This window comes from Lissotriton helveticus, chromosome 7 (assembly GCF_964261635.1).
Source record: "Lissotriton helveticus chromosome 7, aLisHel1.1, whole genome shotgun sequence".
NCBI lineage: Eukaryota > Metazoa > Chordata > Amphibia > Caudata > Salamandridae > Lissotriton > Lissotriton helveticus.
Window position 1 is genome coordinate 1,884,715,581 of NC_136068.1, and position 72,089 is coordinate 1,884,787,669.

Genomic DNA, 72,089 nt, shown 5'->3' on the forward strand with positions numbered 1-72,089 from the left:
AACAATAGTTCGTACGGACTGAAACCTTTTAGAGAATTTCTTGGCAGATTGTTGAGACTACGTTGGACACTTATTAAATGTTTGACCCACCCAACCCCCGAACCTAATACCTTTGCCGTTATAGATTGCTTTATGTCTCGGTTTTTTCTTTCCACAAGCCCGTTTCCCTCAGGATGGAAGGGACAAGAATACCACAATGCAATGCCCATGCTGGTCATGGCCTCCTTATAAGCTCGAGAGCTAAAAGCAGGACCCTGGTCAGAGTGTAGCATGCCAATTGCGTATGTGCCGATAAAGACTCGCAAATCTTTTATAACCGTTCTGGCGTCAGCCGAGCGCTGGGGCCACATCCAAATGAATCTCGTGCAGGAGTCCACTGCAACCATGATGTATTTATAGTTGCCATCCCTTTGTAAGGGACCACAGTGGTCCAGGTAAACACACGCTAATGGTTTATCTGAGATCAGAAGGGGCGTCTGCGCTGGTCTTTTTACTGTCGAAACTTTCATCTTTTGGCATATTTCACAATCTAGAACATAGTTCCTAGTTTGTCTTCTCATTTGTGGCCACCAGTATCTCTGTTTTAATAAAGATACTGTGGCCGAGACACCAGTGTGTGCAGAGGCGAGCCCTTTGTGTGCCGCTATAATTAGTCCTAACCTATGTTCCATGTTTGGAATTGCCCTATCCCCCACTTCAGGGATTCGAGCAAATGGAACGTTATTCCCATCAGTTATGTATGAGTACTTTACTGGAAAGCCTTTCGGGAGTGTTTTTATCGCATTATTTACTGTAGCACTGACAGCTTGTAATATCTCGCTGTCTATTTTTGTTTTTGACCGAGTGATGGCGGCTACAGAAGCCGTTTGCACATCTGCCTTCGCGGCCTCATCAGCCAATGAATTCCCGCAACGTGAACGCCATCACGTTGATGACTCAGTGTATGTATCACGTGAGTCTTTTGTAGTACCTTTTGTAAGAGAACTACTTGTTCCCAAAGCGTTTTATGCTTGATTGTGCCGCCCTTTGCATCTTTGAAACCATTTAGAACCCAATTCTGCAAGTACTCATTATAAGACTGAACGCAATAATATGAATCGCACACTATGAGTGTGGGGAATTCGCGATCAGTATTTTCAAGCGCCATCTTAAATGCTAGTATTTCAGCTCGCTGAGCTGTACAATCTCCTAGAGATTGTGTTTTAGTGACCAGTGGTCTAAATTTTCCTTCATGCCAACGACCTTTAACAATCGCGCACGCAGCACTGTAAGCTTGTTTACCCCCAACTGCGGGCTGTGCTGATCCGTCTGTATATATTATACAGCCGTAGTGTTCAAGAGGCAGGATGTCGGTCGGCAGAGGACATTCAAATTCATATTGGAGAAATTCTTGTGTTTTTAAATTAGGATCAAATTCGTAGATCACATCTGTTGCAGCAAGAGAATTAACCCATTGGATCCATCTAGGATATAGTGCTTTAGCATTTGGAATGCTTGCCTTTGTTACCGCTTCTAGAGCTGGTACTAGTGTAACAATGAATATTCGTTCACCTTGTGCTAGGGCTCTTTCTTTACGTACCGCAGTCTGAACCGCAGTTAGAATTTTTTCCGTTGAGCTAAATTTCATTTCAGCTTTTGTGTACAAATGTGATTTGTATGCTATTGGTACCTTTTCTCCCTCATTAGAGGTCAGGTATGTGAATCTTCCTGGGATGACTCGGATTACAAGGTTGTGTGTGTTATCGCGTGTTTGCAATTTTGTTTATAGCTAACATGTCTGTTTGCAATGATCTCAAACTTTCTGTGTTTTTGAGTCCAATTCATTGTTTTAAAATCTGGTTTTATTAGTTCATAGAGAGGTTTAACCCTCTCTGCATAATTTAGAATGTAAGTTCTTCCGAAATTCAGGAAACCTAGAATCGATTGTAAGTTTTTCAGCGTTCTTGGTGCTTGGATTACAGCGCACTTCTCTAAGAAGTTGTCTGCCAGGCTTTTGCCTTCACTTGATAATTCATATCCTAAAAACAGGACAGTTAGATGGGCAATTCGTGACTTTTTAAAGTTGAATTTGTAACCCTCTGCTGCGAACCCAAGTATTATGGTGTTCACTCTTTTCAAGTGAGTAACCAAGTCATCATCTGTTAGATAGATGTCATGGACATAAGATAATGCCTCATCATCATACAGTTGTAGTAACTCTGTTACTCTTGCTGAGAATAATCCTGGGCTGTTCTTGAACCCCTGTGGGAGTGGACAGAATTTTTTCTGCGTGCCCATTTTTGAGAAAGCGGACAAATACCTGCTTTCAGGTGCTATATTTTGACAAAAGAATCCATTAGAGATGTCTAATGTTGTTTTATATTTTTTGCGCACGATGTTATTCATTAGTGCTGCACTATGTGAGTTTTGTACTGCAAAAGTTTTGCAACATGAGTTAAGGTGTCTGTAGTCCAAAACTAGACGATATGACTTGGAGACAGGAAACAAAGGATTGTTCATTTGAGAGGTGCATGTTTCAATCACCCCCTGGTATTCAAGTTGATCTAAGATCTCCCTGACCTGTTTTTTAGCTTCTTGCTTAATTGGGTACTGCCTGTGTGCAGTTGGTTGACATTTTAACTGGATTTTGTGAGGAGGAGAGTCCTCATCCCATCCAACATGGTTTTTATATAATGCAGGAGCTTGGGCTACTGCCCACTTTCTTGCAAGTGTATATTTTTTATGAATTGAAATGTGATTTGAGAAGGCAGGCATAATCATTTCTTCGCCATGAGGGCACTCCCTGACAAACTGCGGTGGCCAGTCTTTTTCAGCTAAAAGGATGTCATAGCCTTTTGAGAGGGTATCCCAAAATAGACCCCTTATTTTCCTAGTCTTATCTCCCTCTATACGTAATGTTATCTCGTATATTTTATGAGGTTTGCTAACTCTGGTATCTGCTGTTTCCACCTGAATGTATTCATTCGTGTCCACTGTCTCCAGATGATTCATCAGGATCTTGCGAGCTATGCTCACTTCTGCTGCGCTGTCTAGCATGTCTGAGCCCACTCTCCGTTTTTCAACTGTGTCCTCAGGATCCTCGGCATGTTTGATTATTTTTATACTGGCTACCTTCTTTTTTGGAAATTGTAGTTTTTTACTTTGATTGGCAGGTTCCTTGTCTTTGGACTGACGTGATCTTCCCTGTGTTCTGACCGTCCTCTTCTTTCCGATTTCTGCGAGGAAGTCTAAAAAGATCGAGAGGGACGTGTATCAATATCTTGATATCTATCAGGTTTCCCCTTTCTGAAAATGCAAATAGGAACACATAAAACGTTAAACAAATTAAACAGTTAAAGGCTTTTGTGAGATGAAATCCCACAACAGAAGCCCTAATTATTGCAGAAAGGTTCAAGGATAAAATTCCTCATTTGACCTCATATTTCGAGGAGTCTGGGGGATAGCAGGGTTCTCATTGGCCCAAATGCAAGCAAAGGACATCAGGGCTGCTCCATCTCCCCAGATGAGGGGCTGAAGCCATCGGCAGCTGCCAGCATCATCTGTTCCCAACCGGACAAGCATCAACGGATCCCCACCAGTGGCAGAACGCAAAAAGATAGCCCCTCCCCCATCCCGGAAGTAGGAAATGAAGGGACCACTGGGTTTCAAATGGTTCACAGATATTCATGGTCTTGCAGGGCCCCCTGGAGTGTTGGGGGCCACCTCAACAGTTAGCCCCCAACACTTTAAGAAGACCTGTACTTTTTAATTTACTTTCTGGAAATTTGTAAGCTTGTTTGATAGTAAAAAAAGCAAAAATACAAGTCCCCAAATGCAAAGGATACAGGAAGAATAGTTTGGGCTTCTCGCACCTATCATGGAACACCTTGAGGTGTCTTAGCGAGACGCTAATTTTGTGAGGTGCACTTTAACTACTGGTCAGTTTCTGGGCGCTAGGGCTAGAGTGAATGATGTAGATTGGAGGTTATTAGGTGGGTGTAGCGAAGAAAAGATGGTGATACGATGCCCTTTAGTGCTTCCAGATCACCATGGCTTCCATTCCCCACAGACTGCACCTGAATCTTCCATGTGCTCAGGACACATGTCCTTGTTGGGATGCCTTCTGTCTGCCAAGGGGTTCGCTGTTGTGTTTAGTATATTCACCAATGGTTATGTTATGTTATGTTATATTTATTCTTGTATAGCGCTCGGCTACTCAAAAAGAGTGTCCCGGCGCTTTAAGTAAGGAGAACTGCAGTACAATAACATAACACGGTAAAAAAAAAAAAAAAAGAAGAAAGAACACAGAAGAGCAAACAACGGGACGGCCTACTGGGTGAACAACCAAGTTTTGAGACCTTTCCTAAAAACAAGTAAACTGGTTGCTCCCCGGAGTGTGAGTGGCAATGAGTTCCACATCTGCGGCGCCAGCAATCCAAAGGAGCGACCTCCCAGGCGGGCTCTCTTCACTCGCGGGACAGCCGCCAGGAACAAAGATTCTGACCTCAGAGAACGAGCCGGGTGGTAAAAGGCAAGTCTCTTTTGGAGGTACTTCGCTCCCACCGCATGGAGAGCCTTGTAGGCCAAAGTCAGTGCCTTAAAAGCAATCCGTTTGCGGATGGGAAGCCAGTGCAGCGTCTGCAGCAAACCCGCAGCACTGGCTCGTCTGTTCAGACCGAAAATGGCCCTCGCGGCAGCGTTCTGCACTACTTGGAGCCGCTGTAACAGGTACTCTGGTAGGCCCAGGTAAAGAACGTTCGAATAATCTAACCTAGAGCCGATCAGAGCCTGCACAGTCAGCTTCCTATGCTCCTCAGACAAAAGGGGTAAAAACCTCCGCAACATCTTTAGGAGGCCGAAGCACATACCCGTCACACCAAGGATCTGGGCTTTCAGCGTTAGTCCCTTGTCCATCTTAACCCCCAGGTTCTTGGCAATTTGGGATGAAAAAGACGGAGGAAACATATTAATGGGCCACCACCCCTGCCAGTCTGGCTCCGTATCGCACACGAAGAAGAGTATCTCTGACTTATCGGGATTGCACTTGAGGCCGTTCAGTTGGAACCAATTAAAAACGGCCCCAAGGCAATCCCGGATACTCTCCCCATCAAAGTCTTCTCCACTCCTACAAGAGAAGAGGAGCTGGGTGTCGTCTGCGTATGATACGATCTGGGCCCCAAAAGACTCCGCCAACGCCGCCAAAGGGGTCATAAAGATGTTGAAAAGGGTCGGGCTCAATGTAGAGCCCTGTGGGACCCCGACTCCCAAAAGCGGCATCACGGCGGAATCCGGGGAGGCCCAGACCGTTTGCCGGCGGCCAGCTAGAAAGGAAGAAAGCAGCACTGTGCATGTTGGGACTGGTTGTTTTATTTCTACTAAGGTTACTACTTGTGATTTGTTTCATCCAGAACTTGTTGAAGGCCTCACATAACAGTGCATTGCTGGGTGGGGGGGCAGCCATGGAAGTGTGGAGGGGAGTTGGCAGGTGTAAGATGGCTGCAGTGAATGAACTGAACCCACGTCCTCCAGCATTCCTATCATGAGGAAACGATGAGCCACAGGCAGCAGCAGGCACAGGGCCCAGGGCCACTGCCATACTGGGACCTTTCCTGTTGGGTGGAGGCTGTGGTGGCTGCTTTCAGGGCCTCAAAGCCCTACAGAAAAGGTGTTTTAGAAGCTTGTGTCCCACACACAAGAATTACACTCAGGAAAGACCTGCACATGGTCAGTCTTTCTCTCCCAGACCCCTGGAGCTCCAGCTCAGGGCCTCTCCCACAGCTGCAGGTCCACAGCCCTGAGTGACCCGAGTAGACACAAGGGACAGAGAAGGGAAGAAGGTGGAGCCCACCGGTGACAAGGGACATACTGGCATACTGCACATGGGAGAAGAGCTCAGGTAAAGACTGGGGTAAAGGTGTGATAGTAAGAGAAAGAGAGGAGGGAAAAGGAGATGCTAAGATTAATGTAGAGTGAAAACAAGGCATTGTCAAGAAGCAAGGAAGAAATAATGATGGAGAAACTGAGCCACAAGAGCAAAAGGTATGAAACGAGACAGACTAAAGAAAGAGTGTCAGAAAGAAAAATGGAACAGAAGATAGACAAGAGGACTGAAGAGTAAAGTTAAGTAAAAGATGGGTAAGACTGAGTGAAAAGCACAGTAGTGAAACAAAGGTTGAGAAAGAGAACTCTGAGGGAAGAGGGAAAGAAGAAGGTTTCATATGGTTCACAGATATTCATGGTCTTGACGGGGTCCACTTTAAGGAGAGCTGTACAAATGACAAGACAGAGCGAGAAAAGGAGAAGCAAGAAAAGGAAAACAGGAGTAAAGACGAAGGCGGCAAGACAGATGTAGTATGCTCCGGGTGCTCTGTGAGTCCAGGCAGATGCAGATTATCATCTTGAGCAGGAAGAGCTAAAGTAGACCCATCAAAGGAGTCAGAACAAGACAAAAAGTGTGGGGGCCCAGATGTGTTCATGGACACTGACCTGAGGATAATTACTAACACACTCATGCACTGCAGGTGCTGGTGGAGTAGTGATGCATTACATATAGTGGCATTACACCTAGAGGGGCCTAGCAGCTAAGGCTTGTGTGCTGATGTATTATACAGACTGACATGGGCATAGTGCATCACATAATAGGGCATCATACACAGAGGGGCTTAGCCGTCTAGATTTATGGGGCCTCATTTATGAGACCACTTGCTCCTTCGGAACGTCACTTTTTGTGACGTTCCGTGGCGCAGAAGCCTGCGTGATACTTATCAGGCAGCATTAGGCCACTTTTTTTGGCTTAATGCTGCCTGATAAATATCAGTCCCTTGAACGCAGTGTTCTGCGGTAAAGGGGCATTCAATGGGTGTTGCTGGGGGTGTTCCCATGGCTTTTTGAGACTGCCCCAGATTTACGAGAAATCGTAAATCAGAGGCAGTGCCAAAAGCTTACGCCTCCCATGGGGAGGCGTAAGGGTGGCACAACGGGGAGAAATATCTTTATTTTACTACATTCTGCTGCACACATAGAAATAGGAAAAGCCTCTTGTGATCATTTTTGTACATAAAGGTTTCCCTTCCTGTACAGAAATAATCATCCCCGCAATGCAGGCCCCCTTGCACCATTGTGCAAAGGTGCCTGCGTGCTGCGCTTCCCTACGGCAAAACCTCATAAATGAGGCCCTGGGTGTTTGCATGTCGAGGTATTATATAGACTGACATGAGCATAGTGCCTTACATAATGGGGCATTCCAACTGTAGGAGCTTAGCCGTCTAGGTTTGTGGCGGTTGCATGAGGAGGTATTATATAGACTGCCATGGGGATGGGGCATTACATACAAGGGCATGAAAAACCCGGCCTTAACTCATGCAATACACACTGGACATTTTTGTTGTCGCCTTACATGCAGAAGAGTTAAGAGGACTGATTCTAGATACTGTATGAGAACCCCACAAAAAGGATTGAGTGAAAACAGTTGTCAAATACACACCCCTCGGACGATGGACATTAGGAAAAAAAGAAATAAGAATCATTACTTCAGCATTCAAATGAGGGTGCTGGCTGCTCACACACAGTGCTGGCCTAGCATTGAGAACAGGTGTAAGCAGTTCTGGCCCAGTTGTGGAGAATGGTCTGTGACAGTGCATTATATATGAGAGTATTACAGGGACTGGCATTGGGGTCGTGCATGATACACTGCCCCTCTGCAGGTACTGCAGTCATACTTGGGCACTGTGGATTCTTTACTGGTGCAATACAAGTACTGTCGAGGTGGGTAGACTTCCATGCTGGAGAACTGAAGCTATTGTCCTACTTGCATGGTGTTACATGTTTCGGGATGGTGGATCCTGGCAAGAGAATAGTGCATTACATACTAGGGCAAGTTAGTTATTGTAAACTGACCTGGGGATATTACAGAACATACTGGGGCACTTAGAGATCTAGGGCCTAATTTATGAAAAGTGACGCATCGCTGTGTGAAAACAGCGATGCGTCACTTTTCATTGCGCCCTCCTTGCGACCCCAATGATGCGTCATATTTATAATATGACGCATCATTGCGCAAGGAGTTACAGATATGTCAGTATTTCTGACGTATCTGTAAGCGCAAAAGTGACGCATTGCTGAAGTGTGTCACAAAAGTGACGCAACTCCAGCAATGAGTCCTTTCACATGGGGCAAGCCCCATGTGAAAGGGGCTGCACCAGTCTTACGCCTGCTGTGAGGCAGGCGCAAGATTTTGACGCAACAGCGTCCTACATGTGACGCAGTGAAATCTCATAGATTTCACTGCGTCACTTCTACGACCTTTCTTGCGTCAATACGCCCCCTTGCAGACATTATACCTGACGCAGGTATAATGTGGCACAGGGGTTTACAAAGTGACGCATCTACCTAGATGCATCACTTTGTAAATATGGCAAAAAAAGGTGCATTTTTTACGCCACTGGTGCATCACAAAAAGTGACGCACCGGTGGCGTAAACGTGACGCACAGCCTCATAAATGAGGCCCCTAGTCTATGAATAGAGCTTCGTGTACTTACCCTTTGTTGATTCTGACCTGCTTTAGTATCTTTACATACCAGGGAAATCTGGATACAAACCTATAGATAGTCAGGGATAGACTTTTCTATACTGTGGCATCACTGATGCTGGCCTGGGGATGGTCTAAGATTGGTACTTTAGGAATTGTGGATACTGGCCTAGCTATGGTGCTGCACTCACTGCAGATACATGTTAAGGCCTGGGCACAGTTAGCTTGCCCTGATGACCTTAAATAATTCTTAAACAGATTGTTGCAAATATCGTTTTCCTTTCATTTATTTTTAATTTGGGTAATGTGTGAGAGTCTATTACAGACAATTTGCAGACAAATGTGTTTCTAGTTCATGCATCATCCCAAAAAAATGTTTCTTTTAGATCAAAACTGGATCTCAGATATTAGAAATGGGAAGGTGTCACAGTGATTATTGCAGTAGCATTAGTGAGCATCTACTGTGTTACAATATTGAAAACATACATCGCTATCCCTGAATATTAACTATAGACGCATGTAGAATTTGAACCAGTGCGTTTGTGCACTGTTTGTGATCTGGCCAACCAGGGCACGAGAGAGCTGAAACTGGATCATACATTCAAAGCGAATACGCATAGGGCCTCCAAATTCCTTTGACCCAGGACCCCAAATTCCTGAAGATGTCCCTGACTCACTGAGGAGATACTGGCCTGACTGGGGTGCTTTGCATGTGGGGACTGTGTGAACCAGGCTGGCTACACTGCTTCATCTCCACAGACAATTTAAAAGATGGACATTTATGGTATGCTACATATAGTGACACTGTGAAAACTGAACTGGCAATAGTGCTTTACATCCTGGACAATGTGTAGACTGGCACTTAAATCTTGGGGTATTGGAATATTTTATTCTTTCCCAGTCCATAGGGCAGGGTTTGTTTACTAGTGAGACATGCATAATATGTATGATGCATAGAAGCTCTTCACAAGTGTTTGGAACATGGTGGACTGATTCACAAAGGGATGTCTGTTAAATAAATTTGTGAGTGTGGAGTCTCTACACTCGTGGCGGAGTCTGTGCAATCGTGGCAGAATCTCCACACTCACGGTGGATTCCACATAGCGCACTGCAAAGAGTGCACAGTAAGTAGATTCCACTGTAAGTGCAAAGACTTTGCCATGAGTGCAAAGACTCAACACTCATAACTCCAGTACGCATATGTCCCTTCGTTAATGGGGACCTTTATGGTCTTTCATAATCTTTTTTACTTCAGATGGTACAAAATATGGTGGTATGTAAGTGGTTATACATTGCTTCCACATGAGACAACATTATGAATTTTGGTTGCATACTAATGTGAACAGTAACTGCTTTATGTACAAGAAACCAATGTAATTTAATTACAATTGAATCCCTCTAGTATCAGTGTGTGAAAATGTAAAAACAGCTAGACTATATTGCATTAAAATTCACAAAAAGTCGTTTTAATTGTTTAACGCAGTACATGATTTCTCCTTCCTCACCTCATAATTTAGTCAATACTCTCACTAAATTCCACTGTCGAATTGTTTTAGTACCTTTGGTATTATTCAACTCTGCCTTTTATATTCAATGTACTGTGGAGAATGGGATTCCCTGAACCATTCCTACGCTGGAAAACGCTATTATACATGGAGCCGAGTGCACGAATATGAGTTAATGGTAACATATCCGACCATATACAAATATGTAAGGGGACAAGACAGAATGCCCACTCTCGCCACTTCCATTCACTCTTACACTTGAGCCATTGGCCTGTAAGATCCAGCAAAACCACGCAGATACTGCATTGCATTTCAAACTCTGACCAGTCAGATATCACTCTACTCTGATGACATGGTCCTCTATTCATGCCACCCGGCAGACAACTTAAATAAACTAATTAGAGAACATACATGCTTTGACCACTACTCAGGCCTCAGTATTAACTGGAATAAATCAGTGGTGATACCGCTTACACCCACTACAGTGGGGAGAAGCGTGGCTCAGTGGTTAGAGGCGGCAGACCCGGAAGCTGAGATCGGCCGTGGACCAGTGTTCGATTTCCCTCCTCGGCGGGACTCGGGCTCAAAATTCCACGGACTCGATAATTCTCGTTCCGGTGCCTACTCGACTCACGGGGTCACACTCTGTGACTCTGGGCAATAGCTTGCTTAATTTCCACTATGGCCCCTCGCGGCGGGATGCCTGGCTTTCACCTTGTGGACACCCTGCCGGGGTATCTCAATGCGGAATACCAGGACGGGTTCCCTAAGCAAGCGCTTAGATACCATGTCGGTGATTTGCGCTATATAAATACATGTACATTTACATTTTTACAGTGCAAGCCCCATTGGAATACAGCTGCAGTGGCAGATGGATCCAGTGAACGATCTAGGTATTTCGATCTATCGTTATCTGGAGTTGGTATTCAGAGAAAACTATGGAAGAGCCATGTATAAAACCTAGATGATCGGATAGATAAATGGATCACATTGCCGCTGTCGCTGGCGGACAGGATAGCTATACATAAGATGGTGGTACTGCTGCGCCTTCTCTACTTATTCATGAATACAAAAAATGTAATTGACAGAGCACAACCCAAAGTAGGTTATGAAAGTGACTACAGTGAGTCAACAGTTCTATAGACATTAATAGCACAACTCAAATATTTTGCGCAGCCAAAATCTTTTATTCTTAAGTCTTCATCAATGTTGACCCGTGGAGACAGAAACAAACACAGCTGACACTTGTTTCATCTTGAGACGCCTTTTCAAGGCTGTTTAACAGAATATTACATCTAATTTAATTTAATTAAAAAAAATTAACTATGTAATTTCTATTGAAGAGCATTTGATAAAGAGAAGAAAAAAGGGGGAAAATAAAGAAATGTGGATTGAATGTGACTTAAACTGCAAGAAAGTGAAATGAAATGAAATGAAATGAAACGAATCTTGTATCGCGCAACTAAGCCCGAAGGCATCAAGGCGCCTAACAGAAGAACCATAAAACAAAAGAAGAGTAACTACAGGTACGCCCTTGTAAACAGCCATGTTTTCAGTGCTTTGCGAAAAAGCAAAACAGAAGATTGAGATTTAATTTCACATGGAAGGGTATTCCATAACTTAGGGGCGATTGAAGAAAAAGCCTTACCGCCCCATTTACTTTTACGGAAACGATGTACCACCAACAGGTTGTTTGAGGAGGAGCGTAGAACTCTGCCCGATACATAGGGTAGCAGCAATTTCTTGACCCCCCCGCACCCTCACCAGAGAGTGCACTATGGGTCAGGCAGTGCGTTTTAAAGATAATCCTCGCTTCAATAGGGAGCCAGTGTAAGGCCTTCCTGGCTGCCGTTGATGAAGCTAATCTGGGCGCATCCAGAACAAATTTGGCTGCCGCATTTTGGGCAGTCTGAATACGCTGTATTAGGCTGATATTCATGCTGATGTATAGGGCATTACAATAATCAAGTCGCGAAGCGACAAGTGCTACCACCACTTGCTTCCGCGCCTGAGGGGACAGGTAATGTTTTATTTTTCGGAGTATTTTAATAATGCCCCAGCAGGTAGCAACAGTTCTGTTAACCTGCAAGGTCATGGAGAGGGCAGGTTCAATCAGTACTCCCAAGTTCCGTGCTGACTCCGTAGGAGTGGGACAGGTCCCCAACGAAGGCGGCCACCATTCAGGTGACCAGATGTTATTGTTGGGGCCAAACACCAAGATCTCAGTCTTCTCCCCGTTCAACTTTAGTGAATTGTAAATCATCCACTGGGACACTGCTTCCATGCAGTTCCTAAAGTTGAACGGGGACGAGCCACCCAAATGGGAGAGGGACACCAAAATCTGTGTGTCATCAGCATAAGAGACTACCTCCATCCCAAAAGATCTAACCAGCCCGGCAAGCGGGGTCACTTAGATATTAAACAGGGTCGGACTTAATGCCGACCCCTGTGGGACCCCACATTGCACGGGTAGGGATGGACATAGGAACTCTCCCAGCTTAACCCCCTGTACCCTCTGGTCCAGAAAGGAGGCAAGCAGACTCAGAGCCACTCCCTCCACCCCTATCTCCCACAGGCGAGATGTTAAGACCGAGGGGGATAGGGTATCGAAGGCGGCTGTGAGGTCCAAAAGGACCAAGACGATGGTATGTCCCTGGTCTACCTCCATGCGGATGTTATTCAGAACGACTGTAAGAGCTGACTCAGTACTACGTTGTCTCCTGAAGCCATGTTGGGATTGATCCAAGAGACCCGAGGAGTCAAGAAATGCCGCCAGATGTTGATTAAGATGCGTCTCCAGCATCTTGGCCGGCGCTGGGAGCAGAGAAATAGGGCGATAGTTCTTGAGCACCTCAGGGTCTAGTGTAGGCTTCTTTAGGAGGGGCCTGACCACCGCTCTCTTCCAATGAGATGGAAAAATGCCCTCTCTCATAGCCCTATTCATAATGTCCAGCAAAAAGGGGAGTAAGGGATCTCTACACTCCTTCAGGACTTTAAGGGGACACAGGTCCAATGGGGACCCCGACTTTGTCTTATTTAGGAGCAGGTCAATCTCCTGATAGGATAGAGGCAGAAACTCTGACAGACTCCTAGAGGTGGTAGAAGAGACCTCATTCGAAAGCAGAGAAGGGATGGGCGGGGGAGGGGTGACAAATCTTTGTGATTCAAGATTCAGATAGATGTCCACAAGACTCTAAAAACCAGGGTGCAGAGGGTTTCTTTCTCGCAGAATAGCAAGAGAAGAGAGAAGCCAGCACATCAACTGCTGCACTAATGGCTTTGGACAGTTCCGAAGCGGCTAGATTGATATCCTCAAAAATGTCAGTTTTGTAATTATGCATAAGTTGGGCCAACCAGGTACTCGTAATTTTCTTGAGATTCCTCCTGAATTTAGTTAGCCTAGGGACATCAGTCTTTACGGGTGTCAAGGTAACCGAGAGCTCCAACGGAACCTCAAAGTGGTCAGACCAAGCCAGTGGGATGGGGTCGTCTATTTTGAGCCTATCGTCATTAGAGAAAACCGCATCCAGTATATGACCCACCTGATGAGTAGGGTGTTTGACCAATTGCACAAGATCACATGCAGATAGTGAGTCCAAAAGATCTAAGGAATCTTTAGAGTCATGGTTATCTAAATGAAAGTTTAAGTCACCCAGAACCGTCAAATTGGCAGATCCGAAGTAGAAGAGACTGACTAAAGTCTGTCCTGGGGGTCGGTACACCAGGATGCCCACGAAAGGAGCGGCATCTGGAGATTTTATAAGAAAATGCAGGGCTTGAAAGAGGTCGGAGGGCCTGTAGTGTTGAATAGTGTGACAGGTGTGGGAAGTCTTATAAAGAATTCCAAGGCCGACTCCTCTATGCCCCACTCTATCCAGTCTAGCTAAGGAGTACCCATCCGGCACAGCCTCTACCAAATAAGGTCCCGAAGACTCAGTTGCCCAGGTTTCGGTATGGAACACCCAAGTGGGCTTTCTTGCTGTGACGAAATCGCAAAAAGCGATATTATTTTTCACTAGGGATCTAACGTTGATCAGGAAGCCCAATTCCTTCAGGGGAGGCAACAAAGGGGAGGTAGAAGAAAAGGGGGGGGGGGCTAAGAGAGGAGGCTGCCGAAAACTTACCACAGGTGCTAAAGCAGGTACAATAAAAGGCGTCTCGGAGAGTCTCCGGAGAGCAAGAGAAATGGCATGGAAGCCATACTGGTCTCAAACGGATAAAATCCTGATGAGAATCCAGGGGACAAGCCAAGAGAGGCATACCAAGAACACCCAAGGACCAGAGTCTCCCGCCCTTTAGCCCGTCCTTAGCGCGTAGTCCGGTGTTGCTAAAAGTAGAGACACCACAGTGCAAAAGATTAAAAAGAACCTCAGTGATGAAAAAATGAAAAGAATATGTGGTGACAAGTAGGTTCCGAACCCCAAAATATTAGCCATTTAATTATACTAACCAAACTGTTGTGAATCAATCAAAAACCAATTTTGGCATGTGGCAGGTATATGAACAATATTATCCCCATATTCACCACACTTAGGGTAGTTCATCTTATCTCTTGAATATTGAATTCTTGATTGCCCCCCTAGCTATTTTCTTGGGGGTAAGATAGAGCATACATTTGTCTTAAATTGTTGTAGTCTCAAATTGATAGACCACACAGCATCCGTTAGCATTGTAAGTGCCTCACTCAACATTGTAGGAGTAATTGAGCTAGTTGTATACAAGGGTCAGGTCTGTCCCATATATAACATTCCTCTGAGAAGGTTCATGTAGAAATCTCAATAGATCTAGGCCCCCTACCGATTTTAGACTCAGTGATCTCAAGAAAAAATCTCTGAATTGTAGATCTTTATATTAATACTGTTAAGGATACAGAAATATATTTTGAAATGGTTTAAAAGTACAAAAGCCATCACAGTCATTGAGATCTTCCAGTTAATCCACACCATATCTATCCACTGTTTCGCTACTCCATCCTGAAAAAATGCCTGGGAGGAGTGGATCATCACATAAAGAAAATGTATTAAAATATATCACATATTGGCTTATAAATTAGCCGATAATAAGGCAAAAAGTCTAATTACTGCAATTAAAGGAGCAGATAATATCCTTTATACGACAACTCAAACAATACTTTCGCAATTTGTATCTTTTTTTGAAGATCTTTACGCTCCATCAAAGAAACTTTTCTTTTTTGATTTTCTCAGCAACTACTGAACGGATGTACACCATTAAAAGAAAGCTCTCGTTCTGAACCAAGAGCTACCTTTTTGCCAAATTTGATGCAATTCCATTCAGCAGTTCGAGCTGTAACCCCGTCTAAAGTTTCCAATGGGAAAATGATTTTACAACCTCTATTTTTGAAATTTCTAAGGAACTACTGAACAGATTTACACAATTTAACAAAAAGGTCTCTTTCTGAACCAAGGGCTACCTTTTTGCGAAATATGATGTAATTCCGTTCAACAGTTCGGGCTGTAGCCGTGTCTAAAGTTTCCTATGGAAATTCTAATTGAGAAAACATATTTTGGGGCCCCCCTTTTTTATCATCCCCTGCATGCTGCATCACCCAGAAACTTTCAAGATGGGAGCTTAACCCCCGCACTTAGCCCCACTCCTCTCCATTGCATGAAACGCTTCGCATCCTCCTGATGCTGTAATAAAGCCAACGTACACACTTCTTTGTGGTGGTCATTTGATGGATGCAGTTTTATTCAGGTTTACATGCATTTTTATTCATTCGTATATCACGCATAACATGCTGTATTTATTTGTTGCTATTCAGTTGGATTTTCTTGGTCTTCCGCCAGCTTGTGGTGGGGCGTAGCCGTCGTCCCGGAGTTTAGGCCTAACTCGCTACCTGTCGGACTCGTGTTGTGCCCCGCCAACGGGTGTGGGCTGGGTTGTGAGCGCTGTCTCCATTGGCTACCCCTCTTGGTAGGCCGCCTCACCCAGCCATGACAAATGCAAAAACAACTGTTGATGGACAGAATGCAGAACAATGTCATACATTCACCCCAGTACAGAGATCTGGGCCTAAATCCATCATTTTTTTGCACTCCACACCACCCCAGTTCAGACATGGCCATATGCAAATCAGCCTTGACCCTGTGCCTCATGGGAACAGTTCAGCCCGAACTGCCAAGCCATGTCTTTCCTGGACCGGAATCAAGCATCCTAGGACCGGTTTCTGGCTATCACCGTCTTCAGCCAGGATAGCTTGACTCCAGTGGAGTTGAGAGCATGGGACTCACGTCTGAGCATACCCATCCCACCCATCCGTGAGGCATCGTAAGGTAAGTGGTCCTACCCGTCATCTTTCTCTCAACCTTTCACCCAGCCATGAGGCATCCCAAGGTCATTGGTCTTGTCCCGGCACACCGCCCTCCGGTGTGCCTCTGTATCAACCATTCTCCCCATCATTCTCCGCCAACTCCCTGTGTGAACTTCTGCTCTGCGACATTGCTGTTCTTAAGGTGTGGGTGGGTGGGTCAAAAACAAGGTTCCTTCCGGCGCTGTGCTGCTCCCCCACTCCTGAAGATAGGAGCATACTTAGGGGGAGCCGGTTTATATCCCCCACCAGCTCCGTTTGTCCTGGCCATGGCCTGGCGCCCCATTGGGCTGTTTGGAAGGCGCGGGGGCCCCCATTGGCTGGGGGGGTTCGGCACCTTCCCGTCTGAGGGGGTGTTGGCCTTCCTGTTTGGTTGGCGCTTTTTGCACCGAAACCCCCCAATATGGTTCGGTGTTCAGGGGCACACGTACGTTAGGGCACCGGCCTTCTAGGCCCCCACTGGGGGCGGCCTCTGCTATAACCCCGGCACTTAGCCCCACTCCTCTCCATTTCATGAAACCCATCGCATCCCCTGATGGTGTAATAAAGCCAACGTACACACTTCTTTGTGGTGGTCATTTGATGGCCGCAGTTTTATTCAGGTTTACATGCATTTTTATTCATTTGTATATCACGCATAACATGCTGTATTTATTTGTTGCTATTCGGTTGGATTTTCTTAGTCTTCCACCAGCTTGTGGTGGGGCGTAGCCGTCGTCCCGGAGTTTAGGCCCAACTCACTACCTGTCAGACTCGCCAACGGGCGGGGGCTGTGCTGCGAGCGCCTTCTCCGTTGGCTACCCCTCTTGGTAGGCCGCCTCACCCAGCCGTGAGGCATCGTAAGGTGATTGGTCCTACCCGTCATCTTTCGGTCGACCTTTCACCCAGCCGTGAGCCATCCCAAGGTAATTGGTCTTGTCCCGGCACACCGCCCTCCGGTGTACCACTGTATCAACCATTCTCCCCGTCATCCTCCGCCACGGCACGAGGGAGGCTACCATCTTCCTGCGGCTCCCCCCTCGCCCCTGTGGCTCGCGCTACCCGCAACCTGTCATGACCAATGCGCCCCACAGGTTGCTCCAGAACATGCTCATTCCCGCCTCCGACAGGTGCCCCACATCCCGCGCCTAGAGCTCGGGACGACCCGTGTGGATGAGCCCATGCCTGATCGCCTCCAGGCCATTCGTTCTGCAGAATTTGCTGACGGTGAGGTTCAGCTTCTTTCACGAGTTTTCCACTGCTTTCGGGGACTCCGCTCCCCACCATTCCTTCCTGCTAATGAGCTCGGACCACACTATGGTGGTGCTCCCGAAGACCTTGTCTCTCTTCATGAGGTCCCTCTGTATGTTGCTTAGGAGTGTCCTACTCCCCAGCCTGACCAGACCGTTCCCCCCCAGATGTATGATCAATACGTCAGGGTTACCGGCTGTCTCCGCCTGTAGGCCCGCCAATGTTGCCGGCAGCTGGTCCCATCTCATTCCCGGTTGGCCGTACCACCGCACGCAGGTGTTCCTTGGCTGTCCTTCCCTCTTGTGGCCACCAGGTTTCCATTCTGCTCACAAATGAGTGGCCTACCACCCATACCAATCGCGGTTTCCCTCCTGCTGTGGAAAAGGACAGCAAAGAATATTGTCACTCCGCTGCCCGTCCACTGGGGGAGGGAGGAAGGGGCGTCCCCTCGCTCCCCAGCCGGCCCTGCCCCTCATATCAATTGTGGCCTTATGTAGGTGCGGTATGCCTTCGAACGCCATCTCCCTTTCGCCTGTATGCTGGCCTCGCTCATCCCTTGCTGTGCAGTGGATGTGGCCGCTCCTATCCTGAATGAGTGCGCTCCAAAATCCCCCGGCGGAGCATTGCTGCACTGAGCACGCTGTGCAGTACGGTCCGGAGCTGGAATTTACTCAGGTGTGTGCCATCCCTGTGTTTGAAGAGGGGGCCCTCGCCGGCCGGGCGCAGTGCCATGAAGTCTAGTAGGCAAAACACCGCGCAGCAGGCCTTGTCCCGATGCGTCGTAATGTCACCAGGGCGCCTTTTGCGGCCTGGTCTGTTTTTGACCTTCTCAGCCAGATCTCTATCTCCCTGCCTTGGGTGCCACGTCCCCCGCCTGCAGGCAGTGTTCTGCCACCCCATGTGTTTTTCAAAAAATATCAAAAAAATGGCATCTGGACAGCAGCAGCAGGAATCTGTCGTGTGGAAATTCTTCACTTTTCCACCTGGAGTGAAGAAAGTAAATGCGAGAATGGTGACGTGCAAAATTTGTGACCGAGTCCTGTCAAGAGGCAGTGAAAAAAATACTCTTGCGGAACTGCTTCTATGCACAAGCATCTCCGGACCTGACATCCTCTCAATCTTGTTCGGGAGGAAATGTGGCAAGCTGCTTTGAACCCCTCACCTACTGTGGCAAGGTAGTCTGAAGCATCCTCAGGAATACCTGCAATGGACACTAGGTCAGAAATCACCTTTCTCAAGCAACACTGCTTGAAGTGTAAGACGGTGGATGCAGTTTGTGCTGCGCAACGCAATCGTTGTTCTTCATTTTTTTTTTCTTTTTGAATGACAAGTAATTCCAAAGGTTCCCTGTTTTATTTGTTTTTTTTGTAAATTTTTTGAAAAAACACCCACAAAAATAAAAAAAGTTTAAAAAAAATACAAAATAAAATACAAAAAAAAGTTCTTATCAGAACTACCTTATCTGGTTAAAGAAAGAACTATAAGTGCAAGGTAATAAGTGAAAGTTTGGTTGAATATATGTATACAGCATGTTTGATTGAAAGAATGCATTAGTAGTGTATGGTGAATTTATAGGTGAAGATTTATGAGGAAGTACTGCAGCGTGACACTGCAAGCTCTTTAGCTGCACTGCGCTGTGGCACTTCCGAAGCATGTGACATATGTACATGAATATGTTGCAAATCTGTGCTTCCCTCTGTACTGCTGCACAAACTGCAGCCATGTGGTGACTCAGGCTCCCATGTACCATGGTGCAAGAATGTCTGTGTCGTGCAGAGATTGTTTTTGTGCAGGAAAAAAGTTACAAAAAGTGATGTACTGGTGGGGCAGGGTGCTTGTAAATCTGCCCCAGAAGTGCTTAGGTATTGGCCGACTGATACAATAAGAAAATAGTGCTGCATGGGTGATTGAAGAATTGCATGAGACTGACAGGAGGTATCCTACGCTGCATGGGTACAACTTCAGTATTTGAAGGAGTGAATCAATAGTATGTATCTGCTTAGAGATTTGTACGGATTATGCACAGAATATTTTATGTGTACTTGTGTTGGTGCCTAGGTCATTTTATAATAATAGCACTAGTAACTGGAATGATGACAGTGCTGCAAACAGAGTGAACACTTAATTTATAAGTGCTTACGTATTGATGGAGCGATAGGATAAGTAGATAATCGTAGACAAGTGATTAAAGAAGTGCATGGGACAGACTGGTTGATTTCTACACTGCATGAGTACTAACTGGGTATTTAGAAGAGTGTATCAATAGTATGTAGCAAGTTAGAGGTCTGCTTGGACAGTGCACAAAATATTTTAGCTGTAAATGTGTTAATAACTAGGCCATTCCATAAGTTCATGACTAGTAACTAGAATAATTACAGTAGTACAAACAGAGTGTATAGTGAATTTATAAGTGGTTAGGTATTGGTGGAGTAATAGGATAAGTAAATAGTGTTGGATGGGTGATTGGAGAAATGCACGGGACAGGCAGAAGGATTCCTACACTGCATAGGTACTAACTGGGTATTTAGAAGAGCGTATGAATAAGTTTGTAGCTGGTTAGAGGTGTGCATGCACAGTGTACAAAATATTGTACCTGCACTTGTGTTAGTGACTACGCCATTCCTTAAGTATACGACTAATAACTGGAGTAATTTCAGTGTTGCAAAGAAAGTGTGTGCTGAATTCATAAGTGATTAGGTATAGGTGGAGTGATAGGATATGTAGATAGTGCTGAATGGGTGAATGGGGAAGTCCATGGGACTGACAGGATTCCTAGACTGCATAGGTACTAACTGGGTATTTAGAGGAGCGTATCAATAGTATGTAGCTGGTTGGAAGTCTGCATGCATAGTGCACAAAATATTGTAGCTGTACTAGTTTTACTGGCTAGGACATTCCTTAGGTACATGATGAGTAACTAGAATAATTTCAGTTCTGCAAAGAGAATATATGTTGAATTTATAAGTGCTTCGGTATTGCTGAGTGATAGGATACATAGATAGTGCTGGATGGGTGATTGGAGAAGTGCATGGGACAGACAGGAGGATTCCTAGGTTGCATGGGTTGTACTTTACTAAGTAGCTGGTTAGGTTTATATATATAGTGCACAGCTGAATGTAGTTGTGCATTGATAGTGTTTGGATTACTTACTCTTACATTGACAGTAGTACATATCAAAAAATTCAGTTATTATAAGTGCTTAGGTATTGGTGGAGTGATAGCATAAGTAGCTAGTGCTGGATGGCTGATTGGAGAAATGCATGGGACAGACAGGAGGATTCCTACACTGCATAGTTACTAACTGGGTATTTAGAAGAGCGTATCAATAGTTTGTAGCTGGTTAGAGGTGTGTATGCATACTGTACAAAACATTGTACCTTCACTTGTGTTAGTGACTACGCCATTCTTTAAGTATATGACTAATAAGTGCTGCAAAGAGAGTGCATGCTCAATTTATAAGTGCTTAGGTATTGGTGAAGTGATGGGAAACGTAGACAGTGGTGAATGAATTAATGGAGAACTGCAGGGGACAGATAGAAGGATTCCCAGACTGTAAAGGCACAGACTGAGTATTGAAAAGACTGTATCAATGCTATATAGCTGATGAGAGGTCTGCATGCATAGTGCAGATAATATTGTAGCTGTACTAGTATTGGTTTGCCTATAGTTTTGAGGATGGTAGTCTGTATTTTAGGGTGTGACCAGAGGTTCCTCTTCTACTTTTTTGACACCAATTGTATCAATATTTTTCTTAAAATCTAGAGGCAAATAAACAACTCTTCCCTTTAATCCTCTCTGTAAATCTGAAGGAGGCAATTTCCCTGTCTTAGGCTCCATGCGAACAATAGCCTGAAAAGGATGCACACATTGAATCAGAATAGACTCATAGGTATTTAAATCCATCAATTCAGAAGGAATGTCTACCAACTCCAGAATATTATGAACAGCTCTAGCAGGCACTCTGTTTTCATTTAATTTATTATAACAATATTTACAAATACGTTGATCAGAACCCAAATCAAAACAATTTTCAACCAACAAATAAGTTGCAAAATCCTTCCACTCATTATTATTTATCTTTTCGCTTTTTACATATAAATCAACTAACCTAGTTTGATGCTTATAATGAGTTTGTCGACAACACACACAAGTAAAATTAGGCCTTTCACTTGAATTGACCTTAAACTTTGTAATTTCATTTTCAAATGTTTCTGTACTTAAAATCTCTACATTCCCTTCTACATTACCTTCTATTACTGTATCAATTTCTGCACTGACCTCTTTTTCACCAAAGTAACAAAACTCAATTTCATCACAAATATTTTTGACATCTAATTCAGTTCCATGCAAAAGAGCACTGTTTAACTGTTTTAGTTTAAGTGCTGGACTTTTTGCATAATATCCTCACTTTATTATGATGCACTGCTAACATGCTAAAATGGTGAAAACACTCTGACATACTTTTCTTGAAAGACAAGCCAGTGAATGCCCTTGCAAACCTGTTTTTTTCTCTCACTCTACAAGGATCTAACTCTTGTAAAATGTTCATTTTTTGTTTTACACTTTTCTTAGTATATGTCCTTAAGAAAGTGCCAAACAAATCAATTGAATCCTGTCGCACACTACAAATACTACTACAATTCCAAGTATACACTGGAGCCTTAGGACATCTCCCTAAAACGTCATCAGCTAACACCTCTTCTGTATTTCTAGGCACAATCTCTTCTTTTTCAACCTGACAACCGACCTTCACCTCATATGCTCGACCACTGGTGTCAACTGCATGCACCAAATAATTCTCCTGAAAGTAACTTTCTTCATTAAAAAATGGCTCACAACTTGAACTATGCTTCCATTCTCCAGAAAAAACATCACAGAAATTAGTCTGATTAATTACTCTCCTCCACTTATATTTTGATTTGAACAAAATGATTACCTTATCGAGTGTACAAATTCTATTCATTAGTAAACTAAACAATTTATTTTTCACTCTAAATGCCTCATCCACAATCTTAACTATGTTTTTTTTGTAAAAAGCGGTCTTTTTTTGATACCTCTTTACATTTTTTAATAAATTAGATATAGTTCTGTTGTAAAACATTCGTCTACCAATTTCAATAAATTGATTTCTCCTTCTTTTGTTATAGACAATATCATTTCCTTGTACAGGTCTAACATTTTTAGAGGGACATACTGTCTTCTTTCTAATTACAGGTGTCTCATTCTTGTTTGCAAACAAACGTTTTTTTTTTGACATTTCAATAAGTTTCTGAGAAAATTTTTTGTTTGCTTACCAGGAGCATTATTTTTCTTCTCTGAAGATTTTATTTTGGTTGAGTCTTGATTTTTTTTTCCTTAGACCTTAATTTTCTTTTATAAAGTTTTTCAAGTCTGTGTTTGGAAGGCATATTTTTATTTCTTTGTATAGATGATTATAATCTGTGGTAAAGAAAAAATAACATATTATAGACCACTACACACATATTACATAGAAATTACAATAAGTAAGCAATATAAACACTAGTATACAACAAAAGGCTGATTTACATTACATGTGCTTTGCTTTGTGTCAAAAACGATTTACTAATTAATGTTATATCTTGCTTATATATAGGTGGCCTGTTTTGGCCTGTAGAGACAGTGAAATAATATGAGCAGAGACACACATACTGCTTGCAGAGACAGAGATGGTAAATTATATGTAACATTCTGGTCATGTGCCTAAGATCACACTATGAGTCAAGCTTGATTTTAAATGGATCTGGGTGAATAATATGCTTAGTTGATATCTTTAAAAATATGGAAGTACAAGTTTTTTAAAGACATGGTAGATTACATATAACATCCTGGTCATGTGCCTAAAATCACACTGATGGGTTAATCAAGCTTGACTCACAGTGTGATCTTAGGCACATGACCAGGATGTTACATGTAGTGAGAAATGAATGTGATGTCTTGCTTATATTTACGTGGCCTGTTTTTGGTCTGTAGAGACAGTGAAATAATATGAGTAGAGACACACATACTGCTTGCAGAGACAGACATGGTAGATTACATGTAACATCCTGGTCATGTGTCTAAGATCACACTGTGAGGCGGTCGCCAGTAGGTAGTTATAGTTAGGACCTAGCTACCATAGGAAATCCGCAACATTCTATTAGGAATAACTTTGGCGCCGGTGGAGGAATTTCGTGTAATTTTCCAAAATTTAGGCCAGCTCCGCTGCGCTCCTTCCCTGAAAGTTTCGGGGGGATTTGTGAAGTGGGGGCTGAGAAAAAAGGGGGGTCCCAAAATGTGTTTTCCCCATGTTAATTTCCATGGGACGAATTGACAAGGCTACAGCCCGAACCGCTGAACGGAATTTTACCAAACTTTGCATAATTGTAGGGACCGGTATGCAGAAGTGCCTTTTCTATATTTGGTGCAAATTGATCCAGAGGTTTTTACGTAAATTAACTTTTAAAAAATATATATGTATGAGCGCGCTCCCAGCGCTTACCGGTTTGCTTACCGGGGAGCGCACCAGGCGCGCTACGGGAGTGGCAATCGGAAAGCTGATTGTCTCTTGGATGTCTGTCAACATTCTAAACAGTCCGGAGAGTCCGCCATCTTGTGCCTCAGTAGAATCGAGACACAAGAGGTGAAAATAAAAAGGGGGAAATGATTAAAAGGGGACAGGGTAGACACCCCCTGACCCCTAGGTTTTCTGAGGGGGGTCTAGAAGGCAAAAAATAGCTTTTTATTATTTTAAATTTCAGGGGTAAGCGCTGGGTGCGTTCCCGTGTACGCTTACCGGTACGCGTACCCTGAGCGCACCACCGGGAAAAACAGTGTAAAAAAATAGAGTAAAAAAAATATTTACAGTGCTTAGAGGTAGGGTAGCTCTGAAAAGAGCTGTTGTGTTATGTGGGTGTTTTTTGTACCTATAAGTAGGTACCAATGCAGAGTCTCAAATTCAAGAGGAAGACTCTATTCCCCTCATCTGTAAAATGTACACCATCTCTCCTATAGATGACTTGCATGTTGTAACGCAAGTTGTTGTGGTATATGGAACCCATACCATAGTCTCTGAGGAAAGCAGAAACAGATTTTTTCACATGTTTCCTTGCTTTCTCAATCTGCGGACAAAATTGGTTGGACAAGTTCCATTTTTGCCTTTCGCATATATTAGAAAATACCAAGGAAGTTTTTGGGAAAAGTGACATCAATTGCCCAAAGATGTCCTTTAAAAGCATTTCCAGACCTACCCCAGTCAAAGTGCCCAGCTCATTGCCACCACAGTGCACAATTATGAGGTCAGGGTGTGGTAGGTGCTTAAAGGATTTTACCAATGGTATCAATTGGTGTCATCTCAATCCTCTCTGTCCAATCCACACAATGTCCACATTTGGTAAATCAAGGTTGGAAATACCTCTGTTACTTGCATATTTTTCACTCCAGTAGACAAAGCTATGACCCACAAACCATACTTTTGGCATCTTGAAGGTATATGTGCTTGTATTCAGATGAGTTGTGGAAATGAAATGGCAGTTTGAAAGTAGGAGTTATGAAAAAAAAGTGGTTGAGATTCAGTGCACTTGAAAAACAAGAAATGATTGGTGGTTTCTTAAAATTCTCCACTGAATATTAGGGTGCATGCTTTTTTTTTGGAAAGAAGTAATTTCAATGGTTGAGAAAAAGTCATTGAAAGAAATATTGCACACGATTAGCTACTACTTTGAGAGGTCAAACACCCTTGCTGGATTCTTTTGCAACATAGTATGATAAACTTTTCAACTGTGTGCTGGGTTAGGTGGGAGATACCATGGTAACAGGGTGAATGAGCACTGGGAGGATGGATGAATATTATGTGAGTTTCAAAGTGTTGAAATGTAGAACCAATTAAAATGTTACTTTGGTTTTGAAATAGTGTGTGAAGAATTTTAATTGGTTAAGTCCCGGGATATGTGTGAAGAATTACAGGGAATCAGGGCCATTTGTGGTTGCAGTGTTTCAGGAGCATTTCAGAGATTCTACTTAAGAAAGTCTGGTGTGTGTGACTGTTCTAAATCTTCCAAATCATTTTTAAAGGTGAGTAATGATTCTTCTAATAAAGATAGACTGCTGTATGCACTATGGGGAAGATTAAGAAGCATATTGTTCTTCTTTATTCTTGCTTTGTGTGTCATGTTTTTTTGTAATGCTGTTTAAAAAGTGAATGGTGCATATTGGAAATGTATTTTGGAAATGAGTTAGGTTTCTGCTTTGTTTTGTTGTGGTCATTTAAATGGGCTGTGCTTTGTGTCAACAACGATTTACTATGGAAAATGTTTTCTGGTAAAATGTCTGGCTTTGAAATTTTGGTCAAGGATCACAGTGAGTATCTGTGTGAAATAAGGAATTACATTTTCACATTTTTCAATAATGTCACCTGTGCCTGCTAACAGTTTGCCTCTCTTAGCTTAAAGGGTACTCTGTGCTTGTATCTCCCCTTACTCTGTGCCTTTGTGTTATCTCATATATGATTCATTTAATAAATATAGACTGCTGTAAGCACTATGGGGAAGATTAAGAAGCATATTGTGCTTTTTTATTCTTGCATTGTGTGTCATGTTGTTTTGTAATGCTGTTTAAAAATTGAATGGTGCATATTGGAAATGTATTTTGGAAATGAGTTTGGTTTCTGCTTTGTTTTGTTGTGGTCATTTAAATGGCCTGTGCTTTGTGTCACTATGGAAAATGTTTTTTGGTAAAATGTCTGGCTTTTAAATTTTGGTCAAGAATCACAGTGAGTATCTGTGTGAAATAAGGAATTACATTTTTACATCTTTCAATATTTGTCACCTGTGCCTGCTAACAGTGTGCCTCTCTTAGCTTAAAGGGTACTTTGTGCCTGTGTCTGACCTCACTCTGTGCCTGTGTGTCATCTCACTCTGTGTCTGCCCCATCTCTCTCTCTTTGTGTGTGTCATTTGTCTGTTTGCGTCTGTCTCATCTCATTCTGGTAAATGTTTTATGGTAAAAAGCATGGCTTTAACATTTTTCACAAGGATCACACTGAGTCTGTGTATGAAATAAGGAATTATATTTTCACATTTGTCAATAATGTCACCTGTGTCTGCTCACAGTTTGCATCTCTTAGCTTAAAGGGTACTCTGTGCCTGTGTCTCACCTCACTCTGTGCCTGTGTGTCATCTCACTTTGTGCCTGCCCCATCTCTCTCTCTTTCTGTGTGTCATTTGTCTGAGACATGGGGCAGGCACAGAGTGAGATGACACACAGGCATAGAAATAGAAATGGAATTGAATTTCTAAAAATTTAATTTGATGATATTGAAGAAGTACAACAAATCAGTCATTGTTCTGTTCGATTTTTGCTTGTGAAAGATTTATATGTCAGCCAAAAACAGTTTCCTGTTTCTTTGGCATATGCAGTGACTATTCATAAATCTCAAAGTTTAAGTGTAGATAGTGCTTTGGTGAATATTGGAAGTTATGTGTTCAAAGAGGGTATGGTATACGTTGCTTTATCTCGAGTCAGAACTTTATCTGGATTGTACTTGATTGATTTTGATGAAACAAAGATTAATGCAGATCTAAATTGTGTAAAAGAATATAATAGGTTAAGAAGAGAGTATGCTCCAAATTTACCTCAATATCCTCTATTTGAAAAGCGTGTAGTATGCCAAAAAAGTAGAAATGAGAAAAATGGTAGTGAAGTTGTAGCAAAAAGAAAAAAAGTTGATGAACCAGTAATTGTAAGCAGAAAGGAACAGGATTCCGTTAAAGATGTTGTTGGATTTCAGTTTGAAAACAGTTCTGGTGTCAACTGCTATGCTAATGTAGTGGTTAATGTTGTTTTTTTTCTCCAAACTGTACAAGAACAGATTGTTGAAAATCGGGATCAAAGATTTTGTTCTTTGTTGAATTCTATGTTTGAGAAATGTTGCAGTGATAGAACAAAAATACAAACTATTTCTGAAATTCGAAATGTTTTAGACATATGTTCTGGTCTAAATCAATTTTCACAAATTTTCAGTAAGATTGTCAGGAATTTCTAATGTATATGCTTGTTGTATTGCAAGATGAAGGTGTAGATGTAGAAAATCTTTTTGGCCTTTCTTATAAATGGCAACATGACTGCGACAATTGCTCCTTTTCAAATAGTACTACAATAGACACTGACAGATTTATATATTTGACTTTACAAGACTGCAAATCAGTGTCTTTTAATAATCTAGTTAGAGAAGCAAATCAAAACATGGTCTGTACTCAATGTAAATCTCCAATGCTATCAACAATAATTATACAAAGATATGTACAGTATGTAATTTTAATGTTGCAACGATGTAGACCTGATGGAACTAAATTGACAACTTTAATTAAAATTTTTGAGGCTTCTCAATTATCAATTTCAGGAAGAACCATTGCAACTGCAGCAATTATTTTCCATGATGGTCCTTCGACAACATCAGGCCATTACAAAGCTTATTTAAAATGTAAAAAAGGCTGGACTAATTGTAATGATACTCAATTGGCTTTCACACAACGTTTGCCTTATCAGTTACCAAATTCTTACCTAGTATTCTTACAACCGAAATTTTAGGAAAGGTAATTGGGCTATGAAGGTTGGAGCAGTTAATAAAACTATTTTCAAAATTACTTTGTGAGTGAGATTGATTAAGATATTAAAAAACTTGGTGTTGTCAAAGAGGTAGTGTAAGTATATCACATAGTAAGTGATATGGCTATTATAGGAAGTTTTAATCATGAGTAAGCCAGAGGTGAAAAGATAACTATTGTTTCATGATGTAAAAGATGTTGGAGGTTTTCTTTCAGAAACTCGGGTTAATGGAAGTTAAAGAGTACTATTGAGTAATTTCCAAAGAAAAGGACTTTCCATAAACTATTTGGCCCCATGGGAAAGTATGTGGATCAAAAGTGAGTTAAGATATGTTTTTTCAAAATTTTACATTATTTATTGAAACGTTGTATGTGTTTTTTAAACACAATCTTTTTGATTGTGTTTTTTTTGCCCGCTGTTATATGATGAGTAGTATTGAAGTCACTGTTTTAAGTGAAATTCAATATATTCTGAGAACAGCAAAAATAAACCATATAACATGTTGTACAAATAATTTAGTATTTTGTATTATTAAATATATATTATTCTCCCCTTGTCTCACACTCACTCACCTTTTACCACCCTCTATCACTCCTCTTAAGTCACTCTCACTTCTCTTCTCTCACCCTCCCTGAACTCCCTTTCCTTATTCCACTTCCCTCACTCCTTTACTGCCCTTTCCCTCTCTACCATCCACCAATTTCCAGCTGTCAATCATTCTACTTCACTCCTCTTCCCCTTCTTTCCTTTCTTTGCTCTCTCAATAATTCCCCTTCTCTCACTCACCTTACTCCACTTCACTAACTCCTTCTCTCACTCCCTCTGTCCTCTTACTTCCTCACTCTGCTTCCTTTACTCTCTCTCTCTTACCCCCATTCGCTCGGTCCTCTCACTCTCTCACTCCTCTTGCATCACGCTCACTCCCTATAACTCACCCACACTCTCTCACTTACCTTTCTTTGCTCCCTTACTCAGTCCTTTTCTCTCACTCTTTCCTTCACTACCTCTATGTCCTCACTCCTTCAGTCCCCTTGTCTTACAATCACTCACCTTTATCCACCCTCTATCACTCCTCTTTCTTCAACCTCACTGCCCTTCTCTCAGTCTACTTCACCCCCGTTCGCTTTCTCCACTTCCCTCAGTTATTTTCATTCCCCATGTTTATTGCCCTTTCCCTAACTCCCCTTCCACACTCAACTTCTTTCAGTCTCCCTTCTTCACTTCTCTTCACCTCTCTTTCCTTCCTTCGCTCCCTCACTCATTCTTCTTCCTTTACTCACCTTACTTAAATTCTCTCACTCCTTAAGTCACTCACTCTGTCTTCTCACTTCCTCAGTCCCCTTCCCTCAGTCCCTCTCTCTTAGCCTTACTTTCTCCGTCCCTTCAGTCTCTCACTTCTCTTCTGTCTTGCTCACTCCCTATAACTCACCCACACTCTCTCACTTACCTTTCTTTGCTCTCTCACTCAGTCCCTTTCTGTCACTCTTTACTACCTCTATGTCCTCACTCCTTCACTCCCCTTGTCTCATGCTCAATTGCCTTTATCCTCTCTCTATCTTCCCTCTTTCCTCAACCTCACTGCCCTTCACTCATCCTCCCTCACCCTTGTTCCCTTACTCCAGTTCCCTCAGTTATCCTCATTCATCATCCTTAACTCCCCTTCCTCTTTCTCTCCTCACACACTCACCTTTTCTCAGTCCCTTTGCTTCACTTCTCTTCCCCTTCTTTCCTTCCTTTGCTCCCTCAGTCATACCCCTTTCCTCACTCACCTTACTCCCCTTTACTCACTCTTTCTCTCACTCCCACTGTTCTCTCATGTTCTCACTTGTCTCCCCTCACTCCCTCTATGTTACCCTCACTCCCATTGTCCCCTCCCTGCCTTACGTCTCTACATTCAACCTCACTCACCTTCCATCCCTCATTGTCATGAATCCACCGTCACTCACTCCTACTTCCCTGTCACTCACTCCCCTTTCTTTACTCCCCTATCTTCCTTTAGTTTTCCTAATGCACATTCCTTTAGTATCTTACTCACCTTCACTGCATTTCTCTCTCCTTCACTTCTTCTCTGTCACTGAATGTATCCATCTCATTATCCTCTTAGTAATTTACTCTGCCTCTATTTCTTTTTCACACTCTCTGACCTTCACCATTCCTTTGTTTTCCTTTCCGAGTCCTTCACTCCTACTTTATCTCTTACTACCCTTTTATGACTTTTAATCTCCTGCTTTGTCTCTTGTATTGTAAAATATATATTATAAATATTATAACTTAAATTTTTTCTCTTTCACAGATATTAAATTTACTGAAAATATGTAATTAAGTTTACATTACTTATAAGGTAAGTTTGACATACAAACTTAACTTTCTCAACACTCTTTTCCTTAACCTCACTACTCTTCTCTCACCCACCCACACCCCCGTTCCCTTACTGTGCTGCCCTCACTTATTCTCAATCCCCATGTTTACTCCCCTTTTCCTCACTCCCCTCCCACACTCACCTTCTTTCAGACCTTCTCCTTTACTTTCCTTCGTCTCTCTTCCCTTCCTTCGCTCCTTCACACTTTTGCCTTCCCTTACTCTCCTTACTCCACTTCACTAACTCCTTCTCTTACTCCCTCTGTCCTCTTACTTCTACACTCCCCTTCCCTCATTCTCTCTCTGTTAGCCTCATTTTCAATGTCCTCTTTAGTCTCTCACTCCTCTTCTGTCACGCTCACTCCCTATAACTCAGCCACACTCCCACACTCACTTTCTTTCAGATCTCCTGTTTTACTTCCCTTCCTCTCTCTTCCGTTCCTTCGCTCCTTCACTCTTTTCCCTTCCGTTACTCTCCTTACTCCACTTCACTAACTCCTTCTCTCACTCCCTCTGTCCTCTTACTGCCTCACTCCCCTTCCCTCACTCTCTCTCTCTTACCCCCATTCTCTCGGTCCTCTCACTCTCTCACTCCTCTTGCATCACACTCACTCCCTATAACTCACCCAGACTCCCTCACTTACCTTTCTTTGCTCCCTTACTCAGTCCTTTTCTCTCACTCTTTCCTTCACTACCTCTATGTCCTCACTCCTTCAGTCCCCTTGTCTTACCCTCACTCACTTTTATCCACCCTCTTTCATCCCTCTTTACTCATGATCTCTGTCGTTCTTTCACTCCCGTTCTCTTAGTCTGGTTCCCTCACTACCCCTCATTCCCTATCTTTCTCTCCCTTTCCCTTTACTTTCATCCCCCACTCACCTTCTCTCAGTACCTATGCTTCAGTCCTCTTCCCCTCTATTCCCTTCCTTCGCTCACTCACTTATTCCCCTTACCTCACTCACCTTACTCCACTTCACACACTCTTCTCTCACTACCTCTGTCATGTCACATCCTCATTCTGCTTCCCTCACTCCCTCTCTCTTAGCTTCACTACCTCCGTCCCCTCACTCTCTCACTCCTCTTCCGTCACGCTTACTCCTTATAACTCACCTACACTCCCTCACTTACCTTTCTTTGCTCTCTCACTCAGTCCCTTTCTGTCACTCTTTCCTTCACTACCTCTATGTCCTCACTCCCTCACTCCCCTTGTCTCACGCTCACTTGCCTTTATCCACCCTCTATCACCATCTTTCCTTAAACTCACCGCTCTTCTCTTACACTTCCTCACCCCTGTTCCCTTACTCCGCTTTCCTCACTTATCCTCATTCCCCATGTTTACTCCCCTTACCTTCACTCACCTCCTACACTCACCTTCTTTCAGTACCCCTACTTCACTTCCCTTCCCCTCTCGTCCCTTCCTTTACTCCCTCACTCATTTTCCTTTCCTCTCTCACTGTACTCCACTTCACTCACTTCTTTAGAATATATAAAGAATATAGCTCTTTTTGGAGAATTGGAGGTAGTTCTAAAAAGAACAGTTTTTTTTCTTCTTTTTTTGTTTCTTTTCTTTTTTTACTTTTTCCGAATGTTTGTAAAAAAAATTGGTATTTTTTTCGGAACAAAAACAAAACTAGGGAATGCCAAACTGCTCAACAGGAGCAAAAAAAAAGGGGAAAAATTAGGGCTGGGGACGGCAGCGGTGTTCCTCTCTCTTCCGAACAATCAGCTCAATGCTCTGCTCCCCATAACAGAGTAGTTCATCGCAGTCCATGCATAGAATTTTGATGCGTGGAAAGACTGGCTGGTTTTTTGGAATCATTCTTTCACCTTATCTCCCCGAAGCTGTTGCACCACCAGTCGAGGTGCTGGCCCCATCTCTTGGTGCATTCCGTGCCAGATCCCTGACACTCTCCGGGGCATAGTTCTGGGGTGCCTTCTTTGCACATGTCTAATCATGGTGGAGTTCCCAAAACTGTATTTTTTTCTGGGGTCACCACGTGAAAGAGTTGTGTGGCATATCTTGCATTCCACCTTTGGAGCATTTACTTTCTTTTCACCTTCTGGAATGCTGAAAAACTTCCAGATGAAGTGCTCCTTAATTTTTGGCTGAGGAGGCTCCTCATTGAGAAACTCATCAGAGTCACTGCTGCTTGGTGCTCTTGCAGCCATTCTTTCCAAAGAATTGTAGATGAGAAAAAGGGAACAGGTCTTGCTCTCTCTAAAGTGAATGAGGTAGTGAAGGAAATGGGTGGGGTTTTCATTAGTTGTAAAAAAAACAGTTAAAAACCAATGAAAAATGTTATTTTAAGGTCACATGACTTGATGCGCTTACGCTACGGGCTCCGGAGCGCTTCCGGGGCGCTTACGTGGCACGTACGTAGGCGCTTCCGGGAGCGCTTACGTGGCGCACCTAAAGGAAATGCGTTTAATAGCACTCTCGCTACGCTTACGGGTGCGTTTACGGGTGCGCGTACCCTGAGCGCTCCGATGTAAAATGATAAAAAAAAACACAGGAAAAATACATTGAAAAATAAAAAATATATATGTTAATTATAATAATTAATAGTTATAAAAAACAGCTATTAAAAAACTTAATAATTCACTTTAAAAATCGTAGGTTAAAAAATCGTTATAGTAAGGAATTAGCTTTTAAAAAACCTTTGAAATTCACAGAAAAAACCATAGGTTTCACACTCGTTATAGTTAGGAATTAGCATTTTAAAAACCTCTGAAATTCACTGACAAAACCATAGGTTTCACACCAGTTATAGTTAGCTGAACATTTTACTCATACAAAACCATTGAAATTCCCACGTTATAGTTAGTTGGACACACTATAACTCGCGCGCCCGCAATCCACTGCTGACATCATTCATGACATGGTCAGTGACATCACTGATGACATCTCAAATGACATCACTGATGACATCACTGATGACATCTCAAATGACATCACTGATGACATCATCCATGTGATAATACGATGCACCTCCTCACACTCCAGTCTAACCTTTGATACGCCCAGTGTTAAATACAAACTACCCTTGCTGAAACCATTGACACACCAATACCAGTAACTACATATGCATCACTGATTCCTAGGTCTACACACACCCACTCGTTCACCCATACAATCACTCATACATACAGACACTCATCAATACAACACTATCATGCGCACTTATACACCTATACAGACACTCACACACTACCACTCATCCATGAAGTTACTCACACACCTAGTCAGTCATGCAAAGAATCAATCACACTCTCATTTCCTCATCTATACAGTTATACAGAAAACACCTCAAATATAAAAACATATACTAACACATACTTACTCTCTTATACCATCACTGATACAAGTACACATTGATCCATACAGCCACTCACACAATCACTGGCTCTCATGTGTCAGTTATATATTTATATATGCCAACTCTCACAAGCACTGTGTTTTACATATGTACTTACTTGGACATGTAGCACTGAGATATCCATTCACTCACCAACAGCCATCCACACAGTCAACCGCCCATACAGCTGTTTTCACATGCACTTTTGAACCCATACACCTAGTCAATCAACTGGTCAGACATGTATGCACAGAGTCACACACCTCACAGCCACCCACACACACACTCAGACTCACATACAAATACTTGCGCAGCTAATCAATGACCCATATAGCCACTTATATAGCTATTGATCATCACATGCAGCAGCTTACACAACAACAGACATAGTGATGCACACATTCATACAGTTTAGTCACTAACCCATGCATTCAGGAAGACACATTTAATCACTCACTCATACAGTCAGTCACGCACCTACTAAATCCTTCATCCAGATACTTATACATCCACTCATTCTTCAATATGTAAAACATATTTAAACTTTACAGAAACACACAGACACTGGATGATGTCATCACTGATGTCACTTGAGATGTCATCAGTGATGTCATTTGAGATGTCATCAGTGATGTCATCAGTGATGTCACTGACCATGTCATCAATGATGTAATATGTGACATCATCAGCAGTGGATTGAGGGCGCGTGAGTTATAGTGAGTCCAACTAACTATAACGTGGGAATATCAAATGGTTTTGTATGAGTAAAATGTTCAGCTAACTATAATTGGTGTGAAACCTATGGTTTTTTCAGTGAATTTCAAAGGTTTTTTAAATGCTAATTCCTAACTATAACGAGTGCGAAACCTATGGTTTTTTAGTAAATATATATATATGTATTTATATATATATATATATATCCACAAAGAAAGCGCTTCTTCCGGAGTGCTGGGACCGAAGAAAGTTGGCGCAAATTCCGGCGAAGCAGTCCGGTAAGTCAATCCATCACGAAACACATCAGTTTGTAATGCGCTCTCAGGCAGTAAGGACAAAGGACCCAAATTCCAGGTTTTGCAGTTTATTATACAACGCGTTTCAGCTAAACAGCCTTGTTCACGTGTAACCAAGCACAAACAGAACCGGCATTGATAAAGTTTTCGGTCTCCACCAAAATACATGGACATAGAAAGGGGACATAAAGGACATATGGATGGCAGACATGTTTGAATGGTACATCTTATCATATACAATATTGTAGAAGAATATAATGAGAGTTTCATGCAGTTAATGATAACAACTTATATCGGTTTAGAGTGAAAAGACCAAAAAGGTTCATACTATAGTGTAAAATACAGTGTGAAATACATCGGGTATCGAAATGATGTTACAATAAGATCGTTCTAGGTGGTTCAACATTGAATCATTTGCAAGTGCACTAATATCAAAACCACGTACTATCCTAAGAGGAATAAAAACTCTCCAGGGTCATAGTGGGGAATAAGTAGGACCATTATACCTCCTCGCGGCCAATCACGGATGCGTCTCATACTAGCAATTGTGACAAGTGTCAGAATCAAGTAGTCCCTTCATCCTCCATATGCAGGTCATCTAACCTGTCAAGCCGGAACAACCAAACTGTGACAAAATGGAAGTGTGATTCTCGGAGTGCAAAGGGTAGGTACACCCGTGACGGATAGTACGTGGTTTTTTCATTTGTACATATTATTGATTTAAAATAAATATGATTGCAGCATATTTATAACTGTTCAAATACAGATATTCATTTTCAATTTGGTCATTATTTGATTTCTCTAGTTAGCTGAAGTATGTTGCCTTTTGCAATGGCTAAACAAATTTATTTAAAATGAAAAAACTGAATCAAAAACAATCTCAAAACCAAAGATAATATATACTCGCGTGAAATGTTAGTTCACAGACTATAGTCGGACCGAGACTTATATATTTGCGATGGTTGATTTTTTTATAAGCACAAATGCAGATTACTTTCCTACATTATCCTTTGATCACAGGCTAGAAACAGTAGAAATATCAGTACCATCATTGGTATCCAATGCATCGACCAAAATTGCACTTGCTGCTCACATTCCATAATAGTTTAATTAAACATGTTTGGTGCCTAAACTGTGTACAAAACCCATACAGAATGGAAAAAGTGCTCGTGACATTTTTGGTGCAAAGTGTTTCTAAGAATGTGTATAAAGTACACATTCTGTTTTAGATTGAGAATTATAACATTTGAAGGGAAATCATGGCTGGTATTGCAAAGAGTTTATCATCTAGGTACGGAGGGTATAATCATTAAAAAACCTGATCGGTAAAGAAACATACACATCGGAGGATCATAAACTTGATATATCCATGTTGTGAAACAACTGGTCGACTAACTAAGCCACTCTATAGGTAATGGTGTATATCCTCACACATATTCAATCCTTTAGGGGCCTTGGCTTAGTGTCTAGTTTGATTATGTACTTAGTTTCGAGTTGTCTAAGATTTTCTTTGTGATTACCTCCTCGTTTACTGAGTGGAACGCTATCTAAGACATAGTACTTAAGCACATTGAGATTACTTGCGTGTTCTTCATTTACGTGCCGGGCCACAGGGTAGGTGGAATCCGAATTCACAGTCACTCGAAGGTGCTGTAATATTCATTGATGGACAGGCAACTTTGTGCTACCTACATAGCGTAATCCGCATATACATTAAAGGACATACACCGCATAGTCAGTGCGGTAGGTATAATATCCTTTCAAACTTATCGGGGCATCTGAGAAACCTGTGGTGTATGTTTTGACATTCATATCGAATTTACATGCTCCGCATGAGCTGCATTTGTTAAAGCCTTTGCTCACTGTTAGCCACCCCGTTTGGAGATCTAATTCTGGACTTGTTCTTACCAAGTCATTTCGCATTGAGCGAGCTTTTCTATATGTGAAATTGGGCTTCGTAGGAAGTACTTGTGACAGTGTTGTATCTGTTAGTACAATTGGCCATTGAGTATTAATTATGCTTTTTATGGCATTAGCCTGCCTACTGTATGTAGAGATAAATCTACAGGGGAGAGAAGTGCTAGGTCCGACCATTTGGCTTTGATTGATAGCCTGCTGTGGGTCAGTCACTGTAAGTTCCTCTGTGGAATATGTCTTTAACAAGTCTACCCTATCTCTAGAGTTGGCTTTGACTAGTGCAGAGTCAAGTAGTTTTGCTTTGTAGCCTCTTTGCAGGAGTCTGTTTCTAGCAACTTGCTGAGCTGTCTTCATTGCTTCTGGTGTACTACATGCCCTACGAATCCTTAAAAATTCACCATAAGGTAGACTGGTGATCGTGTGCTGCAGATGAAAGCTAGTAGCATGCAACAGGGTGTTTCCAGCTGTGGGCTTTCGAAATAATCTTGTTTCAACTTTATTGTCCTCAATGTATACTGTGATGTCTAAAAAATGTACTGTGTGCCGATCAATATGTGCTGTGAACTGCAAGTTTAGAAGATAATTGTTGATGGCATTAACAAATTCTAAGGCTTCTGACTCAGTCCCCCTCCAGACGATGAATATATCGTCTATGTACCTCCTTATATGAACAAGGTGCCTGTCCACAGTTGTTTTGTGTTGTTCCATGAGCACATGCTTCTCCCACCAGCCTACGTGTAAACATGCATAGCTGGGGGAGAAGCATGCACACATGGCCAGGCCCTGTTGTTGCCTGAACACCTTGCCTTCGAACATAAACAGGTTATTAAACAGACACCACCGCATCATGCATAACAACATCTTACTGTGATTGTATAAGGACATACATCTGTCTAGAAGGAAAGATTCTGTTGCGACAAGGCCGTCTTCGTGTCTTATACTCGCATAGAGGGAAGTAATATTGAGCGTCATAAGCAGATAATCATTAGACCACTCAATGGAATTAAGTTTACTCTTTAGTGTCTCTTAGATATGTCGGCAAAGCAATCACATGTTCTTGTAGAGAGTGGTCGACATATCTTGAAGTATTTTCAAAGACACTATCTCTTGCCGAGATTATCGGACGTCCTGGTACCGGGGCAATTTGTTTATGCACCTTTGGAATTAGATAGAATGTCGGTAAGGTTGGGAATTCTTTATGTAAGAATCAAAATGTGTCCTTCGTAATCAGACCTTCCCTCTTCCATTGCATGAGTTGTGCCTTATACTCCTTGTTTTCTTTGTTGACTGCTGCTCATTGGTCAAATCATAACACTCAATGTTGTTTAAATGCCTGTACGCTTCTTCCTTATACTCAGTTTTATCCCATAGTACTAGATTTCCCCCTTTATCAGAGTTCTTAATCACTACAGAATTGTTGTTTTTCAATTTGTTCATTAATTGAAAATATTGTTGTGATGTGGTGTTTTTAAGTCTCTTTTTAGTCCTGATGGTCTTCCTATGAAGAATTTTTAGTTCTTCTGTGACGCGATCATGAAAGATGTCAAGGGCATCACGTGGCATAATAGGGACAAAAGTGGAGGGGGCCGTGAGCGGACTGCTTCCAGCTGCCGAGACTGTTATACCTTCGGCCTCCACTATTTGTTGTGTGTCAGGTGTTTGTTGCTGACTACTCGAGTTGTCCTGGCCCAAAAAAAACCAGAGATTTCATGAGAGGGATTTGTTTGATTGTTAGTCCGGATTGTCCAGAAGTATTAGGTGGATTATCCGTTTGTTTGTTCTGGTTCTTGATTTTGAAAAATTTGGCTAGTTTGAGTTTACGTATAAATTTATATAGGTCCACCACTAAGTTGGATGTTCGTCAAGTTTATGATCATGTTTTCAGTACTGTTGTCTAGTTTTGCCAGGTTTTGGCGCCTCTTGTAGTTCCTGCATTTGCAGGTTGCAGATTTACATTCCTCGAACGTAGGGATAGTTTTCTCTGTTGCCTTATATAATCCATTTCTTCCGCATAGGTGAGGGGACCCAATGCAGAATTCTCACCAATTTCTGAGCCACTTCCCTCTGTTTCTGTATCGCTCACTGCTACGCTGGTGTCTGATGAGGAGGCAACAGTATTAGTAGGCACAGCAGGATGTGGGGAGCCATTCTTACTGGGGCAACCTTGTGTTTGAAGAAATTTAGCGGCCAGCCCGGTCGCGAGAATGGCCCGCCGCGTAACTGATCTGCGGCACCCAGAAACGATGGGTGCCGGTTTGGATGGGCCAGGCTCTGAGTGTTGGAGGGCTTAAGCACAACGCAGCTTGACTTTTGGGGTTTTCTCAACCCACTGGGGTGTTTGATGGACACAAAGGGGGCAGGCAACAGCGCCCACTTGGTTTGAATAAACTGAGCACCACAAGTACCAGAATGCATAGCGCATGGGTGAGACATGCGACACGCCCACTGGGGCGGGACCTAATAATAAAAAGCAGAAAAGTGTTCAATGTAGCTGCTGCCTGGTTTGTCATTTCGGCTTGTGAACAAGAACTTCGGTTTGAAACTCGTCAAGCCTTTTGAATTTGAGGAACATCGGAGTGCAAGTGCGCAGTCATCCACACTGCAGAGAGATATCTGCATTGGGGCCATTCTTACTGGGGCAAGCTTGTGTTTGAAGAAATTTAGTGGCCGGCCCGGTCGCGAGAATGGCCCGCCGTGTATCGGATCTGCGGCACCCAGAAACGCTGGGTGCCGGTTTGGAATTGCCGGGTTCTGAGTGTTGGAGGGCTTAAGGACAATGCAGCTTGACTTTTGGGGTTTTCGCAACCCACTGGGGTGTTTGATGGACACAAAGGGGGCAGGCAACAGCGCCCACTTGGTTTGAATAAACTTTGAGCACCACAAGTACCAGAATGCATAGCGCATGGGTGAGACATGCGACACGCCCACTGGGGCGGGACCTAATAATAAAAAGCAGAAAGGTGTTCAATGTAGCTGCTGCCTGGCTTGTCATTTCAGCTCATGAACAAGAACTTCGGTTCGAAAAGCGTTGAGCCTTTTCAATTTGAGGAACATCGGAGTGCAAGTGCGCTGTCATCCGCACTGCAGAGAGATACCTGCATTGGGGCCATTCTTACTGGGGCAACCTTGTGTTTGAAGAAATTTAGCTGCCGGCCCGGTCGCGAGAATGGCCCGCCGCGTAGCGGATCTGAGGCACCCAGAAACGCTGGGTGCCGGTTTGGAATTGCCGGGCTCTGTGTGTTGGAGGGCTAAAGGACAACGCAGCTTGACTTATGGGGTTTTCTCAACCCACTGGGGTGTTTGATGGACACAAAGGGGGCAGGCAACAGCGCCCACTTGGTTTGAATAAACTTTGAGCACCACAAGTACCAGAATGCATAGCGCATGGGTGAGACATGCAACACGCCCACCGGGGCGGGACCTAATAATAAAAAGTAGAAAGGTGTTCAATGTAGCTGCTGCCTGGCTTGTCATTCCGGCTCTTGAACAAGAACTTCGGTTCGAAATGCGTCAAGCCTTTTGAATTTGAGGAACATCGGAGTGCAAATGCGCTGTCATCCGCACTGCAGAGAGATACCTGCATTGGGGCCATTCTTACTACATATATATGTGAAGAAATGATCCTGATTCACCACCACAAACGGCACGGAGAAAGCAGGTTTGGACCACCTGATGTATTTCAATACATATATCAGGTATATATTGAAATACATCAGCGGCTCCCACCCTACCACAGCAAACTGCTTTTCGTCAGAGAGAGCAGCATGTTAGCTGCTCTCTCTGACGAAAAGCAATGCCACCTCCCAAAGGACGTGGGGAGCTGGCTGGGACCATGGGGGCATTGAGGCTTCCCCCACGGTCCCCAAAGTTTTTGTTTAGCGCCGGGGGATGGGGTCCCCGGGGATTATTAAAAATTAGTAAAAGAGGCTATTTTTTTTTACGATAGATTTACCACACGTGGACGGTGTAAATGACGTAAGTCGTCCCATAAGCGTACCTAAGCAAGTAAAAATCAATTAAAAAAATACATTTTACAGATATCTTTCAATTTTATATGTTTATGTGTTGGTTGGTTCTAATGAAACCTTTTCTGTTTATTAGTACTTGTAAGTAAACACTTAAGCATAGTCTAAAGTTATTGAGAAGCAGTGTTTTACAGTGTGCTGAACTTTTGACCTTTGTTGATAGTTGAGTTTTGCATATTCTGTTGGGGTAGGGTGGAAAGTTATGCCAGTTGAAAAGGTTTGAAATGTTGAGCCAAAAGAAATGTGTGTTTGGTTTTGAATTATTGTGTGAAGGAATTTGATTTGTTAGTAATGTGTATATATGTGTAAAAAGAAAGGGAAAATGTGCCATTTCTAAGATTCTGTATAAGGTTAAATGCTGTGTGAGTGGCATTCTTCCTAATCTACCAAACTATTTGAAAGGTGAGTTGATGACTTCAAAGGGATTGAAAGTGGTGCATTTTATTTTTAGTAAGAGTAATGTGTTTATCCGTGTAAAGTTTGTAGAGTCATATTCTGAGTTTGTCTGCTTTTGGATAACTATTATGGTGTAACCATTTGGGAAGTTAATGTGTTTAGTTAGTCAGCTTTGTGGAATAAAGTGCAGTACTAAAAAAAGTAGAATGTTTGCAGTCACTTATGTAATGCCTCAGTCAGTATTCATAGACTGCTGTATAAATCATTATATTTGCTCTTTTTTCTATAATCTCACCTGTCTCTCCTCACAGTCTACCTGTCTCTGCTTAACTGTCATTTTTCTTCTGATATTGTGTCTCATGTTTGGAAGTAATGCTGGCAAAAAAGTAATGTTGGAAATTGGGAATGTATTTTGAAAATGACTCAAGTTTCTGCACTGTAATGTAGTGCTTATATACATGGGCTGTGTTCTGTCTCTTACACGTTTTAGTGTGGTAAATGTGTTTTGGTAAACTGTATGGTTTTAAAATTTTTGGCCAGGATCACACTGAGTATCTCTGTAAATGAAAGAATTATATTTGCACCTTTTTTTATAATGTCACCTGTCTCTCCTCACAGTCTACCTCTCTCTGCTTATAGTGTTCTCTTTCTTGTGATATTGTGTCTCATGTTTGGAAGTAATGCTGGCAAAAAAAGTAATGCTGGAAATTGGAAATGTATTTTGAAAATGACTCAGGTTTCTGCACTGTAATGTAGTGCTCATATACATGTGCTGTGTTCTGTCTCTTAAATGTTTTAGTGTGGTAACTGTGTTTTGGTAAAATGTATGGTTTTAAAAATGTTGTCCAGGATCACAATGAGTGTCTCTGTAAATGAAATAATTATATTTGCACCTTTTTCTATAATTTCACCTGTCACTCTTCACAGTCTATCTCTTAGTCCTCATACTGTCCTCTCTCTTTTGATATTTCCACTCTTTCCTTATTTTCACTTGTCTTTCTTGATAGTGATGCTTCTTTTCAAACTGTCTCCTTTTCTTTTTTAGTTTCCCTTTGTTTTCATTGTCTTTCATGTCTCCTAATGTTCCTCCTTCATTTTATACTCCCTCATCTGCTCTCTTAATCCTCTCTGTCTTATCATACCTCCTCTTAACCACACCCCAGTCAATATAGATAGAGTGCTGCATAGATTCCTGGGCATATTTACAAGTACCTTGGGCCTCTTTATTCTTGTATTGTGTCTTATGGTTGGAAGTAATGCTGGCAAAAAAGTGATGGTGGGAATTGGAAATGTAAGGTAGTGCTCATATACATGGGCTGTGTTCTGTCTCTTAAACATACTCTCTGCCTGAACCATCTCACCCTCTTTCTGCACCATCTCTTCTCTGCCTGCACCATCTCTCTCTCTGCCTGCAGCCCTGCACCATCTATCTTCTGCCTGCACCAGCTTACTCTCTGCCTACACCATCTCCTTTTCTGTATGCATCATTTCTCTCCCTCTGCCTGCTTCCTCTCCTTTGCATCTGCAGAAGCCTATTATGCTATGGCTGGTGGTGTGTATTAGACAGCGCTACCATGTTAAATCTTTTCCCTCTCTGTCTGTAGCCTCTCACCCTCTGCCTGTACTATTTTCTCTTTGTCTGTATTACCTCCCCCTCTGTGTGCTCCATCTCCCCTCTGCATGTAACATTTCTCCCTCTGTTTGCGGCATTTCCTCTCTGCTGCACCATGTCACACCCTGTGTGCATCATCTCTGTCTCTGCCTGCACCATCTGTCTCTCTGCTTGAACCATGTCACCCTCTGCCTTCATCAACTCTCCTTCTGCCTGCAGCCCTTCCCCATCTATCCTCTGCCTGCACCATGACGCTCTCTGTGTGCACATCTCCCTCTCTGTCTGCACTATCCGCCCCCTTCTGCCTACATGCGCTCTTCCGCCTGCTGCTATTTTAACTGTTTTCTCATCACGTTCTCCCCCCTCCTACCCGATAGTTTGTCCCTCACAGTTCTCTCCTTTTATTAAAATCTCTGAAATAAACATATGAAATGTGCTTTGAATTTGTGTGTGCACTGTTGAAACAAGTTTAAATAGACACAGAGCAGAGACGAGGCTAAAGAGCTGTGTTATATATATAGCGTAAGCAGATGGTGTCACTCTATGTGAGGGTATTCGCTCGGTGCGGTGTGCACCCTCTGCACCTCTCTAGTGATGCCACTGAAAAGCCTCTTGAGCCTGTTTCTTGTACTATTGTGTCTCACTGTTGAGTGTAATGCTCGCAAAAAATAATGCAGTACATTTGAAATGTATTTGAACATTGAGTCAGGATTGTGCACTGAAATATAGTGGTCATATACATAGAATGTTTTCAGTCAGTTAAACGTTTTAGTGTGGGAAATTTGTTTTGGTAAAATGTATGGTTTTAAATAATGTGTCTAGAATCACACTGAGCATCTGTGTAAATGAATGATTTATAGTTGCACCTTTTTCCATAATCTTCACAGTTTCTGCTGACAGTCTACCTCTCTCTGCTTATACTGTCTCCTCTCTTGTGATATTTTTCCTCTTTCTTTATCTTTACTTGTCTTTCGTCATAGTGCTGCTTTTTTTCACAGTCTGTTCTGTACTCTTAGTGTATTTCTGTGCTCATTGTCTCCTCTGTCTTTTAATAGTACCCCTTATTTTCATAATCAATTGTCTGATCTTTTGATCGTCTCTCTCTCACTATACGTATCTCTGTCTGCTTGATCTCTCCTCTGTGAGCACTATTTCTCTCTTTGTCCATATCATCTCCCTTCTGTCTGCATTATCTCTCCCTCTGCCTACACCATCTCTCCCTCTGTCTGTACCATCTCCCGTTCGATCTGCACTATTTCACCCTCTATCTGTACCATGTCCCTCTGTGCCTGCACTATCTCACCCTCTGCCTGCATCATCTCTCTTTCTGCCTGCATCATCTTCCCCTCTGTCTGCACCATCTCCCCTCCTCCTGTAACATCACTATCTCTGTCTGCATCATCTTCGTTTTGTATATGTGAATGCTGGGAGATACCATAGGTTTCTCTCATGTGCACTGTCAATTACACTTTTACTCTGGGGGCGTACAAGAGGCCCACACAGTAAAGACCGCATGTATTTCTGTGACAGTACTGCTGCTACGGAAAGGCATCTGCAGAGGCCCATTATGGTATGGCTGGCGGTGTCTATTAGATATCAATACCATGTTAAACCCTTTCCGCCCGGTCGTAAGGTGACCGGGGCAGAAAAGCGGTGGACGATGTTTCCCACTGCTGTGGAGCTGTCAGTTATGGTGGGAAGTTATTCTAATTGGGGGTCATTCTGGTTGGGATTGCAGGTGGATTGCCCTCATCAGGCTGGCGGTGGGTATTGGCAGCCTGGTGGGGGCAATCTGCCTGCCATTGTAATGGGCCTGTTAATGTCTCTCAGTCGTTATTGTCTTGCCTGTCTCCTAATAGTCACACTTCTTTTTATACTCCTTTGTCTAACCTCTTTTTATAATGTTTCCCTGACTTCTTATACTGTTACTTTTCTCCTCATAATCCTCATTATCTCTTCATATTTTCCAGTGTTTTCATACTCTATTTATCTCCTTTTACTGCACTTATATTGTTATGTTTGTTGTCATAATCTCTCCTGTCTTCTTATAAGTAATATAATAGTGTGTTTGATGTAATTTATTTTTCTAAAGTGATATATATTTTTTACAATAGATTCTTTTGCTGACCACTGATGAAAAATCAACATGCCTTCAAAAATAGAGAAGAGAAAAGGACTAAAGAAAGCAGTTTATTTAAAGGGGACACATCTACAACATTTACCTGAAGATCAATATACTAACAAAAAGGAAAAAAGAAACTGGTAAGAAAACTAAGATTTTTCTTCGAAGATTGACAACTGCTAACAGTAGTGTGCACAGAGTAAACAATAATGTGAGTGTTTCTGGAACTAAGAGAAAAAAGAAGACTCATAGAACAACTCCAGAAAAAAATGTATATAGTAAAAGAAGGATCAATCAATTTATCGCCATAAGAAGAAAGATGTTTTATAATACAATTTTGTTCAATTTGACTAAGTTAATAAAGAATTCTAAGAAGAAAACCACATTTTATAAGAAGAGAAAATGTATTAAAAATGTAGTTGACAAAGCATTTGAATTGAAAAAAAAACGTTTCATTTTAGTAATCAATGGAATTTGATCACTAGATAAGGCAATGCATTCAATGAAGAGCAAAAGTAAGTGGAGAATAGTAATTAACAGAACTAATTATTCTGAGGTTTTTCTGGGTGAATGGAAACATAGTTCAAGTTCTGAGCCTTTTTTTAATGAAGAAAGTTATCTGCAGAGTAATGATGTGTTGCATGCAGTTGACACTACTGGTTGTGCTTATGAAGTTAAAAATGTTTGTCCTATTGAGAAAGAGCAAATTGTTCCTAGAAATGAGGAAGAGTTCTTAGCTGATAAAGTTTCAGGGAGACATCCTAAAGCTCCAGTGTACACTTGGAATTGTAGTAGTATTTGTAGTGTACGACAGGAGTCTATTGATTTGTTACACAATTTCTTACGTAACTATAGTAAGAAAAGTGTTAAACAAAAGATTAAGATGTTGCAAGGATTAGACCCTTGTAGAGTGAGATAAATTACTGGATTGCAAGGACATTCTTTAGCTTGTCTTTCTAAAAAAGTGTGTCAAAGTGTTTTTCATTATTTCAGGATGTTAGCAGTTCATCATACTCAAATGAGGAAATTAGTAAGAAGGATGTATAATGAAAAAAGTCCAGCACTAATATTAAAAAAAGTTGAACAGTGCTCTTTTGCATGGATCTGTATCAGATGTAATAAAGGTTTGTGATGTAATTGAGATTAGTTATTTTGGTCCTCAAGAACACTGTGCAGAAATTGATCCGTTAATTGAAGGAAATGTAGAAAAGAATGTACAGCATTGTAGTACAGAAAAATGTAATCAAGAAATATCTAAGTTTGAGGTGATTTCTGGTGAAAGGCCAAATTATTCTTGTATCTGTTGTCGACGTACTCATTATAAAAATCAGACCAGGACTGTTGATCTGTATTTAAAAAGTAAAAAGGAAAATAATAATGAGTGGAAGGATTTTGCAACTTATTTGTTGGTAGAGAATTGTTTTGATTTGGGTTCTGATCAGCGTATTTGTAAATATTGTTATAATAAATTAGATGAGAATAAAATGCCTGCTAGAGCTATGTATAATAATCTGGAGTTGGTAATATTCCTTCAGAATTGATGAATTTAAATACTTATGAGTCTATTCTTATTCAATGTGTTCATCCATTTCAAGCTATTATTTGTATGGAGCCTAAGGCAGGGAAATTGCCTTCGTCAGATTTACAGAGATGGTTAAAGGGAAGAGTTGCATATTTGCCTCTAGATTTAAAGAAAAATGTTGAAACAATTGGTGTAGAAAATGTAGAGGATGAACCTTTAGTTATTCTTGTTGATGGCGTTTCTACTAAGAGTAAGAAAATCTGGCAGGAATTAGTGGATGTTAGGAAAGTGAAAATGGCAACTTTGTATCTGATAAGAAACAATCAATATTATGAAAATGTGTTTCTGAGAGAAGAAGAAATAATTGTAGAAGAAGATACTGACTTGCCATTTGGACAAATTGAAAACGTAGATGTATCCAGAACGGAAGAAATCTACGAACATTATAGTGTTCATCCACTTCATTCTAAAGAAATGATGGGGGATACTATAGAGTTGTGCCAAATGAAAGAAGCAATGGGAAGTCCCATTAGTGTATGGGAAAAAAGCTTGGAAGCTTGCTGCTTTCCTCAGTTGTTTCCAATAGGAAAAGGTGGACGATATGATGACCGACCTGTGCAGATTCCTGCATCTGAATACCGATCATCAAGATTGTATGCTGAAGATCCAAGATTTCGACAATGTATTCCATATTTGTTTCATCTATAATTTGAGAGTGACTTGTCTGGACTTTCTTATGCAGTAAATCATATATTGAAAACAGGTGTACATCTGCAAAATGTTTCAGCAAAGGAATTTATGGATAAAGTACACCTGAAAGATAATATTTTGGAATCTCATCTGATTAATCTCATGACATGTCAGCGTGGTACTAATGAGTACTGGTACCGTCGTCATGGAGAACTTAAATGTATGCTAAGGAACTTAGGAACTCCTATATGGTTCCTTACTCTAAGCTGTGCTGAATATGCATGGGATGATTTACTTCAATTTCTTCGAGAGGCGAATGCAAATATAGTAAATACAAGACACCTGGAGAATTGTGTTCCTTGGATCCAGTTAATGTATGCAGGTATATCAATCATAGATTTGAAGCTATGATGTATTTTATCACCAATAAAAAAAATCCTCCTCTTGGAGAGGTTTTGGATTTCTTTTGGAGAAAGGAGTATCAAGCAAGAGGTGCTCCTCACATTCATATGTTATTATGGATTAAAGATGCTCCCAAATTTGGAACAGACTCAGATGACACTGTAATGTCTTTCATTGAAGAATATGCAACATGTGATATACCGAAAAGTACAAAAGATAAGGACTTAAGAGAAAAAGTCTTTCGATTTCAAAGCCATCGTTGTGGCAAATACTGTCGACAAAAGTACAAATCAAAGGATAAATTCTATACATTGGAGGCGATTTCGAATCTGAAAAAAACGCTCCGAATAGCCGTTCGGAGCGTTTTTCCCGTACGAATCGTACCCTGCAACATCCCCCATTCATACGAGGAAGTATGATTCGTACCAGGAGCTGTACTCTGTACGAGTCGTACAGAGACTGTACGACTCTAATCTCTGTACGATTCTCCCTCGGAACCCGCTGTACACGACATCGCGGCTGGTTTTTACGACCCAGCAAGTACGATACGTGTCGGGTATGCACCGTACGACCATTTTTCTACGGGAGCTGAAAACAGCCGTAAAAGCAGAGTTCACACCAAAACAGGTATGGAACGCCCCCCCCGGGTACGGTGCGTACCCCCCATGATCGCAGGGGTACGCACCGTACCCCTGAGATCATGGGGTGTACGACTCGTACCCATGTACGATGGGTGTACGAGCCGTACCCCATGTACGATGGGTATACGAGCCGTAGCCCATGTACAATGGGTGTACGAGCCATACCCCATGTACGATGGGTATGCCAACACTGCGTGAATGTTCTGTATTCAATGAAGAAATGTTAAAGTTGGAAAATGAAGAAATTATAAAATTGGAAGCTATTGACAAAATTGAACATGAAAGAATCACTATTATTTTGACTGAAAAGTTGAAGAAGAAATTGGATTCTTTAGAGAAGTCGATTAGTAAAACTGCTGGTTTAAAAAAGAATTTGTATGCATGTGTAAACTGTAGGGTAATTTTACGCCGTAATTTGAATGTGGAAAAAGGTTTAGTAAATGGAGCAATGGGTAACATTATTGGTTTTGTTAATTATGTAAATAGAGATGGGATTGAATTTTTGAAAATCAAATTTGATGAAATTGCTGCAGTACAACTTAGTCGTTGTCCAGCTCGATTTTTGCTTGTAAAAGATTAGTATGTCTTCAGAAAACAGTTTCCTGTTTCTTTGGCGTATGCGGTGACCATTCATAAATCTCATGGTTTAAGTGTAGATAGTGCTTTAGTGAATATTGGAAGTACTGTGTTTAAAGAGGGTATGGCATATGTTGCTTTGTCCCGAGTGAGAACTTTATCTGGATTGTATTTGATTGATTTTGATGAGACAAAGGTTACTGCAGATGTAAATTGTGTGAAAGCGTATAATAGATTAATAAGAGAATATGCACCCAATTTAGGTCAATATCCAGTGTTTGAAAAGCGTGTGGTAGGTAGAAAAAGAAGATTAGAGAATATCTATAGTGAAACTGTAGAGAAAGGAAAAAAACAAGATGAAGTTGCGCCTGCAAGCAAAAAGAAAAAGGATAGTGTTGAAGAAACTGTTGGATATCGGTTTGAAAATAGTTGTGGTGTCAACTGCTCTGCTAATGTAGTTGTTAATGTTGTTTTTCTTCTTCAAAGTTTGCAACAGCAAATTGCTGAAAATCGGAAGACAAGATTCTCTTCATTGTTGTTTTCTATTTTTGAGAAATGTAGTAATGATAGAACTAAAATACAAAGTGTTTCTGATATTCGAAATCTTTTGGACATATGTTCTGGTTCTACTCAATTTACGCAAAATATACAGCAAGATTGTCAAGAATTTTTAATGTTTATGCTTGGTGTATTGGAAAAAATGGTATAGATATTGAATCCCTTTTTGGCCTTTCTTACAAATGGGAACATGAGTGTCAAAATTGTTTGTTTACATGTACCACTAACATAGACACTGAAAGATTTATATATTCGACTTTACCAGAGTGTGAATCAGTGTCTTTTAATAATCTAGTTAGAGGAGCAACTCAAAACATGGAGTGTAGGACATGTAAATCAGAAATGTCATCAGCATTATTGATACATAGCTATGGACAGTATGTTATTTTAATGTTGCAACGTTGTAGAGCTGATGGAAGAAAATTGGAAACTTTAATTACAAATGTTGTAGCTACCCAAGTATCAATATCAGGAAGAACATTTGTAGCAGTTGCAATTATTTTTCATAACGGACCTTCTACAACATCTGGACACTACACTGTTTATTTAAGATGTCTGAAAGGTTGCACACTTTGTAATGATACTCAATTAGTTTTTAAGCGACGTTTGCCTAAAGAGTTAACAAATTCTTACCTAATATTTTTAATACCTACATTTTAATAGCCAAAATGTATCCTTTCATGATTACTGCTGTTAAGGTAGATTAGTTTGGTGTTGTAGAGTATTTTGTAAGGGAGGGTGAGGAGTTAGAAGGATAATGCTCATATTGATCTTGAAGCAGTGTAGGTGTATGAGGTCGTGCATGATGTGGCTGTAGCAGAGGATTTTGAAGATCAGTCAGGTAGAGGTATTTTGGATTTGTTGTAGTCGTTGTAGGTGTTTGCTTGATATTCCTGTGTAGAGTGTGTTCCCACTGTGTAGTATGTTGTTAATGACGGCCTGTGTCACTGTTCTTCTTCTTTTAGTTAGGCTGCAGTTGTAAATGTTGCAGAGCATGTGGTGGGTGTTATAGCAATATGAGGAGATGCTGTAGAGTTGGTTACACATGCAGAGGGAGGAGTTAAGGATGAATCACAGGTTGTGTACATGCTCAGTAGGTGTTGGTACTGTTTATTGTATAGTTGGCCAGCAGAAGTCATCTGAAGTTGAGTAGGTGGGTTTGAGGATGAGTATATTCATGTTGTGCAAGTTCAGATTTAGAGAGCTACTCCTTATCCACTTGGTGATGTTGTGGAGGTTGGTTTTTTTTGGTATGTGGTTTCTTGGTGAGGAAGAGTATGAGCTGGATATCGTCAACGTAAGAGATAATATTGTGGTTGAGATGGTGGGCCATTTATGTGAGGGTGGCTATGAAGATGTTGAATAGCGTTGGGCTGACGGATCAGTACTGGGGGGCGGTTCAAATGATATCAATAGTTTTGGATCAGAACACTGGAATGCAAATGTTCAGAGTTACCATTGAACAAGTTTCAAAGTAACAATTTCACACATACTATTTGTCCATGAGGAAAAGTTTGTGAAACCTTTAATAACTTTTAATCAAGTTTTGTTTTGTTATGGAATACAATTAATGATGGTGTTTTTTTATATCAGGATTGTTTGACATACCTCATAGTTACATAAGAAATTGGTCTTAGAAAAAAACATTTAAGATATGTGTTGTTCTATTTTTTAGATTTTTAATGAGATTGTTGTATGGGTTTTTTCAAGATAATCTTCTTGATTGTCTTTTTTTTTGCCCGCTGTTATGTGATGAGTACTATTGAACTCACTGTTTCTAGTGAAATTCAATATATTCTGAGAACAGCAAAAAAGGCAAATAAAATGCTTTAGAAATGATTTTGTGTTGTAAAAGATAAATTGTAACTGTATTTATTTTGTCTTCTACAGATGCTAAATTTGCAATAATAATTTTTTTTAATTCATTATTTTGAAGGTAAGTATAACTAAGTATCAAAAAATGATTGATGGGATGTACCTCTACAAAAGTGAAGTAATACACCGTCTATGGTGTACAAAAGTTTATAAAGATGGGTTGTATCTTTGAAACACATTTGAAGAATTTAAAAAACATATATAGTGAGTGTACCTGTGTTCTTTGTATTCTACTACAGCACATCAACTGCTTTGAACTGGTAGGCTGAATAGATATTTTTTAACTTTTTTTAGTACTGCATTTTATTATAATAGCCTTAGTTTATTTCTATAATGATAAACAGTGACTGGTTTGAAAATGTAAGAAAATCCTATACCCAAAAATTCATATAAACAAATTTAATTGATATAATCACATAAAGTACTTGAGAAAGGTTTTTGCATAATATTTTTTAAAGGGCAAAGTTGTTGATAAAGCTAGTTTTGTATTATGTATTAGAGAAAATGATAAAATGAAGTGTTTATGTTTTTCTGCAACAACATAATAAAATTCAATATGGAAGAAGAGCAGAAAATATATGGAAGAGAGTTATGAATTTACTGACAGTCTGAACATACCTTTTACAAGTATTGACAATGAAGAGGAAGACATTTATGCTGCAGATATCAGCTGTGACTTTTTAGATCAAAGTTTGGACAATGAGTTTGGTGAAGCATTAGATGACATCGAGTTTAATGTGATGAGTTTTGAAATTTATGAAGAACCAAATGAAATTTCTGATGAAATCATGCTAGATGTTCTATTAAATTATGAAATGTTACAAGAATAAATTTATAATTAAAAATTTTAAATGGTTTGGGAGAGTCTTCTTGTACAATTGTAATCACTGAGCTAGTAGCCAAGTTATTACGGTATACACTGAGTTTTAGAGCATGGGGTGCTTCAAACCTTTATAGATTAAGTATGCACTGTTCTATGCACTTCCAAACTTGTGTTTTATAGTTTTTATTTCCAGGTCTATATCCTGTTACTTCCAGCAAAGTCTCTGTGATTGCTGATCCAGTATTAAACAGAGCTATTCAACAGAATGTCTTTCTGTATGCAGTGGGTAAACAATGAGGCTACTTAAAATACAGTAGGCAGTCTGCTTGCAGAACTGTAATCATCTAGTCAGTATCCAAATATTCATGGAGGACAGTACGTCTTAGGCCGTGGACTGCTTTAAACCTGCATAGATTATCCTTGCAGTCTTCTATGTAACTACAAACTACTCTTTTATATATTGAATTCTTCAGTGTGTATTATTACACTTTCAGCAATCATTCTCACTCTACTGTTTCAACTCTGGCTGTGAATAAAGGCTTCAGAAAGCCTGAGGGGATTCCAACCCACTTGCACTCTCTGAAGGCTTTGTTCTTTTTTGTTACAACATTCTGACTTCTAATAGTAGAATGTTCTAATTGCCTTATAGCCCTTTGTAGCTGGGCCTTACTGGCTATTAGAACATTGGAATGTTGGGAGCTCCATTGAAAGCAATGGAGTGCTCCGGGCTTATAATGGCTTTTATAAGCCTGGAGCTCCAACATTCCATTATTTCTTTGTACAAAGCTCTAGCTGTGAACAAAGGCTTCAGGAAGCCAGAGGGGATTCCAATCCCCTCACGCTCCCATAAGGCTTTGTTCTTTTTTGTTAGAACATTCTGCCCTCTAGTGGCAGAATGTTCTAATAGCCTTATAGCCCTACGTAGCTGGGCTATACCAGCTATTAAAGTCCCTCTCCCTTGTTAAAGGCCCTTGCCTTTGACTCAAGCCTTTAACGCTGGAGAGGGCCTTTAATACCTGGTATAGCCCTCTACATTAGGCTATAAGGCTATTATACAACATTGGAATGTTGGGAGCTCCACTGATAACAATGTACTGGTGCGAGCTTATAATGGATGGTATAACGCTGGAGCTCCAACATTGCAATGTTACTTTGTTCACTGCTCTGACGATGAATAAAGGCTTTAGAGAGCCTAAGGGGATTCCAATTCCCTCACACTCGCTGAAGGGTTTGTTCTTTTGTGTTAGAACATTCTGCATTCCAATGGCAGAATGTTCTAATAGCTTTATAGCATTTTGTAGCTGGCCTATACTGGCTATTAAAGTCCCTCTACCTTGTTAAAGGCTCTCACCTTCAACTTGGGCCTTTAATGTTGGAGAGGGTCTTTAGTAACCAGTATAGTTCTCTACAGCGAGCTATAAGCCTATAATCTAAAAGAGAAGCTGCTATACATTAAACCAGATAGTTTCCTTGCAGGATTTCTAATCATTCAGGCAGTACCAAAGTACTTATGAGGTAAAGTAGGCTTAGGACATGCACTGTTTCAAAACCCTTTAGACAGTCTCCTCGCAGAATTGTAATCATTCACGGCCTCATTTATGAGACTTTTTGCGGCATTGGAACGTCACTTTTTGTGATGTTCTGTGGCACAGCTGTCAGCGTAATATTTTTAAGATAGCTGTAAGGCACTTTTTTTGATGTATTGTTGCCTGATAAATATCAGACCCTTAAATACAGTGTTACGTGTTAAAGGGGTGTGCAATGGTTGTTGGTGGGGGTGTTTCTAGCAACAACCATGGCCTTTTGACGCTGTCCTACATTTACAGTACAGATATTTTTTGGCCCTATGCTCATAATGCTGTATCAATCCTTACACCTGTTTTAAACAGGTGCAGGGTTTTGACGCAGTATAAGCCCAAAAGTGACTGAATGAAATTTTATACATTTTAATTAGTCACTTTTAGGAGGCGTTCCTGCAGTAGAACATCCCTCATCTATGCAGGAAAGCTTCCTTTTGGCGCATGGCTTTACAATGTGACGCACCTTCCAATTACGTCAGATTGTAAATAGCATACATCATGGTACATCTTTTGCACCACTCCTGCATCACAAATGTGATGCAACGGTTGTGTAAAAGAGGCACAAGGGATTCTAAAACCACCCTTAATACATACAAATTCATCCAGGCAGTTTCACCAATAGTGCAAATTGAAGCATAGACTTGCAACATATTTATATGCATATGTTACATTCAAGTGCTTGGAAGGTACTACAGTATACTATAGGTAAACACCCTATAAACATTTGCTGTAGCACATCCTTATAGTTTTGCACTTTCATATTCTTTCATTCATTTATGAACTACACATTCTTTCTGATAAACTTTTACAGACAAACATAGAAATATAGTTCTTTTTTTTGACCAGTAGAGGTAGTTCTAAAAAGAACTGTTTTTTTTCTTTTTTCTTTTGTACTTTTTTTGTAGTTTTATTGAACATTTTTGTTTTTTTAATTTTTTTTATGTAGCAACAAAAACTAGAGAAATAGAAATTTTCCCCCAAAAAATGTGGACCTGCATCACAAAATATTAAAAAAAAACATTTTTTGGGGCATTTGTGCTGCTCCTCCCTTCTAACAATAAGGTTCACTGACTGCTCCCCATAACATAAAAGTTCATGGCAAGACTTGCAGAGGAACTTGATGTTTGCAAATTGAGAAACAATAACATGACTAGGAGTGCTTCCTGATGGTGCTCGGCACTTCAGGTGGTGGTAAATCCTGCAGACTGCAAGTCTTCTCCCTTGCATAGTTGAGAGGATGCAAATTTCGCACATGTCGATCCATACTTGCAGTCCCAAAAGAATATTTGGGTCCCCGCGAGAAAGAGTTGTACAGCAATTTGGCAGTTCACTATTGGTGCGCTCACTTTTTATTGGTCTTCAGAAAAAGTGAAGAATTTCCAAATGAAGGCCTCCTTCCTTTTTTTTCTGAGGAGGTTCTACTAGAAAGGTGTTGTCATCTGAAGAATGCTCCGAAGATGCTGGAGACTGAGCAGCCATAATAGTTAAATAAAGTTTGAAATTAGTTCAGCTAGAAAGAAAGGGTCCTACTCCTCCAAAAGTCAAAGTAGAATGAACAAAATTGGAGGGGTCCTTCAACAATTGCAGTAGAAAGTATTATGAAGCAATGAAATCTCTTCTTTTCATGTCACATGACTGTACGTGTGCTTACGGAGCTCTTACGGTGCGCTTACGCTCCTCTTACGGGGCGACGTTCGAAGAACGTACCATCGCGATATTCGTAATTACTTTAAAATGTAACATACGGTTCTTAAAACTAAAAATAAAAAAACATTTTCTTGAATATCCCACATAATGTCTACCTTTAAAATTTACAATAAATATATAGATTTAACGTTTTTAATATTATGAAACTTTCGGGGGTACGCGCACGGCGCGTTGTACAAGCGATGCGCCGCGTAACGTGAAAATGTATGCATAACGTGTGCGCGGGTACGCGCAGAAGACAATTCACCGTAAGCACATGGTGCGATTATCAAAAAAATAATATCAAATTACATTTTTATGTTTTAAAAAAAATTTATAGAAAAAAATGTTATATTTAGTTTTATTATTATTTTACAGTATAATATGAAATATAATTAAAATAAAATAATATGTAATTATTTATTATAAAAATGAGTGAAATTAGTAAAAAACATTATTTAAATAATTAATACATTTAGGAATTATCATTTACAAAACCTTTGAAATTCACTTAAAAAATAGGTTTCACCCACGTTATAGTTAAAAATTAGCACTAAAACACCTTTGAAATTCACAGAAAAAAACATAGTTTTCACCCACATTACAGTTAAAAATTAGCTTTTAAAAAACCTTTGAAATTCACTGAATCAGTGATGTCATTTGAGATGTCATCAGTGATGTCATGAGTGACATCATCAGCAGTGCATTGCAGGCGCGCGAGGCATAGTTACCTATAACGGGGGAATTTCAATGTTTTCGTATGAGTGAAATGTCCAGTTAACTATAACGTGTGTGAAACCTATGGTTTTTTGCAGTGAATATATATATATTCATGTATATATTCACTGAAAAAACCATAGGTTATAGACCATATATAGTTAGGAATTAGCATTTACAAAACCTTGAAAATTCACTGAAAAAACCATAGGTTATAGACCATATATAGTTAGGAATTAGCATTTAAAAAACCTTTTTTTACTGACACAAAACCATTGAAATTCCATATATAGTTAGTTGTACTAACTATATATCGCGCACCCGCAATCCACTGCGGATCATGTCACATATTACATCATTCATGACATGGTCAGTGACATCACTGATGACATCACTGATGACATCTCAAATGACATCACTGATGACATCACTGATGACATCACTGATGACATCTCAAATGATCAAATTTCACTAAAAACAGTGACTTGAAGGTATTCATCATATAACAGCGGGGAAAAAAAAACACAATCAAAATGATTGTGTTTAAAAAACCCATATAACATAACCAATCAGAAATCAGAACTCCTCAAAAGTAACTTACTTTCCATGACGTCGAAGGATGTCCTATGAACAGCTTACACTCGGTTGTGCTGTTTTTATTTTCAGCCCGCCACTTTCTGAAAGAAAACCTCCATCGTTTTGAGAAATATGTTACATACAATAAATGACTTCTCGCTCTCTACCACACGTTTCCACAAGGCCAAATCATGTAAGAGCCATTTATAACTCTTGGAATTCTTGTAAGCAAATCCCGTCATTTTCTATTTCCGCAACTTTCAGAAAGAAAACGTTCAAGATCACTTTCACAATCCTAGACTAGTAATATCTTACCCTTCTTGCTCAGTCATGTTCTACATTTCCTATGACACTGATACTGCTTACTATGAAGCAGACTTACACTACCTCTATGACTACTACAATTATTTAATTCTCTACATCACTTTTAATCACAAAGCAATATAAAACAGTAGATACAATTATATCAACCCCTAGAATCATTATACGCCAGTTACCTACCCTAAATTCTCTTTTCTGAAAACAGAAATTAAGAATATTTTTAAGTAAAAAGGCAACATTGTATCGTAGTCAAATGGCAATAATTTCCGAAACAGCAAATTGTCAAATGTCCATCATGCCATATAATAGCTGCAGTTACAAATGTTCTTCCTAAAATCAACGACAACGACTGTGTAGCCACAACATTTGTAATTAAAGTTGAAGACTTACTTTCATCAGGTTTATATAGTTGGATTTTTAAAATGACATTATAATCAAAAGTTTGGACCAATAATCTAGACAGCATTGCAGACTTACATTCCCTCTACTCCATGTTTTGATTGGCTGCTTGAATTAGCTTATAAAAAGAAACAGTTTTTCTGAACTCATTCAAAGTGCAGTTATTTTTCCATGACGTCAAGTGTTATGGTAAGAAGACCGTTTCCTTTGGGAAATACTCTGTTGTCCTTCAACTAATCTGTGCCCACCACTTTCTGTAAGAAAATCTTCTTTTTTTCCAGGAACTATTGTCTCTGTACTACACTTATCCTCAAGGCCAAATCGTGTAGGAGCCATTAGAACCTCTTGAAATTCCTCAGAGCACATCCTGAGATTCTTTCCCTAAAATTTTGGTTTTAAAAACACCAGGTAAGAATTTTTAAGGTCATACGGCAATTTTTTTTTGAAAGTTAAAACAGAATCATTGCAGAATGACCAGCCATTTCTAGACTTTAAATAAGCTGTGTAATGTCCTGATGTTATTGAAGGACCGTCATGATATATAATTGCTGCAGTTACAAAAGTCCTTCCTGATATTGACAACTGCGAAGCTACAAATTTTTTTATTAAAGTTGTCAATTTTGTTCCATCAGGCCTACATCGTTGGAACATTAAAATTACATACTGGCCATATGTTCGTATAAATAATGTTGACATCATTTCAGATTTACATTGGCTACACTCCATGTTGTGATCAGCTGCTTTTACTAGCTTATTAAAGGACACTGATTTACTGTCTGGCAAAGTTAAATATATAAATCTTTCTGAGTCTACACTAGTAGTACTTGATACCCTACAATTCTCGCAGTCATGCTGCCATTGATAAGAAAGCCCAAATAGGTGATCTACATCTACACCTTCAGCATGCAATACATCAAGCATATACATTAAAAACTCCTGACAATCTTGCTGAATATTTTGAGAGAATTGTGTTTGACCTGAACATCTGTCTAACAGATTTCGAATTTCAGACACACTTTCTATTTTTGTTCTATCAGTGCTACATTTCTCTAACACAGAATTTAACAAACTGCAAAATCTGTGATCCGAATTGACCACAATCTCTTCTTTTACATTTTCTAGAGAAAACAAAACATTAACCACTACATTAGCATAGCAGTTGACACCAGAACTGTTTTCAAATTGAAAACCAACAACATCTTCAACAGAATCCTTTTTCTTTCTGCTTATAATTTCAGGTTCATCAACTTTTCGTCTTTTTGCTACAAACTCCCTAGTATTGGTCACATTTCTTCGTTTCCGGAATACCACACGTTTCTGAAACAAAGGATATTGAGGCAAATGTGGCGCATACTCTCTTCTTAACCTATTGTATTCCTTAACACAATCTAGATCCGCACAAATGTTGGTGACATCACACTCAATCAAGTACAATCCCGATAAAGTTCTAACTCGTGACAATGCCACATATGCCATACCCTCCTTGAACACAGAACTGCCAATATTCACCAATGCACTGTCTACACTTAAACCTTGTGATTTATGGATTGTCACCGCATATGCCAAGCAAACAGGAAACTGCTTACGGCGAACATATAAGTCTTTTACAAGCAAAAATCTAGCAGAACAACGACCAATTAGCTGTACTTCCTCAATGCCATCAAATTTAATTTTTAAAAATTCAATTCCATCTCTATTTCTGTATTTCACAAAATCAACAACATTACCCATTGATCCATTTACCAGACCTCTTTCAACATGTAAATTCCTTCTTAAAATTATACGGCAATTTAAGCACACATTCAGAGTCTTTTCAAAACCTGCAGTTTTAGATATAGTCTTCTCTAATGAATCCAATTTTGTTTTCAAATTCTCAGACAAAATAATTGTAGATCCCATATGCTCTACTCTGTCAATAGCTTCCAGTTTCACAATCTCTTGGTTTTCTAAATGCAACATTTTGTTGTTGAAGATGGCACATTCTGCAAGAGTTGGCATCAAACATATTCCAGATTTCTTCTCAGTAATTTTCTGAAAAATATTCTCAGGCACAACGTCTTGTTCTGGATATAAATTTGACAGTAATCGTGCATGTAAAGCTTCTTTCCCATGCTCGGTCACTTTTCCAATTCTAACATCTTGCAGAATATTCTTGTAAACTTCATCCTTCGCCTGACGCATATTTTCATGCAGTTCAGCATAATTGAAGTTTAACCATATATTGACGTTGCCAATGCTCCCTAGGCACTTCCTGGTATCTTCATGCGTGAGCATTTTGAACACAGGTTGTCCTTTCACTGGTGTCAGCTGCAGAAGATCTCCAAAAACAATGATGTGTTTGCCACCAAATAACACATCATACTCTGTTTTAAGAACTTCTTGCATTCTCAAATGCACAAAGGCAAGCATGACATTGGAAACCATGCTTACTTCGTCAATGATAAGAAGTTTCAAATTCCTCAAGACTCTTGAAACTTCACAACAAGCATCTCCAGATAACTTGTGGTATTGTAATTTGTTATCATGCTCCACTGGCAGCATCAGTAGACGATGCAAAGTAATACCTTTAATGTTATGTGCTGCCAGTCCAGTTGGAGCGGTGACAACACAAGACAGCGATGACTCAGTCCTTTCCTTCAAATAACATGAGATTGCTTTAATGAGGAAACTCTTTCCAGTTCCCGCTTCTCCACTCACGTACAGTCGGACAGGTTTCAACAACGTACATGAGCACTCTTTCTTCTCATGACTTAATCCGTGATCAATTTGCTTGGTAACTTCGTCATATATTTTCCTCTGCTCAACGTTGAGTTGTCTTTCCAAGTCTACTAAGTTAACCGCATCCTCCTGAGCATGTGCCATGGCTCTTTCCACTTCATTCATGGCAGTGGCAGCTTCATTTTCGATAACAGGGCCTCCTAGTGGATCCTGACTCAATGAAACAGAACTCTGACTGTCCTGAGAACTGTCTCTGGCAATCTCGGCTGCAATCGTTGCTTCCTGCTCGATTTCCGCATTCAACATTTCTACATATTTGGGAAAAGCAGGACATTCTATGGTCTCCTTGGCGGCAGTGAAAGAGTCTTCGTAACAGAGGAAATCTCCAAGCAGTTCCTCTTCTGCACGCCAAGGCTTGAAAAGTTGCAAAAGTGCTAAATAGAAAAACTCCTTTTTTTCAGGAGATTCACCACTCAATTTTCAATGGTTTACCAAGTGGCATTTTCTTTGTTTGACCAGACATCCCTCACTTCCAATTACAGCATAAACTCCTTTATCAATATCTTCTTTGATGTTCCTCTTGAATATATAATTTTGTAGAACCTCATACAGACAAACATTCTCGAGGTGACTGCTTCGATTTGGATAATATGTATCCAACATGTTGGTCTTTAAAATGTCGGTACTGTTTGGGTCCTTTTCCGCCATATACTCAATTTCCCGCACAGGTTTCAGAACTCGATTATGCGTTGCAGCAAGACCAAGACTCGCCCAAACGATACTCCTAGATTTGGCATAGAGACTTGCTGGAGACAAGCGGTCAGAACATTCGTAAGCTCCGATTTCTCGATGCGACAACATCTTCAGACTGAAACTGTACAACTTCTTACTGAGGCTCTTTTCATGGGAAATGTCCTCCCACATATCCTTCAATTCTGTCTTTTCTTTTTTGGTGATGTAAGATGTCACATACCGAGCCACAGCCATACAGTTATCAGCCACAAACTGTATATCCATGTTAGCATTCCACATGGACAAAATCACTGGGTTGTAGTCTTTGATGTACTTGGACTCTTCGTTCCTCTTCAAATTGTATGTGTTTTTAGGTGATTTCTTCATCACATTATGTCGCAGCGAAGACATCAAACTGTTTACTCTTCCTTTAGAAATCACCGGTCGTGGAAAGCCGAAACGACATTTGGTGTAGAACTTGTCCTTGTTTCTGAATTTACGACGACAGTACTTTCCACAACGATGGCTTTGGAAACGTAGAACTTTTTCTCTTAGGCTTTTCTTCTCCTTTGCGTTTGGAACAGCACACGTAGAATACTGTTGTATGAAACTCATCACTGAGTCTTCTGGATCTGTTCCAAATTTAGGTGCATCCTTGATCCACAGCAGCATATGTATATGAGGAGCACCTCTTGCTTGGTACTCCTTTCTCCAGAAGAAATCCAACACCTCTCCAAGAGGTGGATTCTTCTTATTCATGATGAAAGACATCATAGCTTCAAATCTATGATTGAAGTACCTGCATACATTGACTGGATCCAAAGAGCACAGTTCTCCGGGTGTCTTGAATTCGATGTTTTCGATGTTTCCATTTGCCTCTCGTAGAAATTCAAGTAAGTCTTCCCAGCCATACTTGGCACAGCTCAGAGTGAGGAACCATGTGGGAGTTCCTAAGTTCCTCAGCATACATTTTAAATCACCATGACGACGGTACCAGTACTCATTAGTACCACGCTGACACGCCATGAGATTAATCAGGTGAGAATCCAAAATACTGTCTTGGACATTGACTTTATCCATAAACTCACTTGCCGAGATGTTTTGCATCTGTGTACCACTTTTCAAGATGTGGTTCACTGCATATGACAGTCCAGACAGATCGCTTTCAAACAGGAGATGAAACAAATAGGGAATGCATTGTCGAAACCTAGCATCTTCTGCATAAAATCGTAAAGTCCGGTATTCAGAAGCAGGAATTTGATGAGGTCGCTCATCATATCTTCCTCCTTGACCTGTTGGAAATAGCTGTGGGAAACACCGAGCTTCCAAACTTTCCTCCCAGACACTAATGGGACTCCCTTTGGCTTGTTTAATTTGAAACAACTCAATAGCATTCCCCATGACTTCCTTGGAATGCAAAGGATGAACACTATAATGTTCATATATTTCTTCACTTTTAGAGGGTTCTACTTTCTCAATTTGACCAGCACACAAATCGCTATCCTCTTCCTCACTTACTTCCTCTTCTGCAACATATACATTCTTATAGTACTTATTTTTTTTTTCAAATACAATGTTGCCTTTTTGACTTTCCTAACATCCACTAAATCTTGCCATATTTTCTTATTCTTTGTCGGAACCCCATTAACTAAGATAACCAGAGGTTCCTCTTCCACTTTTTCTACTCCAATTGTGTTAATGTTTTTCTTCAAATCTAGAGGCAAATAAACAACTCTTCCCTTTAATCCTCTCTGTAAATCTGATGGAGGCAATTTCCCTGTCTTTGGCTCCATTCTTACAATAGCCTGAAAGGGATGGATACTTTGAATCAAAATAGATTCATAAGTATTTAAATCCTTCAATTCAGAAGGAATCTCAACCAATTCCAGATTATTATGAACCGCTCTAGCAGGCATCTGGTTTTGATTTAATTTATTACAACAATAAGTACACACACGTTGATCCGATCCCAAATCAAAACAATTTTCTACCACCAAGTATGTAGCGAAATCCTTTCATTCACTATTATTTTCCCTTTCACTTTTTGCATATAAATCCACTAACTTAGTCTGATTCTTATAATAAGTGCGTCGACAACACACACAAGTGAAATTAGGCCTCTCACTTGATTTCACCTGAAACGTGGCAATTTCCTTCTGAAAATTATCTGTACTGGAAACCTGTACACTATCTTCCACATTACCCTCTTCTTCTGGGTCAATTTCAACATTCTCCTCTTTACTTCCAAAGTAACAAAACTCAATTTCTTCACACATATTCTTCACATCTATTTCAGAACCATGCAATAGAGCAGCGCATATTTGTTTAAGCATAACTGCTGGACTCTTAGCATAATACAACATTCTAACTAATTTCCTCCTTTTATTATGATGCACTGCTAGCATCCTGAAATGATGAAAAACACTCTGGCATACTCTCCTGGAAAGACAAGCCAGTGAATGACCACGCAAACCTGTCACTTCTCTCACTCTGCAAGGGTCTAATTCTTGCAACAACTTCATTTTCTGCTTCAAACTTTTCTTATTAAATGTCCGTACAAAATCACAAAGCAAATTGATGGAATCCTGTCGCACACTGCAAATACTACTACACTTCCAGGTGTACACAGGTCCCTTAGGACGTCTTCCTAAAACCTCATTACCTAACACATCCTCTGCCTCCGTTGTCACAAGTTTGTCTTTTTCAACTGGACAACCATCTTTCACCTCATAAGCTCGACCGCTGGTGTCAACTGCATGCACCAAATCATTATCCTGGAAATAACTCTCCTCATTGAAAAATGCCTCATAACTTGAACTATGCATCCATTCTCCGGAAAAAACTTCACAAAAATTACTACGATTAACTGTTCTCTTCCATCTACTATTTCTTTTGAAATCATAAATTGCCTTGTTTAGCTTCCTAATTCTATTGATTATCAAAATAAATAACTTTCGTTTAATTTCAAGCGCCTGATCAATAACTTTCTCAACTTTTTTTTTTCTCTTATAAAAAAACACTTTCTGTTGACCTTTCTTAATATTTTTTAGCAAATTGCCAATTATCCTGTTGCGGAACATTCGTTTACGAATGTCCCTAAACTGTTGTTTCCTTCTACTATCATGCACAGAGTTATCTCTTGCTCTAGCAGTAACATTTTTGATTGGCCTTTCCTTTCCGTTTAAATTGCTTCTCTTTTTCTGGACAAAAACATTTTCTGTAGTACTACTTTTTTTTCTAGAAATGTTTCTTATGAATGTTTTCGTGGTCTTACCCGGTGCTTTCTTGGTGACTTGACGATTTTTTATTGTAGAGGACTGCTGCAGTAACTGATGGACCTGCTGTCTTTGACGTTTTGTAGCCTTTCTGATTCTATCTTTACTTGGCATTCTGAAATTTTGAAATGATCTGCAGTTGAATCTGTGGTAAAATAGAATAAAAAATGTTATTAACCACTATTAGCAAACAGTAAATCAATAACAGTCATTATTATTATTATTATTATGCGTTCTTATATAGCGCTCGATTACCCGTAGGCATCTCGGCGCTTGCCTTGGGAACCCGTCCTGGCTTCCCCCAAGGTGAAAGCCAGGCATCCCGCCGCGGGGGGGCCGTAGTGGAGATTAAGCAGGCTAATGCCCAGAGCTGCAGAGTGTGAACCCATGATTCGAGTAAGCACCGAAACGAGAATTATCGAGTCCGTGGATATTTGGGCTCAAGACCCTGCCGCGTCGGGAATTGAACCCTGGTCCCGGGTCTGACCTCTGCTTCAGGGTCTGCCACCTCTAACCAGTGAGCCACACTTCTCCACTCATCAGTCATCAAAAACTTAACACACTACTTGTTATTTTTACATAGAACAATTTTTACTGCATTTGGCAAATTTAGAAATCACAAATATTAGCAAAGAAATTGAATGCTTTCACATTTTACCTGTGTTGTTTTATATGTGAATCTGAACTAATTTTATGAGCATATTTTAATATTTTATTCAAGACACTACACATAACCTGTTTTTGAAGGTGTTTAATTTTAAATGAAACGGTTTACATTTTTACTTTTCATTTCTTCTAACTTTTAAAAATAAATGTTTATAGTTCCATAGGCTCAAGCAGGTCAGCTTCCCAACCTATGTCATACAATTCTGACAAATCAGCAACCTCATCATAGTCTTCTTCATCCTCAGGATTTAAATCATCTAAGGGATCCACTTCCACTGACGTTTCAATCACAAGTTCAACAATAAGATCAAGATTAACTGATTCCTCATTATCACTCATGCTTGATGTTGTTGTTATCTTTAAAAAAAGAGAACAACAATGAGATGTTGCAGAGTAAGGCACACGTCAGAGACTATAATAGTAAAATTGTTTAACAAGAGTAACATTTTGCAGCTATTATTTAGCCATGTCCACCGACTCTTTTTACCCTGCTCATACTTAAATGTAAAGGGGCAGATTTATGTTAACTGGCGCATCCCCGGGGATGCACCAGTTAATGTGCACCGCTGCTCTGCCACCCATGGTGTGCCGCATTTACAATGTGGAGCACCATTGAGTAAAAACAGCACAGATGCGTCATGCATCTGTGCCGCAAAAGCAGCACATTGCACGAATCACGTCGTAAACACGACATGTCTACTGCAATGCACAGGAGGAAGCCACACATTGCATGGTGCTTCACTCCTTATGCCTGTTTCAAACAGGCGTAAGGATTTGATTCAGCAATGCTATAAAGCTGACTCAGTAAAATCTTCTAAATTTCACTGTGTTAGTTTTACAGGGCTTTCATGCAAATGAATGCCCACCTGCAACAAAACGCCTATATGAAACCTGACGCAGGTTTCATGTGGTGTAGAAAATGAAAATGTATATGTACATAAGCGGCGTTCATTTGTGTTCACCCTCACCACTGTTGGAGTTAAAGCGAAAGTCACGGCACAGTGGCCCCGCCATCTTGCCCCCTTTTAGGCCCCATCACGAACATAGATAGCCCCACATAGCAAAACGTGATCTTATCGCCTGCCCAACTTCAGATCTGACCCCCCCTTTTGCTCTCATGTCCTGTCGGAATGTCCGGCTGTAGATTACAATCACATGTTACATTTGGGAGGGGAAACGACATCAGAGCGACAAATATTAGAAATATACCACACGACAGCAAAATAACAGGTTAAAACGTTTTTATTCTTGAACAAAAATATATTAAAACAACTATTTACATGACAAACGGCCGCAGCAACAAACCCACAATGCATTTCGCCGTCTACTTGACGCCGTCCCTGTCCCTCCTTCCCCAAAGTAGCAATGTTGGGCTACTTTTGGGCTGCTTTCTAGTAGGGTTTTTGAGCGTCAGAAAGTCTACAAAAGCCGTCGGCAACGGCCTGGGGTGGAGAACCATTACGTGAATAGTCCGGAGGCGACACCACTCGCCAAGGCCTGTCACCAGGATGAACCAAGGGATCCGTTCCTGGGGCCGTGGCAAAGAGCGGGCGGACGCCATCGGCCAGAGAAGGCATGGGCCCTACCCAAGATGTAGTTGTCTTCCCATTCTCTTCTTTTTTCAGCGCCTTGCAGGCCACGAGGGGGGAATTTTTTGCATATGCCTCCGACCCCCCCCCCCTCTCTTCATCGCCTGGTCCGGCCATAACAAATGTCAGCAAGACGCCGTGGGGTGCACTGGGAGGGAGAGGCGGCGTGGACGAGCCTCTCCCGCCTCCCCAGGTGGAGGCCCCTCAGCTGCACCCCCAACGATCCACGCACCCGGCAAAGGGTTCGTCCACTGTGGCGATATAGGGACGCTCCACGAGCCCAGCAAAGGGTTCGCATACTGTGGCGGTATAGGGACGCTCCACGAGCCCAGCAAAGGACTCGCCCACTGTTGCGGTACAGCACCGCTCCACTCACCCAGCAGGGTCTCGTCCACTGTGGCGGTGCAACGATGCTTCGCCCGACAGGCTTGAGTCCATCTGCTCCTGCAACCCAGTGACTGCCGGTGGTTGCAGATCTCCTAAAAATGGCGGTCGACTTTGCAGGAATGGGCCTGGCGTGAAAAGTTGGCCTGGTCGCCTGTTAACCAGAAAATGGGCCCCTGTCTTTCCTTTCAAAATGCTGCCAACAATATTATATCAGACTCTGCATTGGTACTTACTTATAAATGCAGAAACAACTCAATTAACACAAGGGCTCTTTTCAGAGCCACCTTATATCAAAGCACTCAAACTTCTGATTTATCTCCATTTTCACACTTTTGTAAATAGTTGTGCGCGCCCAAGTGCGCGCACCCCGCAACTTTTTTCGGAAAAAATATATATATATTTTCGCGTTTAAGGTCCTTCCTGCACACCCTGAGAAAACCTACGCAGCAAAACAATCTCTACCTTCACCCCTTTCCATGTTCCAACGCTTTGAAACGAGAATATATTTACTCGCGCGCACCCCGCAACTTTTTTCGAAAAAAAAATATATATATATTTTCGCGTTTAAGGTCCTTACTGCACACCCTGAGAAAACCTACGCAGCAAAACAATCTCTACCTTCTCCCCTTTCCATGTTCCAACGCTTTGAAATGACAATATATTTACTCGCAGTGACAAAATGGCGGTCAACACTTCCTGATTTCCTTCAAATCGAACGTTAACAGACGTCACGCAGCAAAAAAAAATTCCACGCGCGCGCAGCCGCTTGAGTCCGCGCACCCGTCCGCGCTTATAGATATATAATTGACTTTAACTTTAATTTTCTCAACAACTACTGAACGGATTTACACCATTCCACAAAAAGCGTAATAAATTCAGATCTGACCCCCCCCCTTTTGCTCTCATGTCCTGTCGGAATGTCCGGCTGTAGATTACAATCACATGTTACATTTGGGAGGGGAAACGACATCAGAGCGACAAATATTAGAAATATACCACACGACAGCAAAATAACAGGTTAAAACGTTTTTATTCTTGAACAAAAATATATTAAAACAACTATTTACATGACAAACGGCCGCAGCAACAAACCCACAATGCATTTCGCCGTCTACTTGACGCCGTCCCTGTCCCTCCTTCCCCAAAGTAGCAATGGTGGGCTACTTTTGGGCTGCTTTCTAGTAGGGTTTTTGAGCGTCAGAAAGTCTACAAAAGCCGTCGGCAACGGCCTGGGGTGGAGAACCATTACGTGAATAGTCCGGAGGCGACACCACTCGCCAAGGCCTGTCCCCAGGATGAACCAAGGTATCCGTTCCTGGGGCCGTGGCAAAGAGCGGCCGGCCGCCATCGGCCAGAGAAGGCATGGGCCCTACCCGAGAGGTAGTTGTCTTCCCATTCTCTTCTTTTTTCAGCGCCTTGCAGGCCACGAGGGGGGAATTTTTTGCATATGCCTCCGACCCCCCCCTCTCTTCATCGCCTGGTCCGGCCATAACAAATGTCAGCAAGACGCCGTTGGGTGCACTGGGAGGGAGAGGCGGCGCGGACGAGCCTCTCCCGCCTCCCCAGGTGGAGGCCCCTCAGCTGCACCCCCAACGATCCACGCACCCGGCAAAGGGTTCGTCCACTGTGGCGATATAGGGACGCTCCACGAGCCCAGCAAAGGACTCGCCCACTGTTGCGGTACAGCACCGCTCCACTCACCCAGCAGGGTCTCGTCCACTGTGGCGGTGCAACGATGCTTCGCCCGACAGGCTTGAGTCCATCTGCTCCTGCAACCCAGTGACTGCCGGTGGTTGCAGATCTCCTAAAAATGGCGGTCGACTTTGCAGGAATGGGCCTGGCGTGAAAAGTTGGCCTGGTCGCCTGTTAACCAGAAAATGGGCCCCTGTCTTTCCTTTCAAAATGCTGCCAACAATATTATATCAGACTCTGCATTGGTACTTACTTATAAATGCAGAAACAACTCAATTAACACAAGGGCTCTTTTCAGAGCCACCTTATATCAAAGCACTCAAACTTCTGATTTATCTCCATTTTCACACTTTTGTAAATAGTTGTGCGCGCCCAAGTGCGCGTACCCCGCAACTTTTTTCGGAAAAAAAATATATATATTTTCGCGTTTAAGGTCCTTACTGCACACCCTGAAAAAAACCTACGCAGCAAAACAATCTCTACCTTCACCCCTTTCCATGTTCCAACGCTTTGAAACGAGAATATATTTACTCGCGCGCACCCCGCAACTTTTTTCGAAAAAAAAATATATATATATTTTCGCGTTTAAGGTCCTTACTGCACACCCTGAGAAAACCTACGCAGCAAAACAATCTCTACCTTCTCCCCTTTCCATGTTCCAACGCTTTGAAATGACAATATATTTACTCGCAGTGACAAAATGGCGGTCAACACTTCCTGATTTCCTTCAAATCGAACGTTAACAGACGTCACGCAGCAAAAAAAAATTCCACGCGCGCGCAGCCGCTTGAGTCCGCGCACCCGTCCGCGCTTATAGATATATAATTGACTTTAACTTTAATTTTCTCAACAACTACTGAACGGATTTACACCATTCTACAAAAAGCGTAATAAATTCAGATCTGACCCCCCCCCTTTTGCTCTCATGTCCTGTCGGAATGTCCGGCTGTAGATTACAATCACATGTTACATTTGGGAGGGGAAACGACATCAGAGCGACAAATATTAGAAATATACCACACGACAGCAAAATAACAGGTTAAAACGTTTTTATTCTTGAACAAAAATATATTAAAACAACTATTTACATGACAAACGGCCGCAGCAACAAACCCACAATGCATTTCGCCGTCTACTTGACGCCGTCCCTGTCCCTCCTTCCCCAAAGTAGCAATGGTGGGCTACTTTTGGGCTGCTTTCTAGTAGGGTTTTTGAGCGTCAGAAAGTCTACAAAAGCCGTCGGCAACGGCCTGGGGTGGAGAACCATTACGTGAATAGTCCGGAGGCGACACCACTCGCCAAGGCCTGTCCCCAGGATGAACCAAGGTATCCGTTCCTGGGGCCGTGGCAAAGAGCGGCCGGCCGCCATCGGCCAGAGAAGGCATGGGCCCTACCCGAGAGGTAGTTGTCTTCCCATTCTCTTCTTTTTTCAGCGCCTTGCAGGCCACGAGGGGGGAATTTTTTGCATATGCCTCCGACCCCCCCCCTCTCTTCATCGCCTGGTCCGGCCATAACAAATGTCAGCAAGACGCCGTTGGGTGCACTGGGAGGGAGAGGCGGCGCGGACGAGCCTCTCCCGCCTCCCCAGGTGGAGGCCCCTCAGCTGCACCCCCAACGATCCACGCACCCGGCAAAGGGTTCGTCCACTGTGGCGATATAGGGACGCTCCACGAGCCCAGCAAAGGACTCGCCCACTGTTGCGGTACAGCACCGCTCCACTCACCCAGCAGGGTCTCGTCCACTGTGGCGGTGCAACGATGCTTCGCCCGACAGGCTTGAGTCCATCTGCTCCTGCAACCCAGTGACTGCCGGTGGTTGCAGATCTCCTAAAAATGGCGGTCGACTTTGCAGGAATGGGCCTGGCGTGAAAAGTTGGCCTGGTCCCCTGTTAACCAGAAAATGGGCCCCTGTCTTTCCTTTCAAAATGCTGCCAACAATATTATATCAGACTCTGCATTGGTACTTACTTATAAATGCAGAAACAACTCAATTAACACAAGGGCTCTTTTCAGAGCCACCTTATATCAAAGCACTCAAACTTCTGATTTATCTCCATTTTCACACTTTTGTAAATAGTTGTGCGCGCCCAAGTGCGCGCACCCCGCAACTTTTTTCGGAAAAAAAATATATATATTTTCGCGTTTAAGGTCCTTACTGCACACCCTGAGAAAACCTACGCAGCAAAACAATCTCTACCTTCACCCCTTTCCATGTTCCAACGCTTTGAAACGAGAATATATTTACTCGCGCGCACCCCGCAACTTTTTTCGAAAAAAAAAAATATATATTTTCGCGTTTAAGGTCCTTACTGCACACCCTGAGAAAACCTACGCAGCAAAACAATCTCTACCTTCTCCCCTTTCCATGTTCCAACGCTTTGAAATGACAATATATTTACTCGCAGTGACAAAATGGCGGTCAACACTTCCTGATTTCCTTCAAATCGAACGTTAACAGACGTCACGCAGCAAAAAAAAAATCCGCGCACGCGCAGCCGCTTGAGTCCGCGCACCCGTCCGCGCTTATAGATATATAATTGACTTTAACTTTAATTTTCTCAACAACTACTGAACGGATTTACACCATTCCACAAAAAGCGTAATAAATTCAGATCTGACCCCCCCTTTTGCTCTCATGTCCTGTCGGAATGTCCGGCTGTAGATTACAATCACATGTTACATTTGGGAGGGGAAACGACATCAGAGCGACAAATATTAGAAATATACCACACGACAGCAAAATAACAGGTTAAAACGTTTTTATTCTTGAACAAAAATATATTAAAACAACTATTTACATGACAAACGGCCGCAGCAACAAACCCACAATGCATTTCGCCGTCTACTTGACGCCGTCCCTGTCCCTCCTTCCCCAAAGTAGCAATGGTGGGCTACTTTTGGGCTGCTTTCTAGTAGGGTTTTTGAGCGTCAGAAAGTCTGCAAAAGCCGTCGGCAACGGCCTGGGGTGGAGAACCATTATGTGAATAGTCCGGAGGCGACACCACTCGCCAAGGCCTGTCCCCAGGATGAACCAAGGGATCCGTTCCTGGGGCCGTGGCAAAGAGCGGCCGGCCGCCATCGGCCAGAGAAGGCATGGGCCCTACCCGAGATGTAGTTGTCTTCCCATTCTCTTCTTTTTTCAGCGCCTTGCAGGCCACGAGGGGGGAATGTCTTGCATATGCCTCCGACCCCCCCCCTCTCTTCATCGCCTGGTCCGGCCATAACAAATGTCAGCAAGACGCCGTGGGGTGCACTGGGAGGGAGAGGCGGCGCGGACGAGCCTCTCCCGCCTCCCCAGGTGGAGGCCCCTCAGCTGCACCCCCAACGATCCACGCACCCGGCAAAGGGTTCGTCCACTCTGGAGATATAGGGACGCTCCACGAGCCCAGGAAAGGGTTCGCATACTGTGGCAGTATAGGGACGCTCCACGAGCCCAGCAAAGGACTCTCCCCCTGTTGCGGTACAGCGACGCTCCACTCACCCAGCAGGGTCTCGTCCACTGTGGCGGTGCAACGATGCTTCGCCCGACAGGCTTGAGTCCATCTGCTCCTGCAACCCAGTGACTGCCGGTGGTTGCAGATCTCCTAAAAATGGCGGTCGACTTTGCAGGAATGGGCCTGGCGTGAAAAGTTGGCCTGGTCGCCTGTTAACCAGAAAATGGGCCCCTGTCTCTCCTTTCAAAATGCTGCCAACAATAT